This window comes from Rhinoderma darwinii, chromosome 6, assembly GCF_050947455.1.
Source record: "Rhinoderma darwinii isolate aRhiDar2 chromosome 6, aRhiDar2.hap1, whole genome shotgun sequence".
In the NCBI taxonomy this organism is placed as follows: Eukaryota; Metazoa; Chordata; class Amphibia; order Anura; family Rhinodermatidae; genus Rhinoderma; species Rhinoderma darwinii.
Window position 1 is genome coordinate 113,965,339 of NC_134692.1, and position 72,089 is coordinate 114,037,427.

The following is a 72,089-nucleotide window of genomic DNA, read 5'->3' on the forward strand; positions in this document are numbered from 1 at the left end:
GAACCCGCTCGATCCACTATATAAGGCTGCGCTACAGTGCAGCATTTAAAAGAAACAGGATCCTGACCTGTCCACAGAGTTTAAGGCAGCACAGAGTATTTCAGGAGATGAGCGTGCAGATTCAGTGCTGCTGTGAACTCTGCTCTTACCATTACGTAGCTCTCAGTCTGTTACCTCTCGTCCACTCCTGTCCTCAATAACACCTTCACATGATTGGCAAGTCACCACGTAATGGTAAGAGCAGAGTTCACAGCAGCACAGAGTATTTCAGGAGATGAGCGTGCGGATCTTGTGCGGGGTGGTGACTTGCCAATCATGTGAAGGTGTTATTGAGGACAGGAGTGGAGGAGAGGTAACAGACTGAGCTACGTAATGGTAAGAGCAGAGTTCACAGCAGCACAGAATCTGCACGCTCCTCCCCTGAAATACTCTGTGCTGCTGTGAACTCTGCTCTTACAATTACGTAGCTCAGTCTGTTACCTCTCTCCACTCCTGTCCTCAATAACACCTTCACATGATTGGCAAGTCACCACCCCGCACAAGATCCGCACGCTCATCTCCTGAAATACTCTGTGCTGCTTTGAACTCTGCTCTTACCATTACGTGGTGACTTGCCAATCATGTGAAGGTGTTATTGAGGACAGGAGTGGAGGAGAGGTAACAGACTGAGAGCTACGTAATGGTAAGAGCAGAGTTCACAGCAGCACTGAATCTGCACACTCATCTCCTGAAATACTCTGTGCTGCCTTAAACTCTGTGGACAGGTCAGGATCCTGTTTCTTTTAAATGCTGCACTGTAGTGCAGCCTTATATAGAGGATCGAGCGGGTTCCCTAGCAGCATTTAAAAGAAACAGGATCCTGACCTGTCCACAGAGTTTAAGGCAGCACAGAGTATTTCAGGAGATAAGCACGGCCGGCCACGGGCAGCCGGTCGTTTTTCTGAGCCGTGCTCCCATTATAAAGTATACCAGCACGGCCCGTAAAATAAAAAAATAGAACATGTTCTATCTTTTTAACGGCACGGGCACCTTCCCGTGAGAAAACGGGAAGGTACCCGTGGCTAACAGAAGTCTATGGGCCCGCTATTTCGGGTCATAATTACGACCCGTAATAACGGGTGTTTTTACGGTCGTGTGCATGAGGCCCCGTAATGACGGGTGGCTACATGTGTGCACCCGTCATTACGGCAGCGTTGCTAGGCGACGTCAGTAAATAGTCACTGTCAAGGGTGCTGAAAGAGTTAACTGATCGGCAGTAACTGTTTCAGCACCCTGGACAGTGAATTCCGATCAGAATATAGAGTAACCTGTAAAAACAAAAGACGTTCATACTTACCGAGAACTTTCTGCTTCCTCCAGTCCGGTCTCCTGGCCGTTGCCTTGGTGACGCGTCCCTCTCGACATCCGGCCCGACATTCCTGGATGACGATACAGCCCATGTGACCGCTGCAGCCAATCACAGGCTGCCGCGGCCTCTGCAGCCAATCACAGGCTGCAGAGGCCTCTGCAGCCAATCACAGGCTGCCGCGTCAGAAAAGAAGGTCGGACTGGAGGAAGAAGAGGGACTCGTCACCAAGACAACGACTGGGTACGTATGAAATGCTTTTTATTTTATTTTTAATCAGCAGCCTCTTTTCTCTATCAGTGATTGATAGAGACAAGTGGCTGCCGATTTGTATAATATTTTGACCGGGTTCGGTCAAAACGGGTTCGGCCGAACCCGGTGAAGTTCGGATTCGCTGCGAACCGAACTTTTCCCGATGTTCAGACCGAAACCGGGTTCGGTTGTCCTGGTTCGCTCATCTCTATTCATAAATTTAATTAATAATGGAACATAAGTTCTTTCCTAAGATTGAGACACAGTGAATGCCTGTTTCTGAGACTATAGATCCAAAAGGCCTCCCTGTCAAGCAAAATGTGTATCAAATTACCCCCTCGGGCTGGGCTACTAACCCTTTCTATGGCATACTACCTGTGCCCGCGACTTCGTAAGTGCAAACCACCGAAAAACGTATCGATGCCGTTTTTTATAAGTATACTCCTAGCAATGGACCATACTCAAAACAAAGTGAAAAAAAACCCCAAAGACAATAAACAAACTGTTTTCTTTCAGTAGTCAGGTTCACTACGACAACGCTTCCCTGTAAACAATGTTAGCAGTAGAACCACCAGGGATGTATACATAAAGATTAGTGGAGTTGCTAACACAGGAGAGAGCCACATAGAGCTGGCCGTGCGCAAAACAGCTGACAGTGAGGTCTATGCCCGCAACACGCAGCGTTTGGCCCTATGCTTTGTTGATGTTCATAGCGCAACATAAGCTGACAGGAAACTGTACACGTTTAAAACTGAAGGGAACATTATTTGGAATGAGGGGGATTTGCGGTATAAAAACGCTATCACCTGCGCCGCATCCTGTTAAAATCTCAGCTTATTTCACGTTTTGTTGTAGATTTGTGATTTTTAGTCGGGTGCCGTTACATAGTTTTTATGGGCTTACATTTCTAAGGAGAATTATGGGGACGCCGACTTTTAAATTAATTTTGTGTGGCAGAAGACCGGGTGTGCTTCAGGAATTTCAAAATGCCACCGGATAGTTGGTAGCGTCTTCTTGTTCAATGACTGCTGATAGAGATTATCTTCTGCACTTTCCCCATGAACACACGTCAATATTTCAGCGTTTATTGCTGCTGCCTGGTCATTGTGAGGGGTCAAAATAGCTCTTTTGCATAGCCAAGAGTTTTTATGAATTGCTACTTGCGTTGGGTTACCATACACAGAAGAAATGAGGTCTTGCAGTGATGGAACAGTACAACATAAATGATCAGGTAAAATAACTTTCCCTTCTTCTTGCGGATACGTGCCGTCACCAATTTTTTGCAATAAATCTGAAAACTCTTTGTGCATTTTGGTTGCCTCCTGTTCGCACCCACATATTTATTGTTAAATGCATCGGTATAACGTTGCGCCACAGACTTTGTTAAGGATCTGCCAGTCACAGCTTCTGTGTCCACGCCCATAGGTAAACAGTCTGCACCTGCTTCTATGTCTGTGAGACTGACTCCATCTTCCACCACTCAGGATGGCAGGCTTAGGAGTGGGAGAGCCTATCACAGCCTGGCCAGACGGAGCTAGCTCCCGCCCTCTGTCTATTTATACCTGCCTTTCCTGTTCCTCCTTGCTTGTGATTCTTGTTTTGTTTCCTGGCCCTGCTGCAGCTTCTTTAACCATTTGACCCTGCTTCATATTGACCCTAGCTTACTGACTACTCTCCTGCTCTGCGTTTGGTACCTCGTACACTCCTGGTTTGACTCGGCTTGTTCACTACTCTCCTGCTCTGCGTTTGGTACCTCGTACACTCCTGGTTTGACTCGGCTCGTTCACCACTCTTGTTGCTCACAGTGTTGCAATGGGCAACTGCCCCTTTTCCCTTGCTTCTGTGTACCCTTGTCTGTTTGTCTGTCGGGCACTTATTGAGCATAGGGACCGTCGCCCAGTTGTACCCCGTCGCCTAGGGCGGGTCGTTGCAAGTAGGCAGGGACTGAGTGGCGGGTAGATTAGGGCTCACTTGTCTGTTTCCTTACCCCCATCATTACAGACTTGAGCTCTTTAGACAGGCTCTAATTTCATCTGCCCTCGTTCCTCGTGGTATGACTGGCAAAGTCTGCCTAAAATCGCCACAGAAAAGCATTGTCATACCAACCATGGGCTGGTCATTTTGTCTGATATCTCGCAAGGTTCTATCTACTGCTTCGACCGCTTTACGGTTTGCCATAGTGCACTCATCCCATATTACTAAGCAGCAATCGCGTAGAACCCTTGCTTTGTCGCTGTTTCTAGAAACAATACACACTCGGCTTTCCGTAAGATTCAAGTCAATCGGGATCTTGAACATTGTATGGGCGGTTTTGCCTCCGGGCAACAATGTGGCTGCTATGCCCGATGAAGCGACAGCAAGAGCAATTTTGCTTTGATTGCGTATTTGGGCTAAGATGACTTTGGTGAGAAATGTTTTTCCCGTCCCACCGGGTTCATCTAAAAACCTAATTTCTCCCATCTACGCTATGACGCACGCAATCGAATATCATACGTTGTTCCGCTGTCAGACTCGAGACACCATTTTGTAATGTTTTCGGCTAGATCCGCTGGATTATAGTTTATTTCCGCCGCATACTCCCTTTTAATGCGCTCCCCATCTATAGCTGGTGCGGGCATACCGTATTGAGAGACTGGATTACCCACTATAGATCTAACTATGTCTTGGATAGCCAGCAAACCTCGATTCATATTACTTTCACGCAACGTGTCGTTCAGTTCGCCGTTATTGTTTTGTTGTAAACGTTAAAAAAAGTACACATATTTGGTATCACCGCGTTCATAACGACCCAAACTATAAAACTATAATGTTATTTTTACCACACTGTGAACACCTAAAAAATAAAAAACCATGCCAGATTCGCTATTTTTTGGTCCCCACCCCTCCCAAAACATAAAATAAAAAGTGTTAAAAAAAGTTGCATGTAACCCAGAATTGTACCAACAACAACTACAACTCGTCCCGCAAAAAACAAACCCTTACACATCTTTTTTAACTGAGGAATAAAAAAGTTATGGCTTTCAGAATATGGGGACACAAAAAATTAATTATTTTAAAAAAAAGTGAATTTATTGTGCAAACGATGCAAAACATAAAAAAAAATTATATACATATGGTATCATTGTAATCGTATTGACCCGCAGAATAAAGTAAAAATGTAATTTATAGCCCACGGTGAACACTAGAAAAAAAAGGAATAAAAAAACTTCACCTTGCTTGCCAAAAAATTGAAGAAAAAGTGATTTAAAAAATCGCATGTACCCCAAAATGGTACCAATAAAAACTACAGATTGTCCCGCAGCAAATAAGGCCTTATACAACTCTGTTGGAGAAAACAGAAAAAATGTGCAGAGTGTATTCCAAAAGCGGATAAGATCGGGCACTATTTATCAGTGCGACATTGGCCACACATCTGCGGATTATTATTTATTCACCGAATTATTTTACCTATGCCCTTATGTACTCTGCCCTACATGTGCTCCCACATTATGAATTACCAACAAAACCCCAAACAGAACTATTACCAAGCAAAATCCGCGCTCCAAAAGCCAAATAGCGCTCCCTCCCTTCTAAACCTTACAGTGTGCCTAAACAGCAGTTTACGTCCACATATATTGCATCAGCAGAAAATGGCAATTTTCCTTTTACAACATCTGCTGCACATTAATTTTTAATAAAAAACACCTGTGGGGTCAAAATGTTCACTATACCCCTTAAAATGCCCTAAGGGGTGTATTTTCCAAAACAGGGGCCACTACTAAGGGGTTTGTTTTACTATTTGACCTCAGAGCCCTGCAATTGTGAGTCAATGCTGTGAAAATCACCAAAATAGACCAAACCAGCAAAATTTGCATGCCAAATAGCGCTCTAGCCTTTCTGAACTCTGCCGTGTTTCCAAAAAGCAGTTTATGACCACAAATGGGGTATAGCCGTACTCGAAAGAAATTGCTTTACAAATGTTGGGATACTTTTTACTCCTTTGTTCCTTGTGAAAATGAATAAATGCAATATTTTAGTGGAAAAAATGTTGATTTTTACGGCCTAATTCCAATAAATTCTGCAAAAGACCTGTGGGGGTCTAAATGCTCACTATACCCCTAGATAGAGTCCTTAAGGGGTGTTGTTTCGGCTCCGCAGGGGCTTTGAAAATGCGACATTACACCCAAAAACTATTCCAGCTGAATTTGAGCTTCAAAAGCCAAATGGCGCTCATTCCCTTCTAAGCCCTGCCGTGTGTCCAAACAGAAGTTTATTACCACATATGGGGTATTGCCGTAATCAGGAGAAATTGCTTTTCAAATGTTGAAGTGCTTTTTCTTCATTATTCAAATGGTGTCTTTTTGGGGGTGTTTCCACAGTTTTGGCACCACAAAGACCTCTTTAAAGGGAATGTGTCGCTAGAAAAATATATATATATTTTTTTTTAGTTAATCTGTTAGTATATAAATGATTACACATTGTTCTAATTTTTTTAATTTTTTCACAAGTCAGGAAATATTATAAATTAGATTCTAATTTATAACATTTCCATGTGCTGGTCACTACATGGAGCAATTCCCAAAATTGCAGCATTGGCATGTGGTAAAGCAACCTCATTGCTTTATGCTGCAAAATTGGAGAAGACACACTCGCTCTAGTGTACTCAAACAATCCCCCCTCCTTTATCCTGGCTAGTGCCAGGAGAAAGGAGGGGGTTGAATGTTCAAACCTCCTACACTGTGTGCCGCCATTTTTTGAGCGAATGCACAGTGTAGGAGGATTAGATACAGTGGTAATCACACAGTATAACACGAACATACACAAGCATAACTTACCTGCTCCTACTGCCGCCACTGCCTCTGCTCCCTCCACTCCCTCCGCTCCTAGTCCTTGCATCTGAACATATGGATGGAAGTCGCGACCGGAAGTAGTCATCTTACTGTCCGGCCGCGGCTTCCGGTCCACATGAAAATGGCGCCGGATGTTGCTCGGCCGAAGACCTTCCTTTTGGACTGTGTCAGCGCTATAGTGAATGGAAGGGCTCCCGTTCGCATTCACTATGGGGATGTATGTGCCGTATTCCATCTCTGTATGTGTCGTTAATCGACACATACAGAGATAAAAAAAAATGGCAGCCCCATAGAGAAGTAAAAGAAAGAAAAAAGTAAAACACAAAAACACAAATAAATAAAATGTATTTTAATAACATACTAAAAGCAAAAACATATAAAAAAATATTTTTCCGTGACACCTTCCCTTTAAACCTGACATGGTGCCTAAAATATATTCTAATAAAAAGGATGTCCCAGAATCCTCTAGGTGCTCCTTTGCTTCTGGGGCTTGTGTTTCAGATCATTACCACACTAGGGCCACATGTGGGATATTTCTAAAAACTGCAGAATGTGGGCAATAGATATTGAGTTGTGTTTCTCTGACAAACCCTACTGTGTTACAGAAGAAAAATGGATTAAAACAGATTTTCTACAACAAAAATAAATAAATAAATTTGTAAATGTAACCTCTAATTTGCTTTAATTCCTGTGAAATGCATGAATTGTTAAGAAACTTTCTAAATGCTGTTTTGAATACTTTGAGGGTGCAGTTTTAAAATGGGGTGATTTATAGGGGTTTGTAATATATAGGGCCCTCAAAGCCACGTCCCAAAAAACAGCTGAAAAATCGGAAGCAGAACGCCTCCATACATCTGCCCATTGATTTTAATGAGAAAAGCAGCGTTCTGTTCCGACGGGCCGTTTTTTTCACGGCCATATTTCAAAATGGCTGCGTAAAAAAACAGCTGCTATAAAGAAAGTGCATGTCACTTCTTCAGCCATTTTGCGGCCGTTTTTCAAAGACTCTATAGAAAAACAGCTCCAAAAGTGGCCGTAAAAAATGCCACGAAAAATGAAGCGAAAATCACGAGTGGCTTAAAAACTTCTGAAAATCAGGAGCTGTTTTCCCTTGAAAACAGCTCCGTATTTTCAAACGTTTTTACGTTTGTGTGTGCACATACCCCAACTGTTATATTTATCATGTATAAGATGGTAAATGGAGCAGACAAGCTTTTTTTTAATGAAAAAATTGATACTGTGCCTCACAAGAGTATAATCTGTAAATTAAGAGGTGTTATCCTTTGTAAACAGTTTATTTCATTTTTTTTAATGGGTTTAAAATGAAAAAATGAAGCAATTTTGAAAAGAGAGGGGTCTAGGCAGGGGTAGAACAACGCATGGCACATTTCCAAAACTATACCTATTCAAAGCTATATACAGTAATACGAAATATCAAATTAAATAGTGCCTATAGAAGTAATGCTACACAGTGCCCATATGTATTGTACACAAAACACCAAATTGCCAATGGCAAATGAATTAGCCCTTGTTTCCCAGATACCTATTAAGTGCTCAAGGTGAACGTAAAACGTAACTTTTATTAATGTTGAATTCTAAGCAAACACACAATTAAAATCTCAATGCAGTTTGATGATCAAAATGAACAAATGATTTGTATTGACTTGATCAGTCGATCAAGTCCTGCTGCAAAGTCTAAGCAGTGCAGTTAGGAATTTATACTTGTTACTTTGTGGCTCGTATTGTTGTTGTTATAGCGCATGCACGCAAGAGAATCGCTGATTGGCCGAACCTCCCTTCTTCCGATTGGATGGTGCACTTGTCTATTATTTTCTAGAGGGCTCGATTGGCCACTAGAATTTTGATTGGTTCTGGGGAAGTATTGTCCCTTGTGATGTTAGTGGGAAGATTATAAATAGGGGAGATGCTAGCGTCCACCGCAATAAGGCCCAACGCGCTGTGGATACAACGGCTGTGGCGAAACATGTCCGGGGGCTATCCAAATAATAATTTTAATACAATGCGGGATCTGAGAATTGTTATCCGATCATAAGCGGACTGCAGCCGCTGACTTTGTTCACTTTTCTAATGTGGTGGAATCCTAACTGCACTGCTTAGACTTTGCAGCGGAACTTAATTTACTGATAGTCAATATAAATCATTTGTTCATTTGGATCATCTGACTGCATTGAGATTTTAATTGTGTGTTTGCTTAGAATTCAAAATGAATAAAAGTTACATTTTACGTTCACCTTAAAGAGGCTCTGTCACCAGATTTTGCAACCCCTATCTGCTATTGCAGCAGATAGGCGCTGCAATGTAGATTACAGTAACGTTTTTATTTTTTAAAAACGAGCATTTTTGGCCAAGTTATGACCATTTTCGTATTTATGCAAATGAGGCTTGCAAAAGTACAACTGGGCGTGTTGAAAAGTAAAAGTACAACTGGGCGTGTATTATGTGCGTACATCGGGGCGTGTTTACTACTTTTACTAGCTGGGCGTTTGCAGGTAAGTCGATGTAGCTACTTACCTGCAAATGCTGATGCTGCTGCAGAATCATCTGTAGCCTCTGGTGCCGACACGATGCAGGACCTGTGAGTGACGTCACAGATCTGCACTGCCAGAAGCTGGGCGTTCTGAAGAGAAGTGGATGATATTTCTCATCAGAAAGCCCAGCTAGTAAAAGTAGTAAACACGCCCCGATGTACGCACATAATACACGCCCAGTTGTACTTTTACTTTTCAACACGCCCAGTTGTACTTTTGCAAGCCTCATTTGCATAAATACGAAAATGGTCATAACTTGGCCAAAAATGCTCGTTTTTTAAAAATAAAAACGTTACTGTAATCTACATTGCAGCGCCTATCTGCTGCAATAGCAGATAGGGGTTGCAAAATCTGGTGACAGAGCCTCTTTAAGCATTTAATAGGTATCTGGAAAACGGCTAATTCATTTGCCATTGGCAATTTGGTGCTTTGCTTTAAACTTTTGCCCACCAGCAACCTGGGTCCATTATTTGTATGTGTGCATATGTATTGTACAACACAGACAGTGCTACCAGGAATAGTGCTATACAGTTTCCTCTATAAAAAGTGATATAGAGTGCCAGACATTGCCTCCAATAATAGTGGCGGACAGTTCAATCACTAATAGGGTTAAACAGTTTCCCTAGGATTAGTGCCAGGGAGTATTCCCAGGAAAAATAACACACTGTCCCCGCCCCCCAATAATAGTGCCAGACAGTGGTTCCAGTGTGCCATAAAAAGCATTTAATATACCTGTCCTTGCTTCTATGATGAGTCACATCATGGGGCTGATACAGCTGAGCGCAACAACGTCACTGCCTCGGGTCAGCCTGCCTGCATTATCCTATAGAGGGATAAGTAGGGCAGGGAGCCACTGGTTATCTTGCACCCTCTAAAGCAGGGGTATCAAGCACGCGGCCTGTGGGCCGCATGCGGCCCCTGGGGCTGTCATCTGCGGCCCGTGGGACACAGAGCCGCTAGTACAGACTCTGCTCCGGGACTCTGGAATTCCCTGACATCGCTGTCCATATATGAACAGCGATGTCTTGGGCTTCCCCAGAGCCGGAGTCCGGTGCAGAGCGCTGGTATAGGCTCTGCTCTGGGACTCTGTGGAATTCCCTGACATCGCTGTCCATATATGGACAGTGTGTCAGGGTCTTCCCCAGAGCGGAGTCCCGGGCAGAGTGCTAGTATCGGCTCTGCTCCAGGACTCTGTGGAATTCCCTAACATCTGTGTCCATGTTTGGACACACAATGTCTGGGGCTTCCCCAGAGCCGGAGTCCCGGGCAGAGCACTAGTATAGGCTCTGCTCTGGGACTCTGGGGAAGCCTCTGACATCGCTGTCCATACATTGACAGTGATGTCAGGGGCTTCCCCAGAGCAGGAGTCCCAGTGATGTCAGGAGCACAGCTGGAGTCCCAGGAAGAGCGTACTAGCGCTCTGCCTGGGACTCAAGCTCTGGGGTTGCCCCTGACATCCATGTCCATATATGGACAGTGAAGTCAGGAGCAGAGCTGGAATCCCAGTGCTATAAGCGGCTCTGCTCTGGGACTCCAGCTCTGGGCAAGCCCCTGACATCACTGTCCATATATGGACACTGATGTTAATGGCTTCCCCAGAGTTCCGGCACAGAGCCTATACTAGTGCTCTGCTCTGGGACTCCGGCTCTGGGGTTGCCCCTGATATCACAGTGTATGGACAGTGACGTCAGGGGCTCCAACAGTAGAGGAATCCCTAGCCAAAGCGTCGGCAACGCTCTGGCTGTGGATTCCACTCCTAGAGGGAGCCCCAATGGAGCCATCTACTTGGGGTGTGTGTGAAATTATCTGCAGAGGGCACTGTGGCAGCATCTGCGGAGGACACTGTGACAGCATCTGCAGAGGGCACTGTGGCAGCATCTACGGAGGGCACTGTGGCAGCATCTACGGAGAGCACTGTGGCAGCATCTATGGAGGGCACTGTGGCACCATCTACAGAGGGCACTGTGGCAGCATCCATGGAGGGCACTGTGGCAGCATCCATGGAGGGCACTGTGGCAGCATCCATGGAGGGCACTGTGGCAGCATCCATGAAGGGCACTGTGGCAGCATCCGAGGAGGGCACTGTGTCAGCATCCGCGGACGGCACTGTAGCAGCATCCATGGAGGGCACTTTTGCAGCATCCACGGAGGGCACTGTGGCAGCATCCACGGAGGGCAATGTGGCAGCATCCGTGGAGGGCACTGTGGCAGCATCCATGGAGGGCACTGTGGCAGCATCCACGGAGGGCACTGTGGCAGCATCCACGGAGGGTACTGTGGCAGCATCTGCGGAGGGCACTGTGGCAGCATCTACAGAGGGCACTGTGGCAGCATCTACAGAGGGCACTGTGGCAGCATCTACAGAGGACTCTGTGGCAGCATCTACAAAGGACTCTGTGGCAGCATGTACAGAGGACTCTGTGGCAGCATGTACAGAGGACTTTCTGGCAGCATCTACAGAGGACACTATGGCAGCATCTACAGAGGACACTGGGGCAGAATCTACAGAGGGCACTGGCAGCATCTACAGAGGGCACTGTGGCAGTATGTACAGAGGACACTGGCATTATCTAGGGGTGTGTTGCATTATCTACAGAGGGCACTGTCGCGGAGGGCACTGTGGCAGCATCTACAGGGGGCACTGTGGCAGCATCTATAGGGGGCACTGTGGCAGCATCTACAGAGGGCACTGTGGCAGCATCTACAGAGGGCACTGCGGCAGCATCTACAGAGGACTCTGTGGCAGCATCTACAGAGGACTCTGTAGCAGCATGTACAGAGGACTCTGTGGCAGCATCTACAGGGGGCACTGTGGCAGCATCCACAGAGGGCACTGTGGCAGCATCCACAGAGGGCACTGTGGCAGCATTCACAGAGGGCACTGTGGCACTATCTAAAAAGGGCTGCCCAATCTTGACACGTGTGTCTGCCAAACACTGCTAACTGAGCCGCCGGACTGCATTTAGCTACACTTTAACTGGAAAACTGGATTGTTCAAATAAGCACGTGGAGAAATATCTCAAATTTTAAACCTAGCGGTATTATTATAGTAATCTAGTATTATAGTAATGTAGTATTGTTATAGTAATGTAGTATTATAATAATGTAGTATTATACAGTAGTTCAAATAACTAATTGATTAACAATAATTTTGCATTGTATCAAATTTGAAAGTAATGTGGCCCGTCAACTTCCCATTTTTTCTATATATGGCCCACTTACCCGGCCGAGTTTGAGACCCCTGCTCTAAAGATACCCGTGTCAGGATTCGACCTACAGCTGGTTCTGCAATCCATTTTATGTGGGATGCCATGTGAGCATTCCTAACTCAGTGTATGAGTGCTTCCTCTTTATTTATTAAGCCTATAGGGAACATAAACAACATTATTATCATAGAGAGAAAATAAATTGAGAAACGAGGAGCGAACAGTGAATTATCTTTGTATACTTCATTGCAGGTTGGGTGACTGTGTGACCAGAAGACTTCAAAATGCTTGTCAATGGTTGTAACTTTTAACTTATGGTAAGAAGTGCATCTCTATAGCACAAACTCCTAAGATAATGTGTGGATTTACAGAAAAGGAACAATTGTCAACACCTGAGCAGGTTCGGCTGATAACATATCACTAGAGAAGGAACGAATCAATTCTACATGTATCGAATGTGGTCTGAATTTCATAAAAGTTTTGGATTCAGCAAATTCTGAAACTTTTGGGGTTCATGGGGCACAAATCGCGGCAAAATGGTGTCCGGCTACAATTTAACAGATAAGAAAAGGAATCGCATGACTTCGGGCGGGCTTCCCTATTATGCTTGCAGGTAGCCTTCCAAAAACGCACTGCGGTTATCCCTCCCTCTACCGATATATATATTGCTGTCACTTTGACATTACTAATGCTGGCTTGGCGTTAAAGACTATTTAAACGTTTGAAAGACAAGTAATTTTTTTTTTATATATCAGTGTGTCTCAGTGTGTTTTGTGAAACTTTGTAAATACTTTTTATTAAAAATTAGTTTTACTTTTTTAGATACAGCTGCTTTATATTTTCTATACAGAGCAGCTGTATCTAGCGCTATTCACTGAATCCATCAGTCCCGCTGACCTGACGGCTTCGGGGACAGCGGGTCCTGCGTGTCTCTAACACACAGGACCCAATTGTAAATTATCACATCTAAGGCCCCATGCACATGACCGTAAAAATCTTCTGTAATTGTGGACCGCAATTACTGTTCACAATTACGGACCCATTCACTTCTATTGTCCACGGAAACCTTCCCGTTTATTTATGGGAAGGTATCCGGGCCGTAGAAGTGTACCGCAAAAGATAGGACATGTCCTATCTTTTGCTTTTTACGGGCTGTGCTCCCATACTTTGTATGGGAGCACGGGCCGAAAATGCGGGAGGCTCTCTCTGCGGCCGGCCATGCCCGCAATCGCGGACTGTGATTAAGGACACGGATCTGTTCATGAGGCCTAAGTTATGAACTTAGATGTGATAGTTTACAGGTGGATCCTGCGTGTCAGAGACACGTTGTCACTGAACCCGTCAGGTCCGCGGGACTGACGGATTCAGATACTAGCGAACGATACAGCTGCTCTGTATACAGGATAAAATATTTTAGATTGCATGTAGTACTTTATACAGTGAAGGAAATAAGTATTTGATCCCTTGCTGATTTTGGAAGTTTGCCCACTGTCAAAGACATGAACAGTCTAGAATTTTTAGGCTAGGTTAATTTTACCAGTGAGAGATAGATTATATATAAAAAAAAAAAAGAAAATCACATTGTCACAATTATATATATTTATTTGCATTGTGCACAGAGAAATAAGTATTTGATACCTTTGGCAAACAAGACTTAATACTTGGTGGCAAAACCCTTGTTGGCAAGTACAGCAGTTAGACGTTTTTTGTAGTTGATGAAGAGGTTTGCACACATGTTAGATGGAATTTTGGCCCACTCCTCTTTTGCAGATCATCTGTAAATCATTAAGATTTCGAGGCTGTCGCTTGGCAACTCGGATCTTCAGCTCCCTCCATAAGTTTTCGATGGGATTAAGGTCTGGAGACTGGCTAGGCCACTCCATGACCTTAATGTGCTTATTTTTGAGCCACTCCTTTGTTGACTTGGCTGTATGTTTCGGGTCATTGTCGTGCTGGAAGACCCAGCCACGAGCCATTTTTAATGTCCTGGTGGAGGGAAGGAGGTTGTCACTCAGGATTTGACGGTACATGGCTCCATCCATTCTCCCATTGATGCGGTGAAGTAGTCCTGTGCCCTTAGCAGAGAAACACCCTCAAAACATAATGTTTCCACCTCCATGCTTGACAGTGGGGACGGTGTTCTTTGGGTCATAGACAGCATTTCTCTTCCTCCAATTACGGCGAGTTGAGTTAATGCCAAAGAGCTCAATTTTAGTCTCATCTGACCACAGCACCTTCTCCCAATCACTCTCAGAATCATCCAGATGTTCATTTGCAAACTTCAGACGGGCCTGTACATGTGCCTTCTTGAGCAGTGGGACCTTGCGGGCACTGCAGGATTTTAATCCAATGGTTTTCTTGGTGACTGTGGTCCCAGCTGCCTTGAGATCATTAACAAGTTCCCCCCATGTAGTTTTCGGCTGAGCTCTCACCTTCCTCAGTATGAAGGATACCCCACGAGGTGGGATTTTGCATGGAGCCCCAGATCGATGTCGATTCACAGTTATTTTGTATGTCTTTCATTTTCTTACTATTGCACCAACAGTAGTCTCCTTCTCACCCAGCGTCTTATTTATGGTTTTGTAGCCCATTCCAGCCTTGTGCAGGTCTATGATCTTGTCCCTGACATCCTTAGAAAGCTCTTTGGTCTTGCCCATGTTGTAGAGATTAGAGTCAGACTGATTAATTGAGTCTGTGGACAGGAGTCTTTTATACAGGTGACCATTTAAGACAGCTGTCTTTAATGCAGGCACCAAGTTGATTTGGAGCGTGTAACTGGTCTGGAGGAGGCTGAACTCTTAGTGGTTGGTAGGGGATCAAATACTTATTTCTCTGTGCACAATGCAAATAAATATATATAATTTTGACTATGTTATTTTTTTTAATTTTTTTTTTATATATAATATATCTCTCACTGGTAAAATTAACCTAGCCTAAAAATTCTAGACTGTTCATGACTTTGACAGTGGGCAAACTTCCAAAATCAGCAAGGGATCAAATACTTATTTCCTTCACTGTATATGGGCTGTAAAAAGCAGTAGATCTCTGTATTGAAGACACTTTCTTGATATTATCCTCAAATGTTTAGTGACTATCCTGCTCTTTATTGGAATCTCAAAGTAATGAGTATTTATGGAAATTACTGTTTTTGGACCTTTCTAACCATTGCACATTACATGTGTCATTGCTCATTTCCTTGAATGTGAAATGTATACCTCTAGAAATTATATTTTCGTTGAATGAACGTTCTTGTCACCTCATGAATGCTTTTCCTTACTTTAAATATAACTTTAACACTCTGAGGGTTGTTATTACATAGACTTACACAACTACTTGGCTTCTGATCATAACACAAAAGCAAATATTGCCATAATTGTATAGAAATTAGCACCATGGTACCTTTATAATAAAAGTGCTGAATTATACAGTGAAGATAACATTGTGTAAAGCTGGAAAATAAAAAAAACTTCAAGGAAAAATAGATTTATAAGAAAAGAAAAAGATTTATATTTTGTTTCTATTTATATAGGATTTATGTACATATGAAACATTTATTACCCACAACCTCACTTCCATGTGGCGTATCTATTTTGGGTCAGGACACAAAAATTTCCAACCCCATTTGGATTCAGGGAGCATGATGAAAATATAATTGCAGCACACAACAGCAGCTACAGCATGTGCCAGGCTGTCAGCATCCAACAATGTGTCAAGGTGTCTTCCTGGGGTAATTCTGTAAGTAATTCTGGGGTTAAATCTAGGTGTAAGTGAGCCCTTGGGCTATAAAGTGAAAGTGGGCACCCTGTCTCTATGACTTTCATCTTGGCAAGCATAAAACATGTTTATCCGGACAAGCATTGGTCCCCCAAGTACAGAGGATTCTGGCATCTGTCCGGGTTTGTCTAGTGCTGACACCAGCCCTTGCGTCATATATCCCAATTGCTATATAAACATATCACTAAGAACATTGGGCATAATTTAGAAAAAATCACTAACAGAAAAAGTGCCGTGTTGCTCATAGCAACCAATCAGAGCTGAATAACCTTCATTATAGCAACTAATCAAACAATACTTCGCTTGATTCCTTTCTTTACTTGATTTCTTCTTATGGTTGTTTTATGTGCCCATGGAACTTCTTGCTTGTCTAGTAATTTACCCTGCACTGAAGTGGTATAAAATAACTTTTAAAGATAAAGTCTACCATGCATATATAAAAGGAGCTTTTTGGTTCATGGTAACCATACAAGTAGCAGTAGTGTGCCACAAGGCAAAAACGTAGGCAATTGTACAGCGAATCACCACAGTTTTGCAATATGTGCTTCACCTAGACAAGCCAAGCGGCCAAAAGAAATGCAACATAAACCGGTGATAATTCACGTTTAAACCGCATGTGGATTGGTCATGTGGTTTCTGGCTTTGCGTCAAACTACCTCTACGTGTACAGGAACCCACAGAGAAAACTTTTATAAATACACTATTAGAAGATTCTTAGTTAATACCCTTTTAGCAGATTAAGAGTTAATAGACGTCTCTGTCTCCTCATCCACAGTATTATCCAGAGTGGAGAACGGGTACAAAGATGATCCCTCACTCTGGAGCAACTGGCACATCAATGCATTAGATGGACAGCTCATTGATTTTAATAGGCGCTGTGTAATGCTTATTTTTCCCTGTAGAGGTGCTGCAAGGATATTAATCGCTCAGAGTCACACTTTTTTGTTAGAAGGGGTTCTTTATCATAAACTTATGATCAAGCAACCCTTCTAACAAAAAGTATTGTGCAAAGTACACAACCCCTTCAAAGTACACTCTTATTTCCCCTATTTTAGCATTTGAAATCTGGATATGTGGTTATTTCTATTTAATCTTTATTTCTACATATAAAACCTACAGATAGATCATATTACCGTTAAATGATGATGATAATAATAATAATAATAATAATAATAATAATAATAATGAGGATGGGCAAATTAAACATGGCTTCTCACCATGGCTTTCAATTTTAATTAAATAAATGAAACATATTTCTTTGAGTTAATGATATATAATGAAATCAATTTTGTACATTTTGCCAAATTTAGGGTTTCCTCATTTCACCAAATGACTCTCCTCTACAGGATGTTTAATTCCCCTGTGTTTTCACATAATAGTTAATTTTTATGTTAAAGCAAGACCAAGATGAGATTAAAAGTTTTTTTAATGCATGTTTCCTTAGCAACATCATTCAGTAGCACAAATGAATAAAGTGAAGGCATTACACAATTAATTAAAATATTAGGTTATCAAAGAGCTGCAAATGCTTGGGCTTTATCCTGAGATACTAATGTAGTTTGTATGGCGTTATATAAAATCACTCAGTTTACTGATATGCTGTGAATGGAGACCGATTATAAAATGCAGATTAAATGCTTTGTATTGAATTGCATACTTTGTTAAATATCTTTAAGAGGACTAATTGAGAGATATCATAGCAACTGAGCCTGGATTAGGCTTCAGTTTTATTATTTAAGTTACACTTAGCCATAAAAAGTGTTAAAATTGAAATTCAAATATAAGGTTTTTTTTCACAAAGACAAACCCTTTTTAAGTTGATGCTGTCGTGGTGGCATTCAGATGTTATTGCCACATTTCCCCATGCAACAGTCACTGCAGGGGACATCTAGTACTGCATGCCAGTGAATAAGTAGCTCTCTGCTCTTTCTTATAGTGGGAGGTCCCAAGGGGAGAACCTCATCTATGGCGTCCATATGCCCTACTAAGCGGACAACCCCTTTTAAAGATCATAGAATGTCAACATGTTTTTCTCCACATATTTTATAACTTCAGCTATCAAACTGACTCACTTTGTCTTAAAAGAGTTTTCCCATCTTGGACATTTATGGCATATTGACAGGATATGCCATAAATGTCCGATAGATTTGGGTCCCACACCTATTACTAGAATGGTGCCCCTGACCATCGTCCTACCTTCTCTTGCTCTCCCTGCTCTCCGGGCACTGTCTGACAAGGTGGCTAGTTATATGGAAACAGTCGATCTCACCATGCTACTCTTTTTCCATAAGTCCTTTTGATTTCTATAGTAGTTACGAAAACAGTATAGCTCATCGAGCTCGGCTGTTTTCATACTCCCGGCCACCTTGTCAGTCAGGAGCTGGAGAACAGCCAGAGCAAGAAAAGACGGGGGGATAGGGGCACCGTTCTAGAGTCCCATGGGATATGCCATAAATGTTCAATGTTTTACTTAAACTTTACATAACGTGTTACAGGTTGGGATTTTTATCTAGGTTATATTACCATTTATGTTAAAAATGGGATCGGCTACTGAAATTCATCTCATTTCAAGTCATCTCATTTACACTTACATATAATGTACCTATTTACACTTATATATACTTTTATATATTTTTCCATTCAGGGTCATCTTTGTGTGTAGGGAGTCCGCCTTCTGTTTTTTGCATTTATTCTTCTTTCTGTGTCTCTCATGACATTTTTTGTATTCCTTTTGTATATAAAAATAGTTTTTTTTAAAAAGATAATCAATTAAAATTGGATTTTATTATGTATGCTATTTTATGTCCTGCATGATTTTCTTGTATTGGTGGTGTAACTATACATGCACTTGGGACTTATTATATGGGAATACTAATTGGTGTTTCCATTTTTTTTTTCTGTATCCTACAGATTCTTTTTCCCATGTCAGTTATGCATTTCAGGAGCAGATATGCGTCCTGGGTGGCACATGCCAAGAATGTTTTTGGTCATGAGACCACACAGACTTTTGAATCAGTTCAAAAGGTTGCTTTGAAAAAAACACTTAAAAATGTGTTGCAAATCGGCACATATGTGCATGGGGGAACAAAATATCTCTACAAAATTATTTGAGTAAGGGTCTTATTCGACGAGCCCTACGTATACAGGTCTTTCCATCATTTCCCATTGAGGATGACATTTTTAAATCTCGCTGGGAAGAGAGCTGCATGTCGTGTTTGAAAACGTTCATGGAGTTGTTAGTTGGCTCGAATAGACAAACATTAGAACTTCTTGAACAAGAAATTGAGGAGGTTCAACGTAAGATCCAGTTGGAATACACTATAGAGAAATTGGAGTCCCTTAAGAAAGAATTGCATGAGGAAACTTTTGAATGGGAGAACCAGGTTTAATTCATAAAAACAAAAAAGTACCAGGGGGACTTACAGGAGAAGCAGACCAATAGGATGTATCAGTGGAAACAAAATAAGCTCCTTCTCCAAGAGAGGTCACCATCTGTGACATCACTGTCATCAATGAGTACGAGCTCTTTAACATCATTTCCGTAATGGGAATTGTAAAGAGGAATACGAAAAGAAGTCTGTAGGCAAGAGGTGAACAGATATTCTGGGGAATGATACACAACGAGGATCTACACAAACAGTAATTAATTGATCAGATATAGAACTTACTAATGCCCAGGTGGAACTTCTGGGCCGTAGTCTATCTTTCTCACTCTCTGCCAAATGCAATCATTTTTCCGCAGTAAAAGATCTACAGTTGTTTGCCAGGAAACCATGGTTTTTTTTTTAAGAATCTTCGCAAAAAACTATCCCATGAACCTTTTCACAACTGATACTGAACGTGAGGCGGTACAAAATTTACAAGACCTGCTAGATGAGCAAGAGGACATCTCAACATGTAAGTACCCACAACATTGAGTACCCAGATCCAAGAAGATCCCCTGTTATCATCTCTTTTTCCAGAGATTGACATGTTTGTCGCATTGGTCTCCGAAGAAATCAGATCCACACCTGAAACAGTTGATAGGGGTAACTTAAACTTGGCCCAACAAATGGCGTTGAAGGAATTGGGCCAATGCAAAGACATAGTTATAAAACCCTTGGATAAAGGGGACAATGTTGTTGTGTGGCCAATACTCATGTATGAGAAGGAAATGTTCTGTCAACTGATTGGTGATTGTTATAATAAACTTACTTTTAACCCCTTGTCTAAATTTAGGACAAAGCTTCTGGCCATTCTTGATCAGTCTGCGGAACAAGGGACTATGACTAAAAAGCAACTAGAGGGACTAATTATCTCTGAACCAACGATTCCATGCATCTACTTGCTTCTGAAGATCCATAAGGACTTTATGAAACCCTCGGGAAGACCAATTTTGTCGGGGTCTAACATAGTTTGTGAACCACTATATAAGTTAATAGACTATTACTTGCATCCATTGGTAGAAACACTACCCATATATTTAAAATATTACCCATTTGCTGAGGAAGCTAGATGGGCTGCAGACTGAAGTGGATATGTTCATTGTAACATGTGATGTTGAGTCTTTGTATAACTCTATTCGCCACCATGATGGTTTATTCGCGACCCAATGCTTTCTTTCGATGAGCAATTTGGACCCAGACTTATGTAATTTTTTGTTGAAAGCATTGTCTTTTGTATTGACACACAATTTCTTACTTTTTAAGGAGACATTCTACCTGCATTTCCAGGGGACAGCTATGGGGGCGGCTTGTGCGTCCTCATATGCTAATTTGTTCTTTGGGCTATGGGAAAGAATGATCTACCTCATTGACCCAGCACAACATATTGAGGAGGTCCAGTTCTGGGGCAGGTATACTGACGATATACTGTTTATATGGCAAGGCTCGCTTGAAGATCTGAAAACCTTTATGTGTGGATTAAACACAAATAATTTGAATATCAGATTGACTGACAAAATGAATACCATTTTTATTGACTTCCTTGATATTTAGATTATGGTGGATCACAATGGCTTTATTCAGACAGACCTGTTTGGGAAAAGTACATTAACAAATACTGTACTTCATGAAACATCGGCACATCCAAATCATCTCATCAAGAATAGAAAACTTTTTCTGTCCTTGGGAGAAGTATTGACCAATATTATTGACAGATAATGTTTTGAGGTCATACCTGCCTAAACATCCTTCTGTGACCCATCGTAGATGAAAGAACCTAAAGGATCTATCGGTCCACAGTTACCATCATGGACAACGTGTTAGGAAAAGTCCGTTTCTTTAAGGTTGTCATGACTACTAGCCTAGCTTTTGGGCGGCTCTGGTTTAAGTTGCAGAGCCAATCTCATTTCTCTGTTTTCATCCTATCAGATTCTAGGGTGGAGTAATAAAGTTTGGTCAGTTCTGTCATTGTTGCTTGTGAATTTCTTTGTGTATGCAGTTTCTGATCAAGCTCCTGGTTGGACCCTATATCACCTGACTATTTGGATTCTTGGAACTGGTCCTCGGCTTTGTCTTTAGATTTACCCTTTTGGCTACTGATTTGGACATTTTGCTCTCGGCTGGTTTTGACCTCTGCAACTCCTGGTATTCTTCTCTATTTCAATTTGGACTTACATTCCCTCCTGGTTGTTATCTCTGTTTGCTGTTTACTAGAGATGAGCGAACCGGGACAACCGAACCCGGTTTCGGTCCGAACTTCCGGTAAAGTTCGGTTCGCAGCGAATCCGAACTTCACCGGGTTCGGCCGAACCCGTTTTGACCGAACCCGGTCAAAAACATTATACAAATCGGCAGCCACTTATCTCTATCAATCACTGATAGAGAAAAGAGGCTGCTGATTAAAAATAAAAAGCATTTCATACGTACCCGGTCGTTGTCTTGGTGACGAGTCCCTCTTCTTCCTCCAGTCCGACCTTTTCTGACGCGGCAGCCTGTGATTCGCTGCAGAGGCCTCTGCAGCCTGTGATTGGCTGCAGAGGCCGCGGCAGCCTGTGATTGGCTGCAGCGCTCCGCTCACATGGGCTGCATCGTCATCAAGGAATGTCGGGCCGGATGTCGAGAGGGACGCGTCACCAAGGCAACGGCCAGGAGACCGGACTGGAGGAAGCAGAAAGTTCTCGGTAAGTATGAACGTCTTTTTTTTTACAGGTGCTGTGATCGGTAGTCACTGTCCAGGGTACTGAAACAGTTACTGCCGATCAGTTAACTCTTTCAACACCCTGGACAGTGACTATTTAGGGTATGTGCACACACACTAATTACGTCCGTAAATGACGGACGTATTTCGGCCGCAAGTACCGGACCGAACACAGTGCAGGGAGCCGGGCTCCTAGCATCATAGTTACGTACGATGCTAGGAGTCCCTACCTCTCTGCAGGACAACTGTCCCGTACTGTAATCATGTTTTCAGTACGGGACAGTAGTTCCACGGAGAGGCAGGGACTCCTAGCATCGTACATAAATATGATGCTAGGAGCCCGGCTCCCTGCAGGGTGTTCGGTCCGGTACTTGCGGCCGAAATACGTCCGTCAGTTACGGACGTAATTAGTGTGTGTGCACATACCCTTACTGACGTCGCCTAGCAACGCTGCCGTAATGACGGGTGCACACATGTAGCCACCCGTCATTACGGGGCCTCATGCACACGACCATAAAAACACCCGTTATCACGGGTCGTAATTACGACCCGAAATAGCGGGCCCATAGACTTCTGTTAGCCACGGGTACCTTCCCGTTTTCTCACGGGAAGGTGCCCGTGCCGTTAAAAAGATAGAACATGTTCTATTTTTTTATTTTACGGGCCGTGCTCGTAATTACGACTCGTAACTACGAGCACGGCCGGCCGGCCACGGGCAGCCGGCCGCTTTTGCGAACCGTGCTGTCATTATAATTATAGCAGCACGGCCCGTAAAATAGAAAAATAGAACATGTTCTATTTTTTTAACGGCACGGGCACCTTCCCGTGAGAATACGGAAAGGTACCCGTGGGTAACAGAAGTCTATGAGCCCGTTATTGCGGGTCGTAATTACGACCCGCAATAACGGGTGTTTTTACGGTTGTGTGCATAATGGGAGCACGGCTCGGAAAAACGAACGGCTGCCCGTGCTCATCTCCTGAAATAATCTGTGCTGCCTTAAACTCTGTGGACAGGTCAGGATCCTGTTTCTTTTAAATGCTGCTAGGGAACCCGCTCGATCCACTATATAAGGCTACGCTACAGTGCAGCATTTAAAAGAAACAGGATCCTGACCTGTCCACAGAGTTTAAGGCAGCACAGAGTATTTCAGGAGATGAGCGTGCAGATTCAGTGCTGCTGTGAACTCTGCTCTTACCATTACGTAGCTCTCAGTCTGTTACCTCTCCTCCACTCCTGTCCTCAAGAACACCTTCACATGATTGGCAAGTCACCACGTGATGGTAAGAGCAGAGTTCACAGCAGCACAGAGTATTTCAGGAGATGAGCGTGCGGATCTTGTGCGTGGTGGTGACTTGCCAATCATGTGAACGTGTTATAGAGGACAGGAGTGGAGGAGATGTAACAGACTGAGCTACGTAATGGTAAGAACAGAGTTCACAGCAGCACAGAGTATTTCAGGAGAGGAGCGTGCAGATTCAGTGCTGCTGTGAACTCTGCTCTTACCATTACGTAGCTCAGTCTGTTACATCTCCTCCACTCCTGTCCTCTATAACACGTTCACATGATTGGCAAGTCACCACCACGCACAAGATCCGCACGCTCATCTCCTGAAATACTCTGTGCTGCTGTGAACTCTGCTCTTACCATTACGTGGTGACTTGCCAATCATGTGAAGGTGTTCTGGAGGACAGGAGTGGAGGAGAGGTAACAGACTGAGAGCTACGTAATGGTAAGAGCAGAGTTCGCAGCAGCACTGAATCTGCACGCTCATCTCCTGAAATACTCTGTGCTGCCTTAAACTCTATGGACAGGTCAGGATCCTGTTTCTTTTAAATGCTGCACTGTAGCGCAGCCTTATATAGTGGATCGAGCGGGTTCCCCAGCAGCATTTAAAAGAAACCGTGTTTGTGTATGTGTGTGTTTGTGTATATGTGTTTGTGTATATGTGTGTTTGGGTATGTGTGTTTTGGTTTGTATATGTGTTTGTGTATATGTGTATAACTGTGTGTGGGTGTGTTTGGATATGTGTGTTTTTGTTTGTATATGTGTGAGTTCGTGTATATGTGTGTGTTTGTCTGTTTATGTGTGTGTGTGTATGTGTGTGTCTGAGTATGGTTGTTTGTTTGTGTGTGCGTGTATATATGTGTGTATGTGAGTAGAAGTATTGGTATTGTTCACATTGATAACTGTTTTTTTATGTTGTTGCAGATTTTGATGTACCGATTGGACTACGTCTTCGATTCGTTGGACTACTGCGTAGATCTGCGTTTTTTCAAATTTTAATAAAATGGTTAACGAGGGTTTTGTTGGGGATTTCTTATTTCAATAAAAAAGAATTGTCTTTGTGGTTTTTTTTCAAACTTTATTAGTGCCTAGATAATGGCAGTTGGCTGATTGACAGCGTCCATTATTAAGGCGGTACTTAGTGTTAGCCGGTGCAGAGGCTAGCACTAACCACCCATTATTACCCCGGTACCCACCACCACCAGGGGTGCCGGGAAGAGCTTGGTACGATCCAGTACCCGACCATCTGTTGTGATGGTCGGGTACTGGGGCGGCCGTAGGCTGGTATTATGAGGCTGGGAAGGGCCAAAATCAGTGGACCTTCCCACCCTTGTAATGCTAGGCTGCTGCTGCTGTGTTGTATCGGGCTGGTTATAAAAATGGGGGGGACCCCCACGTCGTTTTTTTTTTGAATTTAACAAATTTAGCAATAGACGGGTCCCCCACATTTTTAATAACCAGCCATATACAAGGCCGCAGCAGTCTGGCATTACATGGGTGGGAAGGGCCACTGGTTTTGTCCATTCCCAGGCTAATAACACTGTGTTGTATGTGGCTGGTTATGATAAATTGGGTGGAACCCCATGTCTTTTTTTAAAAAAAAAATGTAAATAAATAAATAATTTAAAAAAATGACGTGGGGTCCCCCCCCCTTTTATAACCAGCCAGATACAACACAGCAGCAGCAGCCTAGCATTACAAGGGTGGGAAGGTCCACTGTTTTTGGCCCTTCCCAGCCTCATAATACCAGCCTGCGGCCGCCCCAGAGCCCGACCATCACAACAGATGGTCGGGTACTGGATCGTACCTGGCTCTTCCCGGCACCCCTGGTGGTGGTGGGTACCGGGGTAATAATGGTGGTTAGTGTTAGCCTCTGCACCGGCTAACACTAAGCCTCGCATTAGTAATGGATGTTGTCACTCAGACAGCGGCCATTACTAAAGTGGTAATAATAAAATTTGAAAAGAAAAAGACAAAGATATAGATAAAATATTTTATTGAAATAAAGCACCCCCAACACAACCCTCATTAACCATTTTATTGTAGAAAAAAAAAAACGTCATCTAAGTAGTCCTCGAAACCGACGTAGTCCAAACACCAAACCTGTAAAAAAAAATAAAAATGAAATAAAACATGTCGTAGGCTTAGATTCAGTTTAATGTGTGATACGGACTGTTATACCATGTATAGAAGCCTGCCGCGAAGTTGACTTAGATACAGGGCGCCAGCAGACAGTATCATACATGGCCATACATACATATATACAAATATACATACATATATACAAGCATACACATATATACATGCAAATATACATACATGCAAACATACACACATATATACATGCAAACTATCATACATACATGCATACACACACACATGAAAACATACATACATACAAACAAACATGCAAAGATACATACATACATATATACAAGCATGCACAAATATACATGCAAACATAAATACATGCAAACATAATTACATACATGCACATATATATAAACTTACATGCAAACATACATGCAAAAATAAAAACATGCAAACATGCATACATGCACATATATACATACATACATGACAACATACATACAAACATACATGACAACATACATACATGCAAACATACATACATGCAAACATACATACACACATGCAAACATATATACATGCAAATATACATACAAACATGCACATGTATACATACATGCCAACATACATGCACATATATACATACATACATGACAACATACATACATGCAAATATACATACATACACACATGCACATATATACATACATGCCAACATACATGCACATATATACATACATGACAACATACATACATATATATATATATACACACATGCAAATATACATACAAACATGCATACATACATGCAAACATACATTCATGCAAACACACATACATGCAAACATACATACATACATACATACAAATATACATACACACATGCACATATATACATACATGACAACATACATACATACATGACAACATACATGCAAACATACACACATGCAAACATACATACATACATGCAAATATATACATGCAAATATACATACAAACATGCACATATATACATACATGCCAACATACATGCACAGATATACATACATACATACATACATGACAACATACATACATGCCAACATACATGCACAGATATACATACATACATACATACATACATACATACATACATGCCCAAAAAAAATAATAATACGTTCATACTTACTTTCCTCCTGTCCGGCCTCCAGCGATGACGTTTCATCTATGTCGCCGCTGCAGCCTGTGATTGGCTGCAGAGGCGGTCACGTGGGATGAAGCGTCATCCTGACGTGCGTGACCGCCACTACAGCCTGTGATTGGCTGCAGCGGCGAAAGGGATGAAACGTCATCGCTGGAGGCCGGACAGGAGGAAAGTAAGTACGAACGTATAATTTTTCTTTTTTTATTACATTTAAATTGTATTTTCCGCGCGCCGAGCATGTACTGTGAAGGTTGCTGAAAGAGTTAGTGCAGCCCATTAACTCTATCAGCACCCCGGACAGTAGCATGCTCGGCGCACGTAAGTGACAGGTTCGGTCTGAACTAGTTCGGTCCGAACCGAACTTTTTTGTGAAATTCGGCGAACTAGCCGAACCGAACTTTTGATAAGTTCGCTCATCTCTACTGTTTACCCTCTGGGTGTCTGGTTTTCTGTTCTGGTATTGCCTGCATTGCACCTCCTGTCCAACACCATATTCTGTTAATGCAACCTGGGTTCTATGCAGTCAAATCCAACCTGCCCTTGCAGTGGGCTCCGGTGAAGACCATAGAGTAGCCTTAGACTCCGCTGATCAGAGTAGTGACAGGCTAATGGTAAATGTGTGGGCTGTGCTAACAATGAGAAAGCCACTTAGTTTGCAGACTCCGAAGACAACAGGATTTATAACATTACCCATCAGATTGATTGTAACACAGCAGGGGTCGTATACCATGCCTGTTGTCCCTGTGGGAAAATCTATGTCCAGAGTGCGGGAATATGTGTTAGATATGACTTAGGGTTTGTGGCATTGACAGGGAATATATTTGTCAGAGAGGGGGCAATTGCAAAAGAACATTGTCTCAGAGAGAAAATATGTGGATTGACCGGTTGAATACTCATTACCCGATGGGTCTTAACGAAACGAATAGCTTTGCTCCTTTTTTGTAGAGTGCTATATATGCAATCCCTTTGGTTCTGTTCAGGGCCGGCCCTAGGATAGATGGCGCCCTGTGCGAAATGATCTTTCGGCGCCCCACCCCATCATTAAAATACAAATGCCCCATAAAAAATTATAATGCCCCTTTAGTGCCCCCATACAGTATAATAATAATATATTACAACCCCTTCAAGGACGCAGTATTTTGTCCTCTGTGCCCACAGTATTATGCCACCTGTAGTACCCCTACGCAGTATAATGTCCGCTTAGTGGCCCCCACACAGTATAGTGCCCCCTGTAGATTTTGCCATATAACCTCCCTGTAGACAGTGCCATAATCCACCACCTCCTTTTTGTAGATCGTGCCATACAGCCCCCCACCTCCCACTTGTAGACAGTGCCATACAGTCCCCCACCTCCCCAATGTAGACAGTGCCCCCAAACAAAAATTTTTTTTACTCACCTAGGCCCCGTTCCCATGATGAACTGAGCTGCTCCATAACGGGATCATGTAGCCTAGTAGAGTTTCCCAACCTTTTCGGACTTGAGGCAGCAATGGAAAAATAAAATTTCCTCAGGGACCCCCTACCAAAAATTGTTTCGTGAAAGACAGAAAACGGCTTAGAACAAGCACTACACTCGTAGGGTATGTTCGTTCACACACGTTTTTTGTAAGGCAAAAAAAATGTGCCTCAAAATTCCTTCAACAACTGACAGCGTTGTTTGACCTTTTTTTGTTTGTTTCTTCTTAAGCTGTTGAAGCAAATGCAAAAGACGCAGGAAAACAAGCACCAAACGAGCGTCGCAGGTATTTTCTGCCTCCTATTAATTTAAATTGGAGATCAGAGGCGGAAATCACTTGAAGACCCCCACTCACAGTAAAATGACCATCAGCCCCCCACTCACAGTAAAATGACCATCAGCCCACCACTCACAGTAAAATGACCATCAGCCCACCACTCACAGATTCCCCCTGTAGGTAGCGCCACAGAACACCCTTGTAGGTAGCGCCACACACAGTGGCGTAACTACCGCTGTAGCAGCCATAGCGGCTGCTATGGGGCCCACGGCATGACGGGACACGTGTCGCCCGCCGGCACAGGCCCCCACCATGGCCAGAGGCTCCGCTAGCTGCCGCTACGGCTACTACAGCGCGACGCCACTTAACACTACGGCAGAGCAGGGAGGTATCTCCCCGCTCTGCCATTAAAGGGGTTGTTCCTACAAAACACATGTATCCCCTATCCACAGGATAGGCAGCGATAAGGAGAACAGGGGACCGAAAGTCCCCTTACGCTCTCCATCACAAACCTCGGACTTCCGGGGTCTGTGTCGGCAGCTTCGTAGAAATGAATGGAGCGCAAGTCGCGCTTGTGCACATGCGTGACCAGCGCTCCTTTCATTTTTATTGAGCTGCGCAGACGCCGGAAGTCAGATGTTAGTCATGGAGAACTTGGGGGGACTTTCGGTCCCCCGTTCTCCCTATCGCTGCCCGCGATCACACATGTATCCCCTATCCTGTGGATAGGGGATACATGTCTTTTGTAGGACACACTATAGGTCAGATTTTTTTTGGGGGTTGGGGCTGTACTGCGTTATCTACAGGGGGGGCTGTACAGTGTTACCTACAGGGGGGGCTGTACGGCATTACCTACAGGGGGGCTGTATGGCATTACCTACAGGGGGGGCTGTATGACGCTATCTACAGGGGGGCTGTATGGCGTTACCTACAGGGGGGGCTGTATGCCATTACCTACAGGGGGTCTGTATGGCGTTATCTACAGGGGGGCTGTATGGCGTTACCTACAGGGGGGACTGTATGGCGTTACCTACAGGGGGGCTGTATGGCGTTACCTAAAGAGGGAGGGCTGTATGGCGCTATCTACAGGGGGCTGTATGGCGCTATCTACAGGGGGGCTGTATAGCGTTACCTACAGGGGGGGCTGTATGGTGCTATATACAGGGGGGCTGTATGGCATTACGTTATCTACAGGGGGGTCTGTATGGCATTATTTACAGGGGGTGTATGGCGTTATTTACAGGGGGGTGTATGGCGTTATCTACAGAGGGGGCTGTATGGCGTTCTCTACAGAGGGGGTCTGTATGGCGTTATCTACAGGGGGGGGGGTCTGTATGGCATTATTTACAGGGGGTGTATGGCGTTATCTACAGAGGGGGCTGTATGGCGTTCTCTACAGGGGGCTGTATGGCGTTCTCTACAGGGGGCTGTATGGTGTTCTCTACAGGGGGCTGTATGGCGTTCTCTACAAGGGGGGCTGTATGGCGTTCTCTACAGTGGGGGCTGTATGGCATTTTTTACAAGGGGGGCTGTGTGGCGTTATCTACAGGGGGGGCTGTATGGTGCTATTTACAGGGGGCTGTATGGTGTTATCTTCAGGGGGTCTGTATGGCGTTCTCTACAGAGGGGTCTGTATTGCGTTATCTTCAGGGGGGTCTGTATGGCGTTCTCTACAGAGGGTCTGTATGGCGTTATCTACAAGGGGGGTCTGTATGGCGTTATTTACAGGGGGTGTATGGTGTTATCTTCAGGGGGGTCTGTATGGCGTTCTCTACAGAGGGGGTCTGTATTGCCTTATCTTCAGGGGGGTCTGTATGGCGTTATCTACAGAGGGGGCTGTATGGCGTTCTCTACAGAGGGGGTCTGTATGGCGTTATCTACAGGGGGGGGTCTGTATGGCATTATTTACAGGGGGTGTATGGCGTTATCTACAGAGGGGGCTGTATGGCGTTCTCTACAGGGGGCTGTATGGCGTTCTCTACAGGGGGCTGTATGGTGTTCTCTACAGGGGGCTGTATGGCGTTCTCTACAAGGGGGGCTGTATGGCGTTCTCTACAGTGGGGGCTGTATGGCATTTTTTACAAGGGGGGCTGTATGGCATTATCTACAGGGGGGGCTGTATGGTGCTATTTACAGGGGGCTGTATGGTGTTATCTTCAGGGGGGTCTGTATGGCGTTCTCTACAGAGGGGGTCTGTATTGCGTTATCTTCAGGGGGGTCTGTATGGCGTTCTCTACAGAGGGGGTGTATGGCGTTATCTACAGGGGGGTCTGTATGGCGTTATCTACAAGGGGGGTCTGTATGGCGTTATTTACAGGGGGTGTATAGCGTTATTTACAGGGGGATGTATGGCGTTATCTACAGAGGGGGCTGTATGGCGTTCTCTACAGGGGGGCTGTATGGCGTTCTCTACAGGGAGGTTTTATGGCGTTCTGTACAGGGGGGCTCTATGGCGTTCTCTACAGTGGGGGGCTGTATGGCGTTATCTACAGCGGGGATGTATGGCGTTATCTACAGGTGGGCTGTATGGCATTATCTACAGGGGGCTGTATAGCGTTACCTACAGGGGGGCTGTATGGTGCTATTTACAGGGGGGCAGTATGGCGTTACGTTATCTACAGGGGGGGTCTGTATGGCGTTATTTACAGGGGGTGTATGGCGTTATTTACAGGGGGGTGTATGGCGTTATCTACAGAGGGGGCTGTATGGCGTTCTCTACAGAGGGGGTCTGTATGGCGTTATCTACAGGGGGAGTCTGTATGGCATTATTTACAGGGGGTGTATGGCGTTATCTACAGAGGGGGCTGTATGGCGTTCTCTACAGGGGGGCTGTATGGCGTTCTCTACAGGGGGGCTGTATGGCGTTCTCTACAGGGGGCTGTATGGCGTTCTCTACAGGGGGGCTGTATGGCATTCTCTACAGTGGGCGCTGTATGGCATTTTTTACAAGGGGGGCTGTATGGCGTTATCTACAGGGGGGCTGTATGGTGCTATTTACAGGGGGCTGTATGGTGTTATCTTCAGGGGGGTCTGTATCGTGTTCTCTACAGAGGGGGCTGTATGGCGTTCTCTACAGAGGGAGTCTGTATGGCATTATCTACAGGGGGGTCTGTATGGCGTTATTTACAGGGGGTGTATGGCGTTATCTACAGAGGGGGCTGTATGGCGTTCTCTACAGGGGCTGTATGGCGTTCTCTACAGGGGGGCTCTATGGCTTTCTCTACAGGGGGGCTGTATGGCGTTCTCTACAGGGGGTCTGTATGGCGTTTTTTACAGGGGGTGTATGGCATTATCTACAGAGGGGGCTGTATGGCGTTCTCTACAGGGGGCTGTATGGCGTTCTCTACAGGGGGCTGTATGGCTTTCTCTACAGGGGGGCTGTATGGCGTTCTCTACAGGGGGGCTGTATGGCGTTTTCTACAGTAGGGGGCTCTATGGCGTTATCTACAAGGGGGGCTGTATGGCGTTATCCACAGGGGGGGTCTGTATGGCGTTATCTACAGGGGGGTCTGTATGGCGTTATTTACAGTGGGGTCTATATGGTGTTATTTACAGGGGGTGTATGACGTTATCTACAGAGGGGGCTGTATCGCGTTCTCTACAGGGGGGCTGTATGGCGTTTTCTACAGGGGGGCTGTATGGCATTCTCTACAGGGGCTGTATGGCGTTTTCTACAGTGGGGGGCTCTATGGCGTTATCTACAAGGGGGCTGTATGGCGTTATCCACAGGGGGGGTCTGTATGGCGTTATCTACAGGGGGGGTCTGTATGGTGTTATTTACAGGGGGGTGTATGGCATTATCTACAGAGGGGGCTGTATGGCGTTCTCTACAGGGGGGCTGTATGGCGTTCTCTACAGGGGGCGGTATGAAGTACTGTACAGGGGGGCTGTATGCCGTTCTCTACACGGGGGATGTATGGTGTTATCTACAAGGGGGGCTGTATGGCGTTATCCACAGGGGGGGTCTGTATGGCATTATCTACAGGGGGGGTCTGTATGGCGTTATTTACAGGGGGGTCTATATGGTGTTATTTACAGGGGGTGTATGGCGTTATCTACAGAGGTGGCTGTATGGCGTTCTCTACAGGGGGGCTGTATGGCGTTTTCTACAGGGGGGCTGTATGGCGTTCTCTACAGGGGCGCTGTATGGCATTCTCTACAGGGGGGCTGTATGGTGTTTTCTACAGTGGGGGGCTCTATGGCGTTATCTACAAGGGGGCTGTATGGCGTTATCCACAGGGGGGGTCTGTATGGCGTTCTCTACAGGGGGGCAGTATGAAGTACTGTACAGGGGGGCTGTATGCCGTTTTCTACAGGGGGATGTATGGTGTTATCTACAGGGGGGCTGTATGGCGTTATCTACAGGGGGGCTGTAAAAAGGCACGATCTACAAGGGGGGGTTGTGTGACACCCAGGGGAGGGGGGCCCCTGTCAAAAGTTTGCTATGGGGCCCAGTCTTTCCTAGTTACGCCCCTGGCCACACAGCCCCTTGTGGGTAGCGCCACACAGCCCCCTTGTGGGTAGCACCACACAGCCCCTTGTATGTAGCACCACACAGCCCCCTCATAGGCAGCGCTAGACAGTCCATTTGTAGATAGCGCCACAGAGCCCCCTTGTAGATGGCGCCACACAGCCCCGTGTAAAGACCGCCACACAGCCCCCTGTATAGTGCACCACACAGCCCCCTGTATGGAGTACCACACAGACCCCTGTAGGGAGTACCACACAGCACCCTGGTAGGGAGTGCCGCACTGCCCACTGCTATGGAGTGCCGCACAGACCCCTGGTAGGGAGTGCCTCACAGCCCACAGCCCCCTGGTAGGAAGTGCCACACAGCCCCATGGTTGGTAGTGCCCCACAGCCGCCTGATTTGTAGTGCCACACAGCCCCCTGGTTTGTAGTGTCACACAGCCCACAGCCCCTGGGTTGGTAGTGCTGCCATGGCCAGCCTTAGATACGTTCGACCAGTGCGGTCACACAGGGCGCCAGCCACCACACTGCAAGTACTAGTGGGTCAGGTGCCACTCACTAACTGCACCCAGGGCCGGCCTTAGGCAGTCGCTTTTCCGCTCGGGCGCTTCTTCACTTAGTGGCCGTCTCTGCCGCTGTAGCAGCCATAGCGGCATGAGGGCGGTGGCGCTGCTAGCAGCTGCTGCGGCTGCTATAGCAGGAGCGATGGCACTATAGCAGAGCAGGGAGGTATCTCCCTGCTATGCTATCTACTAGCACCACTGTAGTTCCCTGAAAAGAGCGGAATCCCCATGTGGCCGGGGATTCCGCTCCTGGAGCGCTGCTTGATATCTCATCAGGCAAAACTCCTGAAGTGGTATCCCCGGTCACAGCATTGCAGACGCTATGACCGGGGATTCCACTCCAGGAGAAGCCAATGACGTCATGGACACAGACTACAGGAGCTTCACCTGGAGTGGAATCGACGGTCACAGCGTCGGCAACGCTGTGGACGGGGATTCCGCTTCAGGAGTTACCCCTGATGTCCCTGTCCAGACATCAAGGAGCGCTCCAGGAGCGGAATCCCCGGCCACTTGGGGATTCCGCTCTTTCAGGGAGCTACAGTGGCGCTATCTATACTGGAAGGGGGGGGGGGAGGGTTTGCTGTCTACAAGGGTTCTGTGGGCTGTGTGGAACTACCTACAAAAAAGGAAAGCTGGGTATTTTGTGTGCTTCTGCACAGTTGTCCTTTTTTGAATGTCTATTGCCCGCCAGCTATCAGGGTCATTTCGTAGTCCTTGCACTACCTACAAGGGGGCTGTGGGAAGTGTGGCACTACCTACCAGGGGGCTGTGGGCTGTGTGGCACTCAGGGCTGGCCTTAGGATAGATGGCGCCCCGTGCAAAATTATCTTTCAGCGCCCCACTCCCATCATATGAAAAATTCCCCATAAAAAAAGTATGATGCCCCCCACAGTATAATGCCCCTTTAGTTCCCCCATACAGTATAATAATAATATATTATAACCCCTCCAAGGACACAGTATTTTGTCTTCTAATTGTGCCCACACAGTATTATGCCCTCTGTAGTGCCCCTACACAGAATAATATCCGCTTAGTGGCTTCCACACAGTATAATGCCCCCTCCCCTGGCTGCCACACAGAGTATATTGCCCCATGTAGTACCCCTACACAGTATAATGTCCGCTTAGTGGCCCCCACACAGTTTAATGCCCCCTCCCCTGGCTGCCACACACAGCCACCCCGTAGATAGTGCCCCCCTGTAGATTGTGCCATACAGCCTTCCTTTAGATAGTGCCATATCCCCCACCTCCACCTTGTAGACAGTGCCATACATCCCCCACCTCTTCCTTGTAGATCGTGCCATACAGCACCCCCACCTCCCTCATGTAGACAGTGCCATGCAGCCCCCACATCCTCCTTGTACAAAGTGCCATACAGCCCCCCACCTACCCCTTGTAGACAGTGCGATACAGCCCCCACCTCCCTCATGTAGACAGTGCCATACAGCCCCCACCTCCCACTTGTAGATCGTGCCATACAGTCCCCCACCTCCCTCATGTAGACAGTGCCATACAGCCCCCACCTTCCCTTGTAGATTGTGCCATACAGCCCCCCACCTCTCCCTTGTAGACAGTCCCCCCCCCAAAAAAAAGAGGCCCCGTTCCCACGATGAACTGAGCTACTCCACGACGGGATCCTTGCGTTGGCCGGAGTGATCCTTTAGCCTAGTACAGAGTTTCCCAACATATTCGGACTCGAGGCATCACTGGAAAAATAAAATTTCCTCAGGACACCCCTATCAAAAATGGTTTAGAAAAGACAGAAAATGGCTAAAAACAAGCACTACACCCGTAGGGTACGTTCACACAGCGTATTTTGCAAGGCAAAAAAAGTCTGCCTCAAAATTCCTTCAGGAACTGACAGCGTTGTTTGACCTTGCGTTTTTTTTAAGCCGTTGAAGCGAATGCAAAAGATGCAGGGCAAAAAAGCACCAAACGAGCGCCGAAGGTATTTACTGCCCCCTATTAATTTCAATTTTGAGGTCAGAGGTGCAAACCTCTGAAGACCATCAGTAAAATAATCATCAGCCCCCCCCACTCACAGTAAAATTACCATCAGCCCGCCACTCACAGTAAAATGACCATCAGCCCGCCACTCACAGTAAAATGGCCATCAGCCCCCCACTCAGAATAAAATAACCATCAGCCCCCCACTCACAGTAAAATGACCATCAGCCTCCCACTCACAGTAAAATGACCATCAGCCCGCCACTCACAGTAAAATGACCATCAGCCCCCCACTCACGGTAAAATAAGCATCAGCCCCCCCATTCACAGTAAAATGACCATCAGCCTCCCACTCACAGTAAAATGACCATCAGCCCCCCACTCAGAGTAAAATAACCATCAGCCCCCCACTCACAGTAAAATGATCATCAGCCTGCCACTTACAGTAAAATGACCATCAGCCCGCCACTCACAGTAAAATGACCATCAGCTCCCCACCCACAGTAAAATTATCATCAGCCCCCCCTCACAGTAAAATAACCATCAACCCAGCACACACAGTAAAATAACCATCTGCCCCCCACTTACAGTAAAATGACCATCAGCCCACTACTCACAGTAAAATTACCATCAGCCCCCCACTCACAGTAAAATTACCATCAGCCCATTCCCCCTGTAGATAGTGCCACACAGCCCCCTTGTAGGTAGTGCCACACAGCCCCCTGTAGGTAGTGCCACACAGCCCCCTGTAGCTAGTGCCACACAGCCCCCTGTAGGTGGTGCCACACAGCCCCCTTGTTGGTAGTGCCACACAGCCCCCTTGTATGTATTGCCACACAGCCCCCTTGTAGATAGTGCCACACAGCCCCCTTCTAGGTAGTGCCACACAGCCCCCTTGTAGGTTGTGCCACACAGCCCCCTTGTAGGCTGTGCCACACAGCCCCCTTGTAGGTAGTGCCACACAGCCCCATGGTAGGTAGTGCCACACAGCCCCCTTGCAGGTATTGCCACACAGCCCACAGCCCCCTTGTAGATAGCGCCCTCCTCCTGTAGATAGCGGCACTGTAGCTCCCTGAAGGAGCGGAATACCTCTGTGGCCGGGGATTCCGCTCCTGGAGCGCTCCGCTTAATGTCTCTGTCCATATATAGACAGTGACATCAGGGACAACTCCTGAAGCAGAATCCCTGTCCACAGCGCTGCCGACGCTGTGACCGGGGATTCCACTCCAGGAGAAGCCCCTGTAGTCTGTGTCCATTTATGGACAGTAATGTCAAGGGCTTCTCCTGGAGTGAAATCCCTGGTCACAGAGTCGGCAACGCTGTGGATGGGGATTCCCCTTCAGGAGTTGCCCCTGATGTCACTGTTCATATACGGACAGAGACATCAAGAGGAGCGCACCAGGAGCGTAACACCTGGGCACACAGGGATTTCGCTCCTTCAGGGAGCTACAGTGGCGCTAGTAGATTGCAGAGCAGGGGGATACCTCCCTGCTCTGCTATAGTATGCCGCCATCCATGGGGGGGCCCGTTTCGACGGGCGTCCTCATGCCCGGTGTCGCCACCCATGCCACTTCCTGTTCTCCCAGAAATCCCCTCCACCTTCCCCCACTGAGCCCTGGCACTTAGTCTCTCCACCTTAACCCCTGATACCCACCAGCTGTCTCTGCCCTGCCCCTCCAAAGAGACCCTACCAGTTTGCTTTTTACCGCTGCCTTACCTCCACCCCTTTACTTTGTGCCCGCCCCAATAGTGAGGGGGCCCCCAGACTCCTTGGTTGTATGGGGCCCAGAAATTTCTGATGGCGGCCCTGTCTGGCAGCATAGTTGGAATAATGAGGACTTGGTGGCAACCTTCTGGCAGGTATTAGCTCCTCAAATAATAGATGAGCAGGCGGCTCGTGATATCACATCTACCTTGAATGCCCTAATTCTTCTGGCTACACGGATCAAGATGGGGATCCAAGAACGCGCCCAGGAAGTTTATCGGAAAAAAAAGGTCCTACAGACCGGCTCCTAACTTCCAGAGACCCCTGCTACAGCCTTCGCTTGTTGTCCCTGAAGAACCTATGCAGGTGGACAGAGTCAGACTGTTTGACCTGTGGCAGCGCAGATGTTCCGCTGGTCTATATTTAAACTTATGCCACAAGGGTCATTTTGTGTGTCAATGTCCCCAGTAGCCGGGAAACTCCAGCATCTAGGGTATATAGGAATGCATGCCCTAGGTGGACCAGCGCCTGCTGCAAAATTCTCTCCCAAATTATGGATTCCTGTGACAATCTCCTCTGGTGAAGAATTGCAGTGCAAGTGAGAGTTCTTCACTCAGAACAAATAGCTTTGTATGTTCTGCCAAAATGCAATAAAGTAACACATTTTAATCTTAATTGTCACATAACCTAGCCTATAAAGTGTGGGGTACAATTAACACAACACATGTATTTTAGGAAGATATAAACTTTATTCAAAAAAATCACAAGAATTAAAAGATGAGTCATGCAAAGCATGAATAAAAACGTTCATCCAATGCAGAGGATATGTGTACATAATGGGTAGAATAACAAATATAAACAATGTATATTTGTGTCTAACTGGAGCAGACAGACTGATTAAATAAATAATAAATAAGAACTATTGTGTAAACAATGGCATAAATAGTATAGTAATATCCACCAATAGAACTAGATTAATGGTAAAGTCTGAAGTATAACAAACACCAGCACCCTGTTGCTGAGCAACACCCTGTAATGCTTTGGTCAGCAAGGAATTACAAGCAAGTGCTGCTCCAAAACAAGTTTTGAATGGAGCAGCCTGAAAGAGGTGAAACCAGTGACATACCCATGATGATGCCTCAGCAGAGAGACCGTCAAACCCGACGCGCGTTTCGGCGGGATGCCACACACTATCCGTTCTTTTACCTTTCCCTTTATAGGGGGCTCCATCATCCCATCGCTCCCCACATGCGATCACGGATGCCGATGGTTACCATGGTCCCCAGGTCTGTCATCTTTTTCCTCCTATTAAGCCCATCAAATGCTCGCTTGTTAAAGTCCCCTAGGGGGACTCAAAAAAAATAAGAAAAACAGTTAAACAAAGTTTTTTATAATGAAAAAATAAATAAAAAATATTAATAGTAAAAAAAAAAACTATCCTGTGAGTAGATGATTATTGATGATTCTGGGAATACCCTGAATGTAAATTAGCAGAATTGGGGTCATATGGTGCCTTGCAAAGGCACCATACAGCGGCTCACAGCTGTGCCACGCTACACCCCTTGTGCATAAGTTCTTAAGTTCGCTTTCAGACAGGTTGTAGCAAGTGGGCATTTTAGCGTCTCCCCTACTATGACCATTATACCCGAAACTCTCATAACTCTGCTGAACTGGATTTAAAGCAACAAAAGGTCTTATGGTCTGGGTGTTATAGCCTAATATGTATACTAAAATACAAGAATAATACATGCCTCTAAAAGTTACCTAAAGTGTAGTGTATTACATTTTTATCAGAGACAAGCTCTCTTGGTGCCCAGGGGACAAGATTCAGAACACACAACACACACAACACACACACACACACACACACACACACACACACATTAAGGTTCAGCATAATAGCTGTTGTATGGACAATCCATTCATTCATTAATGTAATTACCTTCTATCAGCAGCCTCTTCCCATTAATTCCTACAGTTTTTATTTATAACACGTATTCCAAATTTTCCTCCACCCCCATCCCCTCCACGCATGTACAGTTCTCAATGCAGGGCTCTCCTGACTCTACCACCCACCTCCATTCTTACCCAATTTTAGAGGTATTTTTTATATTTTAAAATTTTGCTCCTTCCAATGGTGCCCTAGATGGCCGCCTACTCTGCCCACCCCTCATCCTGCTCCTGGTCTTTATTCATCCAACATGATGAACTTTTAGTCGTAAAGTACTTCAAGTCACATATGGCTACTGCCCTTTTAGTATACTTACCTGTAGATTACAATTGATGACCACAGCCTTGAGACAAAAGAATAAATCCATTTATAGCTGAAAGTGAATTATTACCAAGAAAGCCATGACTAAGGACGCAGATTGTGTCTGAAACGCATAGGCACCTGCCTATTTTCTCTCAACTAGCCATCGACTTCAAGAAACACGGATTGTCTATTTTAATCATCCTTTTTTTGTTAAATAAAACTTGGAAGAAGTTTCCGATTTTAACTGACACACTTGGTCTCAGCGCTGCATCCATTTTCCTATTTCTTCTGAATTATTATCGCTCTAAATATTATGATAACAATATTTCTAGATAATGCTTATTTTAGTATCACACCAACAAAATGCATGTTAGGCTGTAATCACATGACAGGGATAAATGGGAGGGTGACGAATGTTTTTTTAACGGCCGTCACACGGCTGCATTAAAATCAATGCATGTCTATGGGGCCATTCACATGGCTGTTTTTTTAACGAAACGTGTGAACGGCCGGGGAAAAAAATAGGACGTGTCCTATATGTGCCCGGTTTCCCGGATCCCTTAATAGACTCAAGTCTATGAGGGATCCATTAAAACGAATCCCGTACAGGTGCAAATCGTCCATTTTGACACCTGGACCTGTGAATCAAGCCTTAGAATACTTCTAAAAATATTATATATATATATATATATATATATATATATATATACAGTGAAGGAAATAAGTATTTGATCCCTTGCTGATTTTGTAAGTTTGCCCACTGTCAAAGACATGAACAGTCTAGAATTTTTAGGCTAGGTTAATTTTACCAGTGAGAGATAGATTATATAAAAAAAAAAAAAGAAAATCACATACTCAAAATTATATATATTTATTTGCATTGTGCACAGAGAAATAAGTATTTGATCCCCTACCAACCATTAAGAGTTCAGTCTCCTCCAGACCAGTTACACCCTCCAAATCTACTTGGTGCCTGCATTAAAGACAGCTGTCTTAAATGGTCACCTGTATAAAAGACTCCTGTCCACAGACTCAATTAATCAGTCTGACTCTAAGGGTATGTTCACACGGCCTATTTACGGACGTAAATCGGGCGTTTTTGCCCCGAATTACGCCCGAAAATAGCGCCTCAATAGCGCTGATAAACATCTGCCCATTGAAAGCAATGGGCAGACGTTTGTCTGTTCACACGAGACGTATATTTACGCGCCGCTGTCAAATGACGGCGCGTAAATAGACGCCCGCGTAGAAGAATTGACCTGTCACTTCTTTGGCCGTAATTGGAGCCGCTATTCATTGACTCCAATGAATAGCAGCGCTAATTACGGCCGTAATTGACGCGGCGTTCAAGCGCCTGCACATGCCGGTACGGCTGAAATTACGGGGATGTTTTCAGGCTGAAACATCCCCGTAATTTCAGCCGTTACGGACCCCCGCCGTGTGAACATACCCTTACCTCTACAACATGGGCAAGACCAAAGAGCTTTCTAAGGATGTCAGGGACAAGATCATAGACCTGCACAAGGCTGGAATGGGCTACAAAACCATAAGTAAGACGCTGGGTGAGAAGGAGACAACTGTTGGTGCAATAGTAAGAAAATGGAAGACATACAAAATGACTGTCAATCGACATCGATCTGGGGCTCCATGCAAAATCTCACCTCATGGGGTATCCTTAATCCTGAGGAAGATGAAAGTTCAGCCGAAAACTACACGGGGGGAACTTATTAATGATCTCAAGGCAGCTGGGACCACAGTCACCAAGAAAACCATTGGTAACACATTACGCCGTAATGGATTAAAATCCTGCAGTGCCCGCAAGGTCCCCCTGCTCAAGAAGGCACATGTACAGGCCCGTCTGAAGTTTGCAAATGAACATCTGGATGATTCTGAGAGTGATTGGGAGAAGGTGCTGTGGTCAGATGAGACTAAAATTTAGCTCTTTGGCATTAACTCAACTCGCCGTGTTTGGAGGATGAGAAATGCTGCCTATGACCCAAAGAACACCGTCCCCACTGTCAAGCATGAAGGTGGAAACATTATGTTTTGGGGGTGTTTCTCTGCTAAGGGCACATGACTACTTCACCGCATCAATGGGAGAATGGATGGAGCCATGTACCGTCAAATCCTGAGTGACAACCTCCTTCCCTCCACCAGGACATTAATAATGGCTCGTGGCTGGGTCGTCCAGCACGACAATGACCCGAAACATACAGCCAAGGCAACAAAGGAGTATCTCAAAAAGAAGCACATTAAGGTCATGGAGTGGCCTAGCCAGTCTCCAGACCTTAATCCCATCGAAAACTTATGGAGGGAGCTGAAGATCCGAGTAGCCAAGCGACAGCCTCGAAATCTTAATGATTTACAGATGATCTGCAAAGAGGAGTGGGCCAAAATTCCATCTAACATGTGTGCAAACCTCATCATCAACTACATAAAACGTCTGACTGCTGTACTTGCCAACAAGGGTTTTGCCACCAAGTATTAAGTCTTGTTTGCCAAAGGGATCAAATACTTATTTCTCTGTGCACAATGCAAATAAATATATATAATTTTGACAATGTGATTTTCTTTTTTTTTTTATATAATCTATCTCTCACTGGTAAATTTAACCTAGCCTAAAAATTCTAGACTGTTTATGTCTTTGACAGTGGGCAAACTTACAAATTCAGCAAGGGATCAAATACTTATTTCCTTCACTGTATATATATATATATATATATATATATATATATATATATATATATATATATATATATATATATATGTATATACAGTATATATATATCTATATCTATATATGTGTGTATGTATATATATATATATATATACAGTATATACGGGTCCTTCTCAATGAATTAGAATATCATCAAAAAGTTGATTTATTTCAGTAATCCAATTCAAAAAGTGAAACTCATATATTATATAGATTCATTACACACAGAGTGATCTATTTCCATAATTTTTTTCTTTTAATGTTGATGATTATGGCTAACAGTTAACGAAAACCCAAAATGTAGTCTCTCAGAAAATTAGAATATTATATAAGCCCAATTTTTTTTTTGCAATAAAGGTTTTTATTTGGTTTTACAATATAAACAATAAAGACATGAAGTACAAAGGATACAAACGGAAAAGAAAAAGGAAAAAGCAAACAGGTATACTTGAATCACATATATCAAAACACCAGTAGGTCAGTAAAGTAAAACAAGAATGGCAGTATAAATTTGAGAGACATTAGAAACATCAAGTAACTGGACCAGTACTGAACCAATTAGCTCTCGACACCTTCGAAGACAGTGGGAGAGCTAGAAAAAACAAATAGAAAGGGAGGGAGTAAAGTGTGGGGGGGTGGGAGTGGAGCAGGGAAAGCAAGAATAAAAAATGAAAAATGAACTAAAAGTAAAATCGTACACTTACGTGGTGAGAAAATGAGATGGCGAAGAACATCAGGCCTGGGCAGCCATGAGACCAGCGTATTCAGTATAGGAGATAAAGTGGAGCCAAAGGGACCACGTTTTGTCAACTGCCGCAGTTCGTTTCCTCCCGAAGGTTGTCAAGTGTTCCATTCGCATAATTTCACTAACTCTAGATAACCATTGAGGAATGCCCGGTGGTGTAGTGGACTTCCAAAGAGCCAGAACACACGCCCTTGCTGCAGTCCGGAGGTGTCTTAGAAGCGAGCGCTTGTAGTTGTGCAAGGAAATATTGCTGTGATGGAGTAGGAAGAGGCCTGCTTCGTAAGGCAGGGGGAGACCAGTAAAAGTAGAAGATGGAGTAAACTGCCTTCCAGAAAGGGGAGAGGAGATAATAGGACCAGAATACATGCAAAAGAGTGCCATTCTCCACCCCACATCTCCAGGGGGGAGTTTACAGGGAACATCTTATGCAGTACTGTCGGCACTCTGTACCAAAGTGAGAGTAATTTTGAGATTAGGTTCCTGATAGCTAGAGGAGACAGTAGATTTATGGGCCAAAGTTAAGATCTTCAGTTTGTCCTCAGTAGTCCAAGATGTCTGAAGGTCTCTTTCCAATTTAGCAATGAATGGGGGAAACCAGTCCACTGGTGGGGAGGAGAGCCATCCATATATCCTGGAAAGCGGGCGTCGTACTGGACCCTGAGCTGAGCACAGAGTTTCGAATGCAGTGAGAGCACGGTCTGTACGTGTCACTGGGGGTAGTGAAGAAAGAAAGTGTGTAAGCTTGGATAGGTGCCACGAGTCCAAGAGGGGTATGTAATTTGGGTCTGTGAGTGAAGATTCCAATATCCATTGAGAGTCCTTCAGAAATTGTCTAACCTAAAATCTCCCTTCTTTAATCCAATCACGAAAACATCCACCTGCCAACCCAGGTGGGAAGGCAGGGTTACCTAAAATAGGGAATAGGGGTGAAGGAAAGGGGGGAGAGTCCTAGTGTAACGAAAAAAAATTGGCAGCAAGACGCAACATCGGACCAATCGTCGGATGAGAGCATATGGCAGTATCGATCGCGGTGTTGAGCCAAGGGACGTTGAAGAAAGGTACAAGTGTCGATGCTTGTTCTACTGTTATCCAGCATTTTTGTGAAGAGTGTCGACGCCAGTCAATTATTCTCGTGGTGTGCCACCGCGTAATATTTATAAGGGTCTGAGAGCGCCTCCGAGTGATAAAATAGACCTGGCTATACGTGGGAAACTGGGATGCCAAATAAACTTAAACCATACACTGCGCAGAGATTGAAAGAAGGAAAGTGGGATATGGATGGGTAGAGCCTGAATGAGGTATAGGAGACTGGGAAGGACATTCATTTTAATAATGTTGCATCTAGCAAACCATGAGAAAAAAACGGTACGCCAGGAGTCGAGGTCTGACTTAATGGTGGCTAGCAAGGGAGGGAAATTTAATGCAAAAGCACGTGTAAGATCCAATGGTAGCCAGATACCTAGATACTTAATCGTGTTAGAGGCCCAGCTGAAGGGGAGGTTAGTGTGAAGCCCAGAGGGAGTAAATGGAGAAAGAGCCACCGAAAGAGCCTCAGATTTTTGGAAGTTTATTTTAAAGTTAGATAAATGACCGTATGTATTCAGCTCTTTCATTAAGTTTGGGAGGGAAATGTGGGGGATGGTAAGGAAGAACAAGAGGTCGTCCACATATGCTGCTACCTTATGTTGATGGGAACCAATGGGCGGCCCAGAAATATCAGGATTGTTATGTACTGTTTGAAGGAAAGGTTCAAGGAAAAGGACAAAGAGGAGAGGTGAGAGGGGGCAACCTTGGCGTGTACCGATTTGTATAATAAAGGGGTCTGAGTATACACTTACTTTAACCAAGGCAGTCGGGTTGGAATAGAGAGATAAGATCCACGAGAGCATGGAGTGTCCCAATCCTACATGTTTCAAAGATTGAGAAAGATACTCCAAATCCACCCTGTCAAACGCCTACTCAGCATCAGTGGAAAGAAGTAACATGGGGGTATTACGGGTAAGTCCATAGGAAATTATGTCCAATGCTCTCGTGGTATTATCCTTCGCCTTCCTTGAGGGGAGAAATCCGGCTTAGTCTACATGTATGAGTGATTGAAGATGAGGTGTGAGACTGGAGGCTAGTATCTTAGCAAACAGTTTCGCATCTACATTAAGTAGGGAGAAAGTGTGGTAGCTGGCGCAACGGGTCGGGTCCTTGCACTCTTTAGCAATCACTGCTATATGCTCAAAAATAATATCCCTGGGCATGTCAAAGTCTTCAGTGAGGGCAATATAAGCGCGCAGGAAACTATCCGAGAGGATAGGGAGAAAGTGTTTGTAGTAGGTAAGAGTAAAACCGTCGGGGGGCCTTGCCAGTGGAGGTCTCCTTGACAGCCCATGCTAATTCCAGAACAGTCAAAGGGGCCTCCAGTGAGCCAATGGTCTGCTCTGAAAGTGAGGGTAAGCCGGTTTTAGCAATGTAATCACGGATCGTTGAGGAGCGAGAATGTGCTGGTGGATGAAGGTTATAAAGGTCGGCATAAAATTGTTTAAAGGAATTGGCAATGTCTTTAGGTAGATGATGGAGCGTATCATATTCGTCGTAAATGTGGGGGACATATGTACGTGCTTGTTGTTTACGTAAGGCATTCGCTAGGGGCCTACCACATTTGTCTCCAAATTCATAGAAAGTGTTACGACATTTGGTAAGTGTGGCCTTGGCCTTAGACAGTTCAAGAAAACGTAGGCATTCCCTGAGAGTCGTTAGTTCTGACAATCTAGATATAGTGGGGTTATGTTTATGGGATGTTTTAAGATGTCGAATTTGAGACATAAGGTCTAGGGATTGTTGGATACGTAGCCCTTTAGCTCGGGCACCGTGTTTGATGAAAATTCCCCTGATAAAACATATATGTGCTTCCTACACAGACAGATGGCTGACATTGGGGTTGGAGTTTGTACGGAAAAAATCCTCAAGTTCAGTGAGGATCTGTTTAAAAATGGAGGGGTCCTGTAGGAGTGAGTCATTCAAGTGCCAGTTACACCTCGGAGGGCGAGTTCCCTCTAATGTAATAGTTAGAGACACCGGTAAATGATCAGAGATGTGAGACGATTCTATTCCAGAATCTGAAACGACACCAAGTTTGTGATGTTTAGTAAGAAAAAAGTCAATTCTAGTGTAGGGAGAGTGGGGGGGGCCGAATAAAAGGAGTAGTCCTTTTCTTTTGGGTGGAAAATATGCCAAGAGTCTAACAACTGGTGGGAGTGGAGGAGACATGTAAAGGATCTGCCAGGCACAGCGGGGTTAACTCCCAGAACTAATCAGTCAGCACCTGAGAATACATCCCTGAGACTAACTCCTGCTTCCACCATTCAGGCTGGCAGGCTTAGGAGTGGGAGAGCCTATCGTAACCTGGCCAGACTCAGCTAGCTCCCGCCCTCGGTCTATTTAAGCCTGCACTTCCTGTCCCTCGGTGCTTGTTATTGCTTGTGTTTCCCTCCTTGTGGTTTCCTGGCCCAGCTACAGCTCCTGCTATTTTTGATCCTGCTCCATACAGACCCTGGCTTACCGACTACTCTTCTGCTTTTCGTTTTGTACCTCGCACACTCCTGGCTTGACTCGGCTCGTTCACCACTCTGGTTGCTCACGGTGTTGCCGTGGGCAACGGCCCCTTTTCCTTGCTTGTGTTCCTTGTATGTTTGTCGTGTTTGTCGTGCACTTACTGAGCGCAGGGACCGCTGCCCAGTTGTACCCCGTCGCCTAGGGCGGGTCGTTGCAAGTAGGCAGGGACAGAGTGGCGGGTAGATTAGGGCTCACTTGTCCGTCTCCCTACCCCCTGCCATTACATAATAACAAGCCCATACCTAGTCTACCCCTGGTCCCTGACACCACTATGGATCCCCGTGAGACCCTGGCTCAGCAAATGCAGGGTCTCTACCTACAGGTCCAGGCCCTGGCTCAGAGGATCAACCAGCCTGATGCTACCCTGGTAGTTCCCCTCACCGCACCTCTTGAACCCCACCTCAAGTTGCCCGACCGGTTCTCAGGGGACCGGAGGGCTTTTCTCTCCTTTCGGGAGAGTTGTAGGCTTTACTTTCGTTTAAAGCCTCATTCCTCAGGTTCTGAGAGCCAGCGGGTGGGTATAATTATGTCCCGGCTCCAGGAAGGGCCCCAAGAGTGGGCCTTCTCCTTGGCTCCTGACGCCCCTGAACTTTCCTCCGTTGATTGTTTCTTTTCTGCTCTCGGACTTATTTATGACGAGACTGACAGGACTGCCTTTGCCGAGAGTCAGCTGGTGACCTTAAGCCAGGGTAAGAGACCTGTTGAGGAGTATTGCTCTGACTTTCGGAAGTGGTGCGTAGCTTCTCGGTGGAATGACCCTGCCTTAAGGTGCCAGTTTAGGTTGGGTCTGTCGAATGCCCTGAAAGACCTGCTAGTTAGCTATCCCTCTTCTGACTCCCTAGACCAGGTTATGGCTTTAGCGATACGACTTGACCGACGTCTCAGGGAACGACAACGTGAACGTTTATGTGTTTTCTCCTCCGACTCCCCCATGATGCCTATCGAAGCTGCGTTGCTTCGTTCCTCCCCGAAAGATTCAGAGATACCTATGCAACTCGGGGCCTCCGTGTCCCCCCAACAATGTAGAGAATTCCGCAGGAAGAATGGTCTCTGCTTCTACTGTGGGGACGACAAGCATCAAGTGAACAACTGTCCTAAGCGTAAGGTTGCAGCCAGAGAACTTCCGCGTCTAAGTGATCATCGGGGAGGTCACTTGGGCGCACAGGTATTTCCAGTAAATATGAAACGTACTAAGATCTTGCTTCCCTTTCAGGTCTCTTTTGGTGGTAGGTCTGCTACCGGCAGTGCCTTCGTGGATTCAGGGTCCTCTACTAATATCATGTCTGTGGAATTTGCTATGTCCCTTGCTATGCCTCTTATTGATTTGCCTAAACCTGTCCCGGTAGTGGGTATCGACGCCACTCCTCTTGCTAATGGTTATTTTACACAGCATACCCCTGTTTTTGAACTCCTTGTTGGCTCCATGCATTTGGAGCAATGCTCTGTACCGTTGATGCAGGGATTATCGTACGATTTGGTTCTAGGTCTTCCCTGGTTGCAGTTGCATAATCCTACGTTTGACTGGAATACTGGGGAGCTAACCAAATGGGGTAATGAATGTTGTACGTCATGTTTTTCTGTTAATTCTATTTCTCCCCCTAAGGAGGCGAATACGCTACCCGAGTTTGTTCAGGACTTCGCTGATGTTTTCTCTAGGGAGGCCTCCGAAGTGTTACCTCCTCATAGAGAATACGATTGCGCTATCGAATTGGTACCAGGAGCTAAGCTTCCTAAGGGTAGGATATTTAATCTTTCTTGTCCCGAACGTGAAGCTATGAGAGTGTATATCCAGGAATCCCTGGCCAAGGGTTACATTCGTCCCTCTTCTTCTCCGGTAGGTGCTGGCTTCTTCTTCGTGGGGAAGAAGGATGGTGGTCTTAGGCCATGCATTGACTACCGTGACCTGAATAAGGTCACGGTAAGGAACCAGTATCCCCTTCCTTTGATTCCTGATCTCTTTAATCAGGTTCAGGGGGCCCAATGGTTTTCTAAATTGGATCTACGGGGGGCGTATAACCTTATTCGCATCAAAGAGGGGGATGAGTGGAAGACTGCGTTTAACACGCCCGAAGGCCATTTCGAATACCTCGTCATGCCCTTTGGGTTGTGTAATGCCCCTGCGGTCTTCCAGAATTTCATAAATGAGATTTTGAGAAATTACCTGGGGATTTTTCTGGTAGTGTACCTTGATGACATACTGGTGTTTTCCAAGGACTGGTCCTCCCACGTGGAGCATGTCAGGAAGGTGCTCCAGGTCCTTCGGGAAAATAAACTGTTTGCCAAAACCGAAAAATGTGTGTTTGGGGTACAGGAGATACCATTTTTGAGTCAAATCCTCACTCCTCATGAATTCCGCATGGACCCCGCCAAGGTTCAGGCTGTGGCGGAATGGGTCCAACCTGCCTCCCTGAAGGCGTTACAGTGTTTTTTGGGGTTCGCTAATTATTACAGGAGATTTATTGCTAACTTCTCGGTCATCGCTAAGCCCCTTACGGACCTCACTCGCAAAGGTGCTGATCTCCTCCACTGGCCTCCTGAGGCTGTCCAGGCTTTTGAGGTCCTTAAGAAGTGCTTTGTCTCGGCCCCGGTGCTGGTTCAGCCCAACCAAATGGAGCCATTTATCGTGGAAGTTGACGCATCTGAGGTAGGAGTGGGGGCTGTCTTGTCCCAGGGTACCAGCTCCCTCACCCATCTCCGCCCCTGTGCCTACTTCTCCAGGAAGTTTTCGCCAACTGAAAGTAACTATGATATTGGCAACCGCGAACTCTTAGCCATTAAATGGGCATTTGAAGAGTGGCGCCACTTCCTGGAGGGGGCTAGGCACCAGGTAACGGTCCTTACCGACCACAAGAATCTGGTTTTCCTAGAATCTGCCCGGAGGCTAAACCCGAGACAAGCTCGATGGGCGTTATTTTTTACCAGATTCAATTTTTTGGTTACCTATAGGGCTGGGTCTAAAAATATTAAGGCTGATGCACTGTCGCGTAGCTTCATGGCCAGCCCTCCTTCGGAGGAAGATCCTGCTTGTATTTTGCCTCCAGGTATAATCATTTCCTCGATCGATTCTGATTTAGTCTCTGAAATTGCTGCTGATCATGGTGCAGCTCCCGGGAACCTTCCTGGGGACAAGCTGTTTGTTCCCCTGCAATTCCGGCTAAGGGTACTTAGGGAAAATCATGACTCCGCACTATCTGGCCATCCAGGCATCCTGGGTACCAAACACCTCATTACCAGAAATTATTGGTGGCCTGGGTTGCCTAAAGACGTTAAGGCCTACGTCGCCGCTTGTGAGGTTTGTGCTAGGTCCAAGACTCCCAGGTCCCGACCAGCGGGCTTACTGCGTTCGTTGCCCATTCCCCAGAGACCTTGGACACATATCTCCATGGATTTTATCACCGATTTGCCTCCATCCCAAGGCAAGTCGGTGGTGTGGGTGGTGGTGGACCGCTTCAGTAAGATGTGCCACTTTGTGCCCCTCAAGAAACTACCCAACGCCAAAACGTTGGCTACCTTGTTTGTCAAACACATCCTGCGTCTCCATGGGGTCCCTGTCAATATTGTTTCGGACAGAGGGGTACAATTTGTTTCATTGTTTTGGAGAGCCTTCTGTATGAAGTTGGGGATTGATCTGTCCTTCTCCTCTGCCTTCCATCCTGAAACCAATGGCCAAACGGAGAGGACTAATCAATCTCTAGAACAATACTTAAGGTGTTTTGTCTCTGACTGTCAATTTGATTGGGTCTCTTTCATTCCCCTCGCCGAATTTTCCCTTAATAACCGGGTCAGTAACTCGTCAGGGGTCTCTCCTTTTTTTTGTAATTTTGGGTTTAATCCACGGTTCTCCTCCGTTTCACCTGGTAGTTCCAACAATCCTGAGGTAGAGGTCATTCATCGGGAACTGTGCACAGTCTGGGCCCAGGTTCAGAAAAACCTAGAGGTGTCCCAGAGCGTACAAAAAACTCAGGCTGATAAAAAACGTTCTGCTAACCCCCTGTTTATGGTCGGGGATCTGGTGTGGTTGTCGTCTAGGAACTTGCGTCTCAAGGTTCCGTCCAAGAAGTTTGCTCCCCGGTTTATTGGGCCGTATAAGGTCATTGAGGTCCTCAATCCTGTCTCCTTCTGGCTGGAGTTACCCCCGTCTTTTCGGATACACGACGTGTTTCATGCCTCCCTCCTCAAACGCTGCTCCCCGTCCTTGGCTCCCTCGAGGAGACCTCCTGTTCCCATCCTCACCCCGGAGGGGGTGGAATTCGAGGTGGCCAGGATTGTGGACAGCAAGATGGTCCAAGGCTCCCTCCAGTACCTGGTCCATTGGAGAGGATACGGGCCCGAGGAGAGGACTTGGGTACACGCCCGGGATGTTCACGCTGGGGTATTGGTCAGGAGGTTCCACCTGCGTTTCCCCAGTAAGCCAGGTCCACTTAGAAAGGGTCCGGTGGCCCCTCATAAAAGGGGGGGTACTGTAAAGGATCTGCCAGGCACAGCGGGGTTAACTCCCAGAACTAATCAGTCAGCACCTGAGAATACATCCCTGAGACTAACTCCTGCTTCCACCATTCAGGCTGGCAGGCTAGGAGTGGGAGAGCCTATCGTAACCTGGCCAGACTCAGCTAGCTCCCGCCCTCGGTCTATTTAAGCCTGCACTTCCTGTCCCTCGGTGCTTGTTATTGCTTGTGTTTCCCTCCTTGTGGTTTCCTGGCCCAGCTACAGCTCCTGCTATTTTTGATCCTGCTCCATACAGACCCTGGCTTACCGACTACTCTTCTGCTTTTCGTTTTGTACCTCGCACACTCCTGGCTTGACTCGGCTCGTTCACCACTCTGGTTGCTCACGGTGTTGCCGTGGGCAACGGCCCCTTTTCCTTGCTTGTGTTCCTTGTATGTTTGTCGTGTTTGTCGTGCACTTACTGAGCGCAGGGACCGCTGCCCAGTTGTACCCCGTCGCCTAGGGCGGGTCGTTGCAAGTAGGCAGGGACAGAGTGGCGGGTAGATTAGGGCTCACTTGTCCGTCTCCCTACCCCCTGCCATTACAAGACATTTAAAACGTCTCAGTATGGAGTGTGGGAGAGTGGTCCTCCTCTTGAAGCATCCAGCTCAAGGTCCAGCAACAGATTAAAATCGCCGCCTATTATCAGAATATGCTCTGCGAAGGCCTGGAAGGAGTCTAGCATTAACTCTAAGCAAGCAGTCTGGCCAGTATTGGGAAGATAGATAGACACAAATGTAAATGTTTGGGAGGCAATCTTACCCTTTACTGCAAGGAATCTCCCCTCCCCATCACAGCAAGTGTCCTTGAGTTGCCAAGGCAAAGAGCGAGACAGCAATGTACTCACTCCCCTGGATCTAGAGTCAGCAGAACAGCCATAATAACTGTAGCCATATCTTCGGTCGGAAAGTTTATGAATGCAGTATTGTCTGAAGTGGGTTTTATGGAGAAGAACCACTTGAGCTCGGAGACGCCAGAGATCATTAAAGAACATAGTTCGTTTTTCAGGGGTGCACAGGCCTCTGACGTTGAAAGTAACCACCTTGAGGAGGGACGCCATACAATAAAAATAAATTTTTAAAAAAAGGGAGGGGAAGGGTTTAGGAGGGAAGGAGGTAAGAAAAGGCTACCTGAGAAGAGAGGAAAGTAAAGAAAAAAGGGGAAATAAGTGAAAAATGTAAGTCCCGCAAGGTCAAGAACCAGCTCAAACAAGGGGAAAGGTGTGAGTGGAGAAGAGGCAGAACAGGCGGTGGAGGCAACGCCTTCCGGTCACAGAAAACTGGTAAGAGAAAAAAGAATACGAGGAAAGGACCAATGGAAAAATAAATAAGACATATAGGGAGTATGAGAAATACGAGTAGCTGTCTCAAGGCAAAAGCCAGAGATGGGGGGGGGGGTCAATAAAGGTAATGAGACCACGGTGTGTTTAAGCCGCGCATGCTATGGACTATAACAGTAGATCCATAGTGGGAAAATACTCAGGGTGGGAGAGCAAGTCACCGAAACCATATAACCAAATATAGGTAAACCCTGGAAAGAGAAGCATGAGGTTAAATGAATGGCTATATGAAACTATAAGCCATGACTAAGGACCCAGCAGGGGTCTGAAACGCGTAGGCTACCGCCTATTTTCTCATCACCCTCTGTACTCCGGACATTACCCGCCCGTCACCACCATTTCTTGTTCATTGTTTTTACTAAAGCAACATTAAAACTTGGAAGAAGTTTCCCGTTTTTAGCAGATTCATCACTTTCAGCGCTGGTTCCAACTTTCTTTTTCTGCCGTTAAATGAATAGCGTTTAGGCTGCAATCTTGTCTAATGATACAGTGCATTCACAATACTAATAGGCAGTAAGCGGAGCAAGAACAGGGTATGTCAGAACAGTCCCGAGCCAATAGCCAGGGGAAGGTCGGTGCAGGTAAGGGCACCATATTAAGGATAGGCCTCACACTCCGTAGACCACCACCCAAGAGAAGAGTGTCTAAAGTAAAGATAAACGAGATGACATATATGGTATTAAACAAACCGATATGACATATAAACCTCTCCAGAAGCATGTTTCGTTAACAGTACTAAATGAACAGCAATACAAAATAACTGACTCAGGCTGAGGACCACTAGAAGTAAGAGTACTATAGTGAGGATAGTCCTACACCTCCGTGGACCACTGCAAGAATCCGCAGTAGGAGAATGACCATAATTAAGGGCAGTCCAAACCATAGGTAGTTTCAACAGAAGCAAGTAGCTGTCATTGAGGTAGTGTCTGTCAGCCCTGTGTGATCCAGCTGTCAAGGGAGTCCTGTCCACTCCCGTATGGATCGGACGTAGAGAATAGGGACAGGAGCGACACAGAGTAGGACAAACGAAGATCCCAAATTTCGAGTCAGGACTTGCAGAGTATCCTGGTATACACCAAACAGACTCTATTGCTCAGCATCAAGATGAGCTGGTCTCCTCTGGGAAGGTCTGGTAGGTCTCATGGGATGCCGCTCCCTAGGTAGTGGGTAAAGCGTTTGCCAGCGGAAGAGAAGGGCAGCCGAGATCCAATCAGGCAAGTCAATAGGAGGGATGTCCAGAATAGTCCAGGGTGAATAGGCCCGGTAAGTCCGAGTGGTCATAAATGGGCAAGGTAGTTCCTTGGGCATGGACCCTAAGATGAAAAGGGTGTCCCCAAGTATAGGAGGCTCCAGCATCCTGAATTTTCTCCAGAATGGGACGCAGCACCCATCTCAACATCAGGGTATGATTAGAGACATCAGGAAGGAGATGTATTTCCGCACCATCGAAGTCGAAGGGACCTGTTTCCCAGGCTTTGCGCATTATCAGCTCTTTGATAGTATAGGGTTGCACACTACAAATTATGTCTCTGATTTTCGAACTGTCAGTGGACCGTGGCCCCAAGGTGCGATGCATCCTGTCAAATTCAATAACTTCAGTCAGGGGGTCGACCCAGTAGAGAGTTAAATTTGCCCAGTACCGTGACGACAAGTCGTCTGGGCAAGAAGCCTCCGGTACACCCCTAAGGTGTATGTTATTGCCACTGCTCCTTCTTTCATTAACATCCAAATGTAAGACAATAGTACACAGTGCAACTTCCTGGGAGTCTTGTCTACGGGCCAGCTCAGTAACCCTAGAGTCCGCAGTAGTAATAAAAGTTTCAAGATTGTGAACTTTATTGCTCAGGCGCTCCACCGACTTTTGCATTTCCCCTAGGCTGCGCCTATGTAGCAATTCCAATCTGTGCATTATACCCTCAAAGTAAGCCCTGTCAGGGATGTCACCCCCAGGGGGGTGGAGTGGGGGGGTCTGAGGGTAGGGAGCTTGTTATAGCCACTAATGTTGCGGAGAGAGAGGGAACAGGAGAACATTCCAGTATCGAGGAGTGAGCCACGGAGGAGGTACCGGGCAATGGTAGTGGCGCACCTTGCATTGGTGGTGTGGCATGAGCTGTTGGAGACTCGTCTCCTGCCTGTGAGGGAGGCAGTGTTCCGGCCGTGGCGGCCATATTGCGGCCTGCGCTGGGTGTGCAGAATAGCCGTTGTAGTGTGGCTGCCAACAATAAATAAGAGCAGAGTGTGGAGCAGGTGATGCCGATAGTGTGCCACTGCTTCTCCTCCTCCTTCCCATACCTCAATGCACCGCAGAGAGGGTAGAGGACAGTCCTTTCGTCCTGGAAGTGACCGGGCAGCAGGAGCTCCGGTCTAGTGTGTCCTCACATCGCCATGTCCTGGCCACGCCCCCATATAACCCTATTTCAAAAATTATTTTTAAAACCGAAATGTAGGCTTACTGAAAAGTATGTATAGTATATGCACTCAATACTTGGTCGGGGCTCCTTTTGCATGAATTACTACATCAATTCGGCATCACATGCAGGCGGTCAGCCTGTGGCACTGCTGAGGAGTTACTGAAGAAGGTCATTGGATTTAGAAAAGCCCCTATGAGAATCCAAGCATTACTTATAATTATTTATAAACTAGACCATTTGTCACCCCACCTCAGCTGCTTCACAATTCACATCTATGTAACAGAGGAGAAGAATAAAGCAGTACAGATTGAGCAGTCCAGCGTTGAAAATACTGGAAAATCTCAATTAACTGTAGCTACACTTCATGAGTCCAATTTTAATAATGAAATGTTTATTTTTCCAGTGACAAGAAAAGCATTGAATATTCTTATTGTACTCTCAGCATCATGCTGCGCTTTCTAGTAAATCAGCATGCTGTAATTTGTGAAACACTAACAATATAATAGCAGTTTATTCCTCTAAGCCCATATACGAATGCTAATTTATTTTTGATTGTGCTTTGTTTGAAAAAAAACCCATGTAATTTAGTTTTAGATTCTGTTCTCCATAAGAGTTATTTTCTATGTACAAGTAGTGGAAGTTGAGAGGTCACATAATTAACATATTTTTTACTGGGTACTTTATATTCATTCCCACACAAATTTGGCCTTACTAGGTTTGTCTCATGAAGAAAACAACTTTTAAAAAGAAGGCGGCGTGGTGATCAGCTGACCGCTGCCAGTCCGGCTTCTTTCCCCCCTGGTGATCAGCTGTTGCGGTCGGGAAACCTGAGGTCAGCAACACATTTGGCCAGCCACAATGTAGCATTACATACATTAAAAGGGATGGCCTAGGTCATCCCTGGCTGGGTCCGCCAGAACGTAAAGCTGTTCTGTAAGCAGCTGTGATGTCAATATGCCCTAAATTGAAGAGATAGCACTAGTGAAACATTTGAGGACTCAGTCTCCAGGAAACAGGGTAACAAGTGACTTGTGATGCATTCACCCCTTTGTGTATGAACTTTTTAATACATTTGGAATAAAGTTGGAATATTGCTGGATCAAGTTTCTCTTTTTCTGCCTCAAAACAAAGCAGTCTGAAAATGTTCTAAATCTATCCCTCTCATATCCATTCTATGTTCTCACATCATGAATGGATTTAGATTCATTAACGTTCCCACATAAAGACAATTTATCCTACAGATTAAAATGAAGAATATGGTTCATTTGTTGAGTTTCCAGATCGTCACATTACCGCATTTGCGAGGCCAAAGCAGTAATACATTAACCTGATCATGTGCGTACTTTTGCATATTCTTCACATATTGTATTTCCCTCTGAGTATGATAAATCATTAAGTGCAATGAATTAAAATTGGTTGAACTGTATGAGCAAGATAAAATATTACTACACACGTGTGGTACTTGGTATTTAGGATATTGAAACAGAATTCTAGAAAATTACTTTTTATTGCATTTATTTAAACCGTCTCCTTGCTGAGATTAATACCACACCTAGGTAAAAAATATCTAACTTGACAGAAATCAAATGGAAATAAGCAAAACAATTCAAACATCAATATGTTAATGGAATACAGTAGTGTGAATTATACATAGTAGTAATGTATGTAATAATCCACAATATGATAAAAAAAAAAACAACAAAGCTACTCAAAGAGAACCTGCGAGCTCTCCGCCAAATCTGTTTTAGTAAGTACTTGCAATGCCCATAAAATAACAATTCTGGGGAATCTTTTCTCAGAACTTTGCATTGTGTCGTTCCTCTGTCATTCCTCCTGGAAATGTATGATAAATTGACAACTGGTTTTACCATTCCCCTTGTGAATAGTGTGTGTCCTTACACATTCTGACATTGTCAGCACTGATTGGACAGTACCAGACGGTGCAGAGACACACTCCATTGACAAGGAGAATATTTATCATCCATCTATCTATCTATCTATCTATCTATCTATCTATCTATCTATCTATCTATCTATCTATCTATCTATCTATCTATCTATCTATCTATCTATCTATCGCTCTCTTTCATCTACATAGGATAATCCCTTAAGTTAAGTTATGGTGTAATGGCATGAAAATACATGTTGGTAGGAAAACCCTACAGTAAAGTCTAATATGGGTATTCCCCACGAAATAACAATTTTGAAACATAATTTCTTATAACTGCATTGTGCCGTTCATTTTCCATTCCTCCTAGAAATGTATGAATAAATTGACAACTGGGTGTAATTATTTCTATTAACACAGGGGCGGGTCCCTACAGAGTCTCACTCTTTCAGCATTGATTGGACATGGTCAGTCTGTAAAGGGACAGACACCCAGCTGGTAACACCCAGTTGTCACTTTATTCATACATTTCTAGGAGGAATAACAGAGGAATGGCATAACGTAGAATTGAAAGATACTTCCGAATTTCATGGGCAATACAATTATTACAAATATAGACACTTTAGGAGAGGTGACAGGTCCTCTGTAAAGTGAAGCGTACACTGTGAATCAGCATCTCTCTTCTCTGATGAGATACATATTACATTTTAAGTACTAAAGTAAAATGTGACCTAGGCTTTGGACCATTAGTATTACCAGCACAGCAGAAAGATCTACGGTAGCAGCGCAATGTTCTTCAGGCAACATACTAACTATTAGCATTGCATGTCGCATTAGGTCTCTGAAGGTAGTTTTGATAGAAGGGCACAAAACAGTTCTAATTTTCTTCAACTACTAGAGCATGAAAATGTGTTTTTTTGCCTGTGGCAGCACAGTTAATATAGGGCTAGCTATACATGTAGTCATATCGCTTGCCTTTCCAACATTTGATTACATTATTTAAACTCCACTGGAGAATCGCTGTATTACTGACATTGATTTGTAATCATATTTTTGTTACACACATACTCATATACACAATAATAGACATATATACAATCGCACCTGGCCCTATGCCTGAGTACAATGTTTTGTGTATTTGAAGAGGACCTGTCACCTCTCCTGACATGAGTATATTTTTAGTAAATACCTGTATTCCCCACAAAATAACAATTCTGGTAAATATTTTCTTAGAACTCTACATTGTACCGTTCCTCTGTTATTTCTTCTATAAATGTATGAATAAATTGACAACTGGGTGTTAAGATTTCCTTTGCCAAAGGGGTGTGTCCTAATACAGTCTCACTCTGTCAGCACTGATTGGACATTGTCAGTTTGTTAAGGGTATGTTCACACGATAGCGTCCGTAACGGCTGAAATTACGGGGATGTTTTCAGGAGAAAACATCCCCGTAATTTCAGCCGTAACGGCATGTGCAGGCGCTTGAACGCCGTGTCCATTACGGACGTAATTGGCGCTGCTTTTCATTGGAGTCAATGAATAACTGCTCCAATTATACCCCAAAAAGTGACAGGTCATTTGACAGCGGCGCGTAAATATACGCCTCGTGTGAACAGACAAACGTCAGCCCATTGCTTTCAATGGGCAGATGTTTGTCAATGCTTTCAAGCCGCATTTTTCGGACGTAATTCGGGGCAAAAACGCCCGAATTACGTCCGTATTTAGTGTGTGTGTGAACATACCCTTAGGGACACCCCCCAAATAGTATCCCCTAGTTATCAATTTATTCCTAAAAGTCTAGGAGGAATAACAAAGGAATAACACAAAGTAAAGTTCTAAGAAAATATGTTTCAGAAGTGTTAGGGTATGTTCACACGCTTACTAAAGAACGTCTGAAAATACGGAGCTGTTTTCAAGGGAAAACAGCTCCTGATTTTCAGCTGTTTTTTGAGTAAACTCGCGTTTTTCGTGGCATTTTTTATGTCTGTTTTTGGAGTTGTTTTTCTATAGAGTCAATGAAAAACGGCTCCAAAAACGGATCAAGAAGTGACATGCACAGCCGCGTAAAAAAACGCCCCATCGGAATAGAACAACGTTTTTCCCATTGAAATCAATGAGCAGATGTTTGGAGGCGTTCTGCTTCCGATTTCCGGCCATTTTTCAGCCATTTGCGGCCCAAAAAACGGCCGAAAATAAGCCATGTGAACATACCCCTATATTATGGGGAATACATGTATTTACTAAAACAGACAAGTCAGGAGAGGTGACCGATCCTTTTTAAATGGATTTTTCAATTTATCTAACTCCAAGCAAGCAACTGGTATCTTAAGGGGAAGTGCACCTGAGGGTATGTGCACACACACTAATTACGTCCGTAATTGACGGACGTATTTCGGCCGCAAGTAGTGGACCGAACACAGTGCAGGGAGCCGGGCTCCTAGCATCATACTTATGTACGATGCTAGGAGTCCCTGCCTCTCCGTGGAACTACTGTCCCGTACTGAAAACATGATTACAGTACGGGACAGTTGTCCTGCAGAGAGGCAGGGACTCCTAGCGTCGTACATAACTATGATGCTAGGAGCCCGGCTCCCTGCACTGTGTTCGGTCCGGGACTTGCGGCCGAAATACGTCCGTCAATTACGGACGTAATTAGTGTGTGTGCACATACCCTGACCATACATTTCCCTTGCAACAGCATATGGACAGTGGTTGTCAACCCCTTGGAAGTCCTCTGTATGGTCACAGACGTTTGTTGACACTCTACACCATTGCCTACTCAATGCCTCAGCAGAAAAGATTTAGTTCTTACGTTTCTCTCATATCATTTATGAAATCCAGGCAGGCAACTTGTAATATTTTCCTTATTTTTAATAAAAACTGGAATAATGTTTGTACCTTACAGACATATTTTGTCAGTTTGACACTGAGCAACATATATCAAAGTGCTTGTAATTATGAGATAAATAAAACATTGGATAAAAAACTACAGAGTTTCTGCCTAACGAAGGTGGATTTACATGAGACGTTTTTCGCAAAATTGTGGTACAATCGCACGCGGGTATACCATGAATTGCTACAGTTTTGTGATTTGGTTTTCCCCGTGCATTTTCTTTACAGGTGTAACTTGTAAAATAAATGTGTTTCACCTGTAATATCCGTGCAGTCGAAAACTGCATTGCAAAACCACTACAAATCATGGACGGAAATTCTGCAGTATTGACGCTACGCTATGTTCACATCAGCCTTTAAGGCTCTGTTTGGAGCCTCCATCATAGGTTCCGTCAAATTTAGCATGAAAACAACGGACACCTCGGTGGAGACCGGCGTACCCCATTAAAAGCCAGTGGGGTCCATAGGGCGCCACTGGTGTTTGCCGTGCGCTGGATATGGCATTTCAACAAAATCGGCTGCATGTGAATTCACCGTAAGGTTTTGTTTATGACGGAAACCTGCTTTTATTGTCAGAATCAGCGTGAATTCCGTTTGTAAAAAGCTTCCCATTGTTATGAATGGGAAACCGCCCCATTGTTTAGTCAGGGGCGTAATTTTCAGCGAGCGGAATTTCAAAGGTCACATGACTTTTTCTGTTTTTTTCCCTTCCCTATAAGGGCTTGTTCACACATAGTGGAATGCTGCGTATTTTCCATCTGGAATTGCGGACGGAAAATATGCAGCAGAATACAGTGGCAGCATAGTGGGTGAGATTTAACAAATCTCATCCACACGCTGCGTAAATATTCAGAGCAGAAATTGACCTGCGGTGCAGATTTTTTGAAACGCAGCATGTAAATTTCTGATGCGGATTGTGGACTGAATTGCTGTTTTTTTTAGAGGTGATGTCACCATCCCCAACATTGAGAAAAACGCAGCAAAATCCGCACCACTTTTGTGGTCAGTTGCAGTTTTTTTCCAAACGCAGAATGCTCTGGGTGTGGCGTTTTTTTTCAGCCGTTTTTCCCATAGGCTTTTCTATAGGACCTCAAAAACGCTAGAATAAAAGCCTATACAAAATGACACCAAATAATAAATGGCACTAAAAACGCCCCAAAAAAACGCATTAAAAAACGAATGTTTTATTTTAATAACGCTAGCGTTTTTGTGTGGAAATGTGGCCTTAAAGGGCAACTAAACTTTTAAAAAAGCTTTTAATCGGTGGGTGTCCGAGAACTGAGACATCCACCGATCGCTAAAACAAAGCTGCAGAAGCGCAGCTTTCCATTGAGCTCGTACATCAATTGTTCGGCTTTCCAAGAAAAGCCGATCAGAAGCCAAGTGGCCCAGCGCTCACACAAGCGCTTCTGCTGTTACCTTCTAGCGATCAGTTGGGCTCTCAGTGCTCAGGTCCCCACCAATCAAAACTTCTGACATGTCACTATGGGTTGTCAGAAGGTTTTTGAAAGTTTAGTTACTCTTTAAACCCTTAATGACACAGCCTAGTTTTGGCCTTAAAGAGGCTCTGTCACAACATTATAAGTGCCCTGTCTCCTATATAAGGAGATCGGCGCTGTAATGTATGTGACAGTAATGCTTTTTATTTAGAAAAACGATCTATTTGAAACCACTTTATGAGAGATTTTTAGCTTTATGCTAATGAGTTTCTTAATGCCCAAGTGGGCGTGTTTTTACGTTAGACCAAGTGGGCGTTGTACAGAGGAGTGTGTGACGTTGACCAATCGGCATCATGCACTTCTCTCCATTCATTTACACTGCACTAGTGATATAGTTATATCGCTATGTGCAGCTACATACACAAACACTAACATTACTGCAGTGAACTGATAATGAATATACATCACTACCAGCTTGGATGTGATGTTTATTCAGAATCCTAACACTTCTGAATCTTCTCTGTGAGATTCCAGCAAGGCAAGCGTAATCTCGTTTGAAATGACAAATGACATCATAATCTCGCGAGATTACACTTGCCTTGCTGTAAATCTCACAGAAAAGTTTCAGAAGTGTCAGGATTCTGAATAAACATCACGTCCAGGCTGGTAGTGATGTATTTTCATTATCAGGACACTGCAGTAATGTTAGAGTTTGTGTATGTAGCTGCACATAGCGATATAACTATATCGCTAGTGCAGTGTAAATGAATGGAGAGGAGTGCATGATGCTGATTGGTCAGCATCATACACTCCTCTGTACAACGCCCACTTGGTCTAAAGTAAAAACACGCCCACTTGGGCATTAAGAAACTCATTAGCATAAAGCTAAAAATCGCTCACAAAGTGGTTTAAAATAGATTGTTTTTCTAAATAAAAAGCATTACTGTCACATACTAGCGCTGATCTCGTTATGTAGGAGATAAGGCACTTATAATCTGGTGACAGAGCCTCTTTAAGGCTCAGAGCCCATTTTTCAAATCTGCCAAATTTCACTTTATGTGGTAATAACTTCCGAATACTTAAACTTATCCAAGCGATTCTGAGATTGTTTTCTCATGAGACATTGGGCTTTATATTTAGTGGTAAAATTTGGTCGATGTATTCAGTGTTTATTTGTGAAAAATAGCACAATTTAGAGAAAATGTAAAAAAAATAGCATTTTTCGGAATTTAAATGCATCTGCTTGTAAAACAGATCGGTATGCCACCCAAAATAGTTACTAGTTCACATTTCCCATATGTCTACTTTGTGTTGGCATCATTTTTTGAACATTCTTTTATTTTTCTAGGACGTTACAAGGCTTAGAACATAAACAGCAATTTCTCATATTTTGTATAACATTTCAAAAGCTTCCTTTTTTAGGTACCAGTTCAGTTCTGAAGTGGCTTTGAGGGCCCTATATATTAAATCCCCCAATAAAACACCCCATTTTAGAATCTGGGCCCCTCAAAGTATTAAATACAGCATTTAGAAAGTTTATTAACCCTTTAGGTTTTTCACAGGAATTTAATGCAAAGCAGAGGTGAAATTTACAAATTTCATTTTTTGGGCAGAAAATCCTTATTATTTTATTTTTTTTCTTTTAAACAGAAGGTTTTACTAGAGAAACGCAACTCAATACCTATTGTCCAGATTCTTCAGTTTTGCAAAATATCCCACATGTGGCCCTAGTGTGCTAATCTACTGAAGCACAGGCCTCCGAAGCAAAGGCGTGCATAGTGGATTTTGAGGCCTCCTTTTTATTAGGAACCATGTCCGGTTTGAAGAGGTCTTGTGGTGCCAAAACAGTGGAAACCCCCCAAAAGTTACCCTATTTGATAAAATACAGCCCTCTAGGAAGTTATCGAGGGGTATAGTGGGCATTTAGATACCACAAGTTTTTTTGCTGCATTTTGTGGAATTAGAATGGGCAATTGAAAATCTAATTTTTTTCAATAAAAGGTACAAATTTTTTATTTTGACAAGGAATAAAGGAGAAAAAGCACCCCAACATTTGTGAAGCAATTTCTCCCGATTACGGCAATACCCCATATGTGATCATAAACTGCTTGTTGGACAAACGGCAAGGATCAGAAAGGCAGGAGCACTATTTGGCATGTAGATTTTGCTGGATTGGTTTTTGGGCACAATGTCACATTTGCAGAGCTTCTGAGGTACCAATACAGGGGAAACCCTTTAAAAGTGACCTAATTTTGGAAATTAGACCCCTTGAGGAATTCATTGTAGTTTTCATGGGGTGCATGCGACTTTTTGATCTTTTCTATTTTTTTTACAGAGTTCACTGTGCGCTATAAATGACATATTCACTTTATTCTGCGGGGCGATACGATTACAGCGATACCAGATGTTTATAGTTTTTTTTATCTCTTATGGCGTTTGCACAATAAAATACTTTTTATAAGAAATCATTTACTTTTTGTGTTGGCTTATTCTAAGAGCCAGAACTTTTTTATTTTTCCCATCAAGAAAGCCGTGCGAGGACTTGTTTTTTGCGTAGCAAACTGTTGTTTCGATCAGTACCATTTTTAGGTACATGTGACTTTTTGATCTCTTAGGGTATGTGCACACACACTAATTACGTCCGTAGTTGACGGACGTATTTCGGCCGCAAGTCCCGGACCGAACACAGTGCAGGGAGCCGGGCTCCTAGCATCATACTTATGTACGACGCTAGGAGTCCCTGCCTCTCTGCAGGACAACTGTCCCGTACTGTAATCATGTTTTCAGTACGGGACAGTAGTTCCACGGAGAGGCAGGGACTCCTAGCATCGTACATAAGTATGATGCTAGGAGCCCGCCTCCCTGCACTGTGTTCGGTCCGGGACTTGCGGCCGAAATACGTCCGTCAATTACGGACGTAATTAGTGTGTGTGCACATACCCTTATTATTCCATTTTTTGGGAGGTGAAGTGACCAAACAATTGTGATTGTGGTACGTTTAATATTATTTTCTTTTATGGCATTCACCGTGCGGGATAGATAACAAAATACTTTAGTAGTTCAGGCTGTTACGTACGCGGCGATACCAATTATGTATAGTTTATTTGTTTATTTATTTATTTTTATTAATAATAAAGGACTGATATGGGAAAAAGGGGGATTTTTACTTTTATCACTTTTAAAACTTTTGTTTTTTTATTTTGCCACAACTTTTTTTTTACTTTTTTACTTTGTCCCACTAGGAGACATGAAGGCAGGAGGCCTTGATCGCTATTCTAATACACTGTACTATATGTGTAGTGCAGTGTATTAGAACTGTCAGCTACTCGCTGACAGCAAGCATAGTGGGTCCTGACTTTGTCAGGACCCACTAGGCTTCTGTAGATGGCATAGCCGGAGACCATTATTAGGCCTCCGGTTAACATAGCCACCTTCGCCGCCCGCTATCATGTAGCGGGCCGTCGATGGTGGTTTAACCCCTAAGAAGCCGTGATCGCTTTTGAACGCGACTTCTAAGTGGTTAATCAGCGGGACACCGTAATCGGTCACACAATTTTGTACTACAGGCAAAATTATGCCGTCATTGGCCAGCACATGTGTGCGTGGTTTCTGTTGCATGCAGCTACAGTTACGCGAGACCATATCCTTTGGGTGTATTCACACACACTGCAGATTTTGTTGCAAAAATGTCTGCGACTAAATATCAGTTCAGCCAAGAAGGTATACGTTTGATGTCAGTGAATGAGAAGATTCTCTAGATTTAGAGGCTGAAACTCCAGACCTAATTCTGCTGTTATCTGAGAAGTAAATACCATTGTATCCAGTCTAGGCATGGCATATTAGAAAGTCATATAACTTTTCATTCATGTAGTGATTAAAGCGTGCCTAACTTTTCAAGTGAATTTTCACAACAAGCCGTCATATGTGCGTACATGACAAATAACATTATTTCTGGCCATTATATTACTTAGGGCATGACCACACATGGCGGAATTCCTCCGCAACTGTCCGCATCAATGCCGCACAGAATCTGCGTTGCAGATTCTGCAGCGGATCTGCACAAAATGTGCAGAAAATTGATGCGGACTGGCCGCTGCGGACTGCAGGAAAAGTGCTTCTCTTCTCCCTATTCAGTGCAGGATAGAGAGAAGGGACAGCACTTTCCCTAGTGAAAGTCAAAGAAATTCATACTTACCGCCCGTTGTCTTGGTGACGCGTCCCTCTTTCGGCATCCGGCCCGACCTCCCTGGATGACGCTCCAGTCCATGTGACCGCTGCAGCCTGTGCTTGGCCTGTGATTGGCTGCAGCCGTCACTTACACTGAAACGTCATCCTGGGAGGCCGGACTGGAGACAGACGCAGGGAGTTCTCGGTAAGTATGAACTTATATTTTTTTTTACAGATACATGTATATTGAGATCGGTAGTCACTGTCCCGGGTGCAGAAACAGTTACTGCCGATCGCGTAACTCTTTCAGCACCCTGGACAGTGACTATTTACAGACGTCTCCTAGCAACGCTCCCGTCATTACGGGAGCCCCATTGACTTCCTCAGTCTGGCTGTAGACCTAGAAATACATAGGTCCAGCCAGAATGAAGAAATGTCATGGTAGTAAAAACAATACGCTCCGCAGCACACATAAGATCTGCGGACTTCATTGCGGAATTTTGACTCTCCATTGAAGTCAATGGAGAAATTCCGCCATGAGTCCGCAACCAGTCCGCCACTGCTCCGCAACAGACAGAGCATGCTGCGGACACCAAATTCCGCTCCGCAGCCTATGCTCCGCAGCGGAATTGTACGCATCGTGTAAACGAACACTGCTAAATTAAAGTGAAAGTCAATGGAGAAACGGCTCCGCTGCGGATTAACGCTGCGGAGTGTCCGCAGCGGAATTTAAGTGAAATTCCGCTATGTGTGAACCCGCCCTTATATGCGCTATTATTTAGCAGTTTTCCCTCTGTTAGCTCTAAGTCCAACCCTTAGGGCATGCCCCCACGTGGCGGATTTCCTCCGCAACTGTCCGCATCAATGCCGCACCTAATCCGGGTTGCGGATTACAGCTGCGGATCTGCCCAAAATGTGCAGTAAATTGATGCGGACTAGCTGCTGCGGAAAAAGTGCTTCCCTTCTCTCTATCAGTGCAGGATAGAGAGAAGGGACAGCACTTTCCCTAGTGAAAGTAAACGAATTTCATACTTACCGGCCGTTGTCTTGGTGACGCGTCCCTCTTTCGGCATCCAGCCCTACCTCCCTGGATGACGCGGCAGTCCATGTGACCGCTGCAGCCTGTGATTGGCTGCAGCCGTCACTTAGACTGAAACGTCATCCTGGGAAGCTGGACTGGAGACAGAAGCAGGGAGTTCTCGGTAAGTATGAACTTCTATTTTTTTACAGGTTGCTGTATATTGGGATCGGTAGTCACTGTCCAGGGTGCAGAAACAGTTACTGCCGATCGCTTAACTCTTTCAGCACCCTGGACAGTGACTATTTACTGACGTCTCCTAGCAACGCTCCCGTAATTCCGGGAGCCCCATTGACTTCCTTAGTCTGGCTGTAGACCTAGAAATACATAGGTCCAGCCAGAATGAAGAAATGTCATGTTAAAAAAGCAAGACGCATCCGCAGCACACATAACATGTGCATGACAGCTGCGGATTTCAATGCGGAATTTAGAATCTCCATTGAAGTCAATGGAGAAATTCCGCCATGAGTCCGCAACCAGTCCGCCACTGCTCCGCAACAACCATTGCATGCTGCGGACACCAAATTCCGCTCCGCAGCCTATGCTCCGCAGCGGAATTTTACGCATCGTCTAAACGAACACTTCTAAATTTAAGTGGAAGTCAATGGAGAAACGGCTCCGCTGCGGATTAACGCTGCGGAGTGTCCGCAGCGGAATTCAAGTGAAATTCCGCCACGTGTGAACCCAGCCTAAATTGTCTCTGATCTAGTGGGTGGAGCCTAATAGCTATCATGTCTTCTATATACTGCACACAAAGAAGTGGAAAATCCTGCTCTCCCATCTCTATCTATTACATATATATATGTAACTGACATGGATAAAACAACTACATTTTAACAGTAAGTAAATTACAAAGTTGATACATAGCAGGTATACTATTAGATTAGCATAAGTTGTTTAAAAACTTAGTGTCCATTTAAGCATTATTTACACAAAACCAGAAAACCCCTTTAAATGACACATTCAAACCTGCTTCATGACTATATGAACTGTTTTTTTTTTCACCGGTTTTTTTTTCAGTCAGAAATCCTTTTACAAAATTTCCCTAAACAATATACAGTAAATACAATCATGCTATTTTGAAAGGAAACTAAAAGTCCTTTAGGCATTGACCTAGTGGCATAACTATTGTGAGTTGGCTTATATCATAATTGTAAAAAAAAAAAAAAAAAGTGTAATGATATGAACAAATATTCTTTTTCCATGAATATCACTTAATTTCAAGCAAAGGTCCTATAGCAGGACGGAAACGTTGCAGATGACTGAATAAATCACATACTTTTTGGAACCATCGGAGTGCTGTGGGATTATTTCGTTTATATATATAAACACACACAGCTTGAGAAAGGTTCTGTGACGAACCGAAACGTCGCTGCTCACTTGAGGTGAATAAATCCACCCTTTTTTCATCTATCTGGAAGTCCTGGTGCAGTTATTTTGTTCTATGGTTTCTATGCATTTAAGTTGGGGAACTGATTCATCCTCTGGTAACGTGCACATGGCCTAATATATAGTTGTGTGGAGTGCTGTATTCATCTACAATTGGACTGTATATATATATATATATATATATATATATATATATATATAAAATCAAGAAAATGTGTACATATTATATCATGTTACAATCGTAGACAAGGTCCATTTTGTATTGCCGAGGCCGATTGTAATAATACATAATTTAAAGTCACCTTGATGTGACATTCCCAAGCTCATACACACACGCACACGCTCCCACACACATTTAGGATTTTACCCGCGCGGTACATTTTGGGTAGCCAATAATGAAGATAACTTTATATCTCAGCGAAAAAAAAAATCCTATCTCAAAATCGCATAGTTTTTGTATTGAAAAGAGCTTTCAAATGAGCACCCACTCAACCCCCTGTGCCATTTAAAATTTTGCTGCCCCCGACCACCCCACCGCCCCCAAGGGGGTGGGTTGTTTTGGTGTTAACTGGTAGATTTTATGACCCCATTAAATCCCACCAAATTTCAACCCTCTAACTCGAGCCGTTCAAAAATTATGAGGATGTTCCGGAACTTTTGGTGGGTACTGTATAATGTATTATTAAATAGTGTACATTCTATAATTAGGGCTCTGTTCACACCGCAGTCCCTGATTCTTTTTGCCATATAGGTCAGGTAGGTATCCAGATACATACTGTGATGTCATGTCACTGAAAAAGGCCATACTAAGGCCCTGTTCACGTCACATTTTTGCAGTATGTTTAGTGTGTATGTCAGAAGACCTGGATCCAGTTCTGTGAGACAAGTTGCCTAAGGCTAAGTTCACCTGCAGCATGTGACGTTTCATCCCAGGAGACCACTGCAGCCAATCACAGGCTGTGGCGGTGGTCACATGGGATGAAACGTCATCCCATGTTGCCGGCCTTCTGACAGCATCCAGGCCGGCCTCCTGGAATGACGTTTCATCCCATGTGACGGTCGCTACAGCCTGTGATTGGCTGCAGCGGTCACATGGGATGAAACATCGTCCTAGGAGGCCGCCCTGGAGAAAGAAACACGGACTTCTGGGTAAGAATAAGATTTTAGTTGCATTTTTTGCAGTGGAATCACTGCAAATCTGCCGCAAAAAAACGCAACAACTGCTATTTGTTCAATTTGTTTGAATTCAATAGGGAGAGTTTACGCAAATACAATTGACATGCTGCAGAATAAAACTACGCCCTGCATGTAAATTTCTGAGCGTATTTTCTGCTTAGTATTTACGCAGCGTGTGGATGAGATTTGTTCTATCTCATCCACTTTGCTGCTATTGTATTCTGCTGCGTATTCCGTTGCGGAAAATCTGCAGTATTTAAGCAACGTGTGAACTGACCCTAAGGCTGGATTCACACGAGCGTGCTGTTTTTGCGCAGGCAAAAAACGCAGTGTTTTGCCTGCGCAAAGGGCACTTAACAGCTCCGTGTGGCAGCAGCATATGATGCGCCATCATTATGACACTCCATTTGGATGTTTGTAAACAGAAAAGCACGTGGTGCTTTTCTGTTTTCATTCATCCTTTTGACAGCTGTTGCGTGAATCGAGCTGTTCGCACGGAAGTGCTTCCGTGCGACATGCGTGATTTTCACGCACCCATTGACTTCAATGGGTGCGTGATGCGCGAAAAACGCCCAAAGAACGGACATGTCGTGACTTTTTTTCTGCGGACTCACGCTGAGTAAAAATCAAGGACATGTCTGCACGGCCCCATAGACTAATATAGGTCCGTGCAACGCGCGTGAAAATCACGCCCGTTGCACGGAAGTATTTCCCGTTCATCTGAATAAGGCCTAAGACTGGGTTCTCACAGTGCAAAATTTGCTACAGATTTTCCATGCATTTTGTAAGCTAAAACTAGAATTGGATCCAGAAGAGCAGACCTATAAAGTTTCACACAGGGCGGATACACTGCATAAAAGCACACAGCATATCCGCCTCAGACACTGCACCAGTTGTACGCCGTCGCCTAGGACGGGCCGTGCAAGTAGGCAGGGACTGAGTGGCGGGTAGATTAGGGCTCACCTGTCTGTCTCCCTACCCCGTCATTACACATGTCTATTAAGTTCTGCTACGGTTAGGGAGAATCGTCTGTGCGCCAAGCTGCGTGTTTGACACAGAAGCTCTACCTTTCCTGGGCTACATCGTCTCGAATCGAGGTCTCGAGATGGATCCTGAGAAGGTAAAGTCTGTTCTGGAATGGCCACGCCCTCAAGGCTTGAGGGCCATACAGCGCTTTTTTACAGGCAGTTTATTCCAAACTTCTCCTCCCTGACTTTTCCTATCTCTAACCTTACTAAGAAGGGTATGAACGCCAAGGTGTGGACTCCCGAGGCAGAGTCTGCATTCAATAGCCTGAAGAGTGCCTTCACATCAGCCTCTATTCTCCATCATCCAGATGTCTCTCTGCAGTTCTCGTTGGAGGTGGACGCATCCTCTGTCGGTGCTGGTGCACTCCTGTTCCAGAGAGGTCCCAAGGGCAAGTCAAGGGTATGTGGATAATTTTCTAAGCTCTTCTCTTCCGCAGAACGCAATTACTTGATTGGGGATCAGGAGTTACTGGCCATCAAATTGGCCCTGGAAGAATGGAGACATCTACTAGAGGGCGCAGCTCATCCGATCCTGATTTTTACAGACCACAAGAATTTGACCTACCTCCAGACGGCCCAACGTCGTCAGGCCCGGTGGTCACTGTTCTTTACAAGGTTCCAGCTTGAGCTCCATTATCGGCCGGCCGACAAGAATGTGAGGGCTGATACCTTGTCCAGGTCTTTTGAGACGGAAGGCACCTTGGAGAGTCCACAGAAAATTATTGATCCGTCTTGCATTATCTCTGTTAATCCCCTGCAAGTTGGGGACATTTCTCCAGGGAGGACTTTGTGCGCCTGGCTGATCATGGAAGAATCCTCCGCTGGGGACACTCCTCTATACTGGCAGGTCACGCGGGGGTCCGTAAGACCCGGGATCTGATTGCTCAACATTTCTGGTGGCCCACGCTGCCCAAGGACATCATGGACTTAGTTTCTTCCTGTTCTGTATGTGCAGCCAACAAGGCCGCTCACTCCAGACCTGCTGGTCTGCTTGCATTGTTTGCCTGTGCCCAATGCTCCCTGGCAGCATATAGCGATGGACTTTATTACGGATCTGCCTCTGGACCGATTTTCGAAGATGGCCCACTTCGTTCCTCTGACCGGTCTTCCTACTGCTCCTCAGCTGGCCAAGCTGTTCATCCAGCACATTTTCTGCCTGTATGGCTTGCCGCAGCATATTGTGTCTGATTGGGGGGTTCAGTGTCCTCGAGGTTCTGGAGAGCCCCCTGCGGACTCCTCGGTGTTAAATTGGACTTTTCATCAGCCTACCATCCTCAGTCCAATGGTCAGGTCGAGAGGATCAATTAGATCTTGGAGAACTACCCACGCCACTTCATTTCCAAGCAGCATGATGACTGTGTGCAGTTGCTCCCATGGGCAGAATTCTCTTACAATAATCACAGCAGCGAGTCCACAAGGAATACGCCATTTTTCATTGTTTACGGGCAGCACCCACGAATTCCTCTCCCGGTGCCCAATACTTCCGAGGTTCCAGCGGCTGACTCCACCTTTAGAGACTTCCAAAAGATCTGGCAGCAGACTCGATCCTCCATCCTGATGGCAGTCGACCGCATGAAACGGATGGCTGACACAAGGAGAAGAGAACCTCCTCCGTTTCTTCCTGGCACGAGTCTCTTACTGTCTTCCATGAATATCCGACTAAGGGTGCCATCATCCAAATTTGCTCCCAGGTTCCTCGGACTCTTCGAGATCCTACATCAGATCAACCCCTTCGCCTATAAGCTTCGGCTGCTTCCTACCCTCAAGATCCCCAACTCCTTCCATGTCTCCCTCCTGAAGCAGGTGGTCCTGAACTGCTATTCCAAGATTCCTAGCCCTGTGGTTGGCTCCAGTGGCCCTTCAGACACCTTTGAGGTTCAGGAGATCCTGGACACCAAAAAATTGAGAGGAAAGACCTTTTATTTGGTGGATTGGAGGGGGTTTGGTCCTGAAGAAAGGTCTTGGGAGCCAGAGGAGAATCTCAATGCTCCTGCTCATCTGAAGAAGTTTCTCTCTCGCTCTGGTCCCAAGAAGAGGGGGCGTAAGAGGGGGGATACTGTAATGTCTGTGGCTGCGGGCTGTCAGCTCCAATCCCCTCCTGACAGCCGCAGCCACGAGTCGGCAAGCGCTGGCCCAAGCCTCCTCTTCAGAATAGATCGGCGCTCGCGTCCACTCACCTCAGCCGGATTCCGCAGGGTGCGCGCGCACGCTCATGCCCGCTCTTAAAAGAGCGGCGCAAGCACCGGACCTTTTGATGAACTTTGACCCGTGAGTACCCTGGACCCCTGCTTCTATGCCTGAGCATTGTTGATGTTTTCTAGTTTGTCTATGTGATGGCCTTCTAGTGTGTTTCTTGTTCCTGTACCTGTTCCAGTTCCTGTTCCTGTACCTGTTCCAGTTCCTGTTACTGTTCCTTGCATTCCAT